The sequence below is a fragment of the Petaurus breviceps genome, unplaced genomic scaffold (assembly GCF_028583685.1).
Source record: "Petaurus breviceps papuanus isolate PSGF00001 unplaced genomic scaffold, PetGlider_PUasm1.0 90626, whole genome shotgun sequence".
Taxonomy (NCBI): Eukaryota; Metazoa; Chordata; class Mammalia; order Diprotodontia; family Petauridae; genus Petaurus; species Petaurus breviceps.
This window is the reverse complement of record NW_027187290.1, coordinates 90,384-162,472: the sequence shown is the minus strand read 5'-3', so window position 1 is coordinate 162,472 and position 72,089 is coordinate 90,384. Positions and strand designations below refer to the sequence as shown.

Sequence of the window (72,089 nt, the reverse complement as noted above, 5' to 3'; positions counted from 1 at the left end):
ATCCTAAAAGGACATCAGCTTCTTTTCCACTCTTAGGGCTCTGGGTTTGTGTTCCTTAAACTATTCTTTATTTAGTGGATAGAAAACTACTTATGATGGAAGGAGTAAAAATGAAAGAATCCCATGGATTCCAGTTGTGGAAGAGCTCTGGAGAGTTTGGTTGCCTGGATAGCTTTCCCTGTGTATCAGTGTTTATATTCCTTGGTGGCGGATGCATCCCTGAGGGTGTTGGGTTGCCCTGCCCCATTAATTCCATGGAAGTGGATGAAGGTAGGAGTGGGGCAAAGGGTACACCAGCTGACAGGGGTGTGACAGAGCCAATGCTCCAGAGACTTCATGAAGGTAAATAAGGGCAGGGAGGGCACAAGGACAGGGATTGGGCAAATTGGGAGAACTAGGAATTTTCTCAGTGACTTAGAACTCCCATGTCCATGCTGCTTTGGGGTGACAAATTATATTGACATATCTTCTCTAACTTGACCTTTCATTGATCTCCCAACATTAAACCCCTGCCACTTGAAAGCCAGAGCTTGCCTCAATCTTGTGAATCTCTGCTTTGACCTTGATTCTTTCTTGAATTCTGTCTTCTGCTCCTGGATTCACAATGTTTGCACAGAACACTTGACTTCCATCTGCACTGGAGCTCTCTGGTACCTTTATCCATTCAGTCAGGGGAGCATTTCAATCTATGCCACAGCCTCTGCCCAGGCATGGTCCTTACTTGACCCAGTCCTAGCCCTGAGCATGGCCCAAGCCACATGGGCCAGTACAACTCTGTTGATAACACCTTGTGAGCCTTGCCTTATCCTCTCAGAGTTGCCCCCCATCTGCTGGATCCTTGCACTTAGGGATTAGAAATAGGGTCCTCACCAAGACACAAATACAATTTTCCTTGATCAACAGGGTGAGTATGTTGGCATCCTCTGAAGCCCTGACCAGCACCAGTCTCTAGGGTTCTACTCTTTGACTCCCCCTCTCTGACTAAGCTCCCACTATAAACAGCCTCAGCCACCAGCAACATTTTACCCCCAGATATTTCCTCCATCTCATTACCCACTCGGCGATCAGCATTATGGAAGATACAAAAAAAGTGATCATTTAATATTTATTGAGCATGTACTATATGTATAACATTGCGGTAGGAGCTGAAGATACAAAGGAGGTAAGGGATTCCATCTTTGATGCTTCTATTTCCCTTCAGCATAGGATTAAGTGTGAGTGGATTAGCTGATCTCCAGAAGTACCTCCCAGGCCTATGATTTTCTGGGAGACTTTAGATTTCTCTCAAAATTGTATACAGGGAAGCTATGAGACTTGTGAAATAACTTCCTCTCAGAAAAGGGCCCTGTCCAAACATTATATCCAATGGAGATCCAGCTCCCCCTTTTAAAAGGAACACCCCAAACAAATAGAAAAATGAGTACATTCCCAAGAGAAGACAAAGTGATATTTTTCACAATTAAGTACTTGAACTGGTATTTTAATGAACAGATGACCAGATACTAACTATATCCTCTGGAGATAGGATGAGAAGAAATAGACTTAAGTAACAACAAGAAAGGTATTGATATGATGTTCAGAAGAATAGTGGGAAAATTATCAGTGGCAAATAGGGAATGTTAGTTACTGGGAAGCCTTAAGAGTAGGGCCAACAACCATGCCTGTGACAGTTGAAGTATGGTCCCACTTAGAGGAAGGGCAAAGGTTTAAATTATCTGTGGCCTTAGTGGCTAGATGAAAATGTAACCATTCATATTCCTCTCAGTTCTCCACAGAGAGTCAAAGGGCATTTACCAACTGATCTTTAGTCATTAACAAATACAAACAGGTTATTAATCAGAAGTTCTAGGCTTTCTTGAAGGCCCAACCCAAATCTCATTTTCTCCATGAAGTCTTACCTGACAGCCACAGCCTTCAGAAATTGTGTTTTTCTAAATATGCAGCTAGTACTTCCCAACTATATCATTCTTGGAACCTGGTATATATTACCTTATCATATTATTTCTATTTCTGTGTTCATGTCCTGTCTCTGCATCCTTACCATTGACTGTGAAAGCAGGGGTCACATCCTATGATTCTCTATACTCCCATCCCCTAGCTCAGCACCTTTCACATAGAAGGAGCCCCTCTTGTTTCTTGGAAAGTTTGGTAGGGACTCTGGCTCAATTCCATTGTTAAAGACCTGGTATCAATGCAGAGGTTATGGTTTAGGGCAGTTCATCCAAATCCAAAATTAGAAAATGCTTAAGAAATAGATTCAATTCAATAAACATCATGTAAGAGATTTAAGAAGCCTAGTTCCATTCACTATGCCGACAGTCCACTTTCAGAGACAGTTATCCAAAAATGTGTTCTAATATCTACTTAGAAATCTATCTGTAAACCTTTTGAGGGTCATTCCCAAACTACTTTAAAATAAAATCTTTCCCCAAACCATTAGAAAATGGCCAGTTCCCAAGTTGAATAGTTTCACAAAGACTATACTGCTTTACAAGGGCAATTTTCAGTTCCTGCTCATATCAAACCATTTTTGCCTGATGACTAAAGCAATCAGTGATTGACACTTATTATCAGCAAAAGCTAGGAGCCCCACCACTTCTCCTAAGGGGAACCTTAGCAACAATCTTGCCAAAATTTCTCATCAAGTATTATTTTAAACTTTATGTTGAAACATCAATAAACCAGCTATTGGCTTACAGCACAAATTCAACAAGAATTATTTTTAGAATGTACTGGGGACCTGCTAGGAGCAGAAATTTGAAAAAAAGTAATAGATGTTGGAATGATATGATGTAAAAAAGAAAATATAATTTATATTATTTGAAACTATCTTATGATAGACTCCTTTTGAAAGAAGCAATATTGAGTTGATTTTCAGATATTCTCCCAAATGACTCATCACGCATAATGGATGCAGGTTCAAAGGAAAATTGGTCCACAATTATTCAGAGATGGTCTATCTGATCACTTAAAAAAATTAATGACTTCAGAAAAAAAATCAATGTAAATATGTTATAGACCAGTCAATACAAAGGCATGTTTTGGGGTAATTCATCTACATCACAAATTAGAAAATGTTTGAGCAACAAATTTAACTCAATAAACACTTATAAAACACATGCCTACCATATACAGAGGCCTACATAAGGAGCTGAGGGAGATGCAAAGCTTAGATAAGACACAGTCCCTCTAGCTCACAGATATTATTACAGTGTAATAACAAAGGGTTCAAGGCAGAGAGGGAGCAGGGAATGTTAACAGAATGTTAGAGATGGTGAATTCAAGACTGAATTTGAAGTCAGGGGACCTGGATTCAAAACCCAACTCCGCCATTTTTTATGTGTGTGAACTTGGGCACATTGCTTAACCTTTCTATCAGTTACCCCATCTATAAAATGAGGAGGCTTATCTGAATAACCTTGAAGAACCAAGATGGCAGAGTAACAGGAACTCACTTGAACTCTCCCAAATTCCCTTCCAAACAACTTCCAAATAACACCTCAAATCAAATTCTGGAGCAGCAAAACTAAAAAGAGGATGGGGTCAAACAATTTCTAGCCCACAACAACTTAAGAGGTTGGCAGGAAACGTCTGTGTCACTGTGTGGGTTGGGAGGGGGGGAGGGGAGCACCTTGGAAGCACAGCTCAGGCAGCACAGGCCGAGCTTTGGGGGAGACTGCATTGGCAAGGCAGCAGCTCTGGGAGCTCTCATCACATAGATGGCAGGGAGTCACACAAGTGGCACTGGGTACAAGACCTTGTTTCACTACACATACACAGTGCTCAGTCACAGTCCCAATGTGAAGAGGAACACTAGCATACTGGCACTTCCAGCTGCAGGGGAGCAGGAGCCCTGGTCACAGTTCCAGGGTGAAGAAAAGTACTAGCAGTCACTCATGGGAGAGTGGAGGCCCTTGTCTCAAATACATGGTAGAGGACACTATCACTTGCTTACAGGGCCAGAGGAAGTTACAGTGCTTATAGTCACAGGTGAGCAGGGAATATCATCCCAGTTCCCAGGGGCACAGAGGAGTGCTTGTGGAGACTCCTAGGCCAGAACACAGGCTAGGAAAAGCAGTTATCACACCTCTCCTTAGATCATACTACCTCAGAAGAACCAAAAAACGTTCAGACCCCTAGAACTAGCTCTGAAAACAGCAGCACAAAAAAACCTGAAGCTTGGGACAGTGCCCCCTCCACCCCAGGAGCAGAGCCCAACTTTAACATAAAGTTAAAAGTCAAGAAATAGGCTGGGAAAATGAGCAAACAGCCAAAAAAGTACCTGACCAAAGAAAATTACTATGAAAGATGGAAGATGGAAACACAAATTCAAAGGAAGACAATGATGTCTCAAAAAAATCTACATGCAAAAAACCTCAAAGAAAAATATGAATTGATCTCAGGCCCCAAAAGAATCCCTGGAAGGTCTCAAAAGGGGTTTTAAAAATCAAATAAGAGAAGTAGAGGAAAATTGGGAAAAGAAATTACAATGATGCAAGAAAATCAAGAAAAAGAATCAAAAGCTTGGTAAAGAAGAAGCAAAAATACTGATGAAAATAACAACTTTTAAAAAAGAATAGGTCAAATGGTTAAAAAAAGGCAAAAAAATTCATTGATAAGAACACATTAAAAAGCAGAGTAGTATCTATATAATACCATCAGCAAGCATTATCTATAATGGAGATAAGCTAGAAGCCTTTTCAATAACATCAGAAGTGAAGCAAGGATACCCATTATCACCACTACTATTCAATATTGTACCAGAAACGCTAACTATAGCAATAGAAGAAGAAAAAAGACATTGAAAGTATTCTAATAGGAAATAAGGAAACAAAACTGTCACTCTTTGCAGATGATATGATGGTATACTTAGAGAATCCCAAAGAATTAACTAAAAAAACTAGTAGAAATAATTTACAACTAAAATAAACCCACATAAATCATCACCATTTCTATATATTACCAACAAAGTCTAGTAGGAAGAGATACAAATAGAAATTCTATTTTAAATAACTGCAGGCAATATAAAAATACTTAGTTTACCTGCCAACACAAACCCAGGGAGTATATGAACACAGTTATAAAACACTTTTCACACAAATAAAGTCAGATATAAACAACTGGAGAAATATTAATTACTCATGGGTAGGCTTAGCCAATATAATAAAAATGATCATTGTACCTAAATTAATTTAATTATTCATTGTCATAGCAATAAAACTAGCAAAAATATTTTATAGCGCTACAAAAATCATAATAAAATTAATACAGAAGAACAAAAGGCCAAGAATATCAAGAGAATCAATGGAAAAATGTGAAGGAAGGTGACCTAGTAATACCAGAGCTCAAACTGTATTACATAGTGGTAATCATCAAATCAGTCTTGTACTAGCTAAGAAATGCAACAGTGGATTTCTGGAATAGATTAGGTATACAATAAAAAGTAGTAAATAACCACAGTAATCTAGTGTTTAATAAATACAAAGATTAATGCTTTTGGGAAAAAGATTTCACTATGTGATAAAAATTATTGGGAAAACTGGAAATCAGTTTGGCAGAAACATAGACCAGTATCTCACATGGTATACCAAGACAAGGTCAAAATGGGTACCTGATTTAGACATAAAGAATGCTATCATAAGTAAATTAGGGGAGCATGGGATACTTTACCTATAGAATTTATGGATAAGGGAAGAATTTATGACCAAACAAGAAATAGAGATCATTATAGGATGTAAAATGGATAATTTTGATTACATTAAATTAAAAAGGTTTTGCAAAGGCCAAACCAATGATGCCAAGATTAGAAGGGAAGTAGAAAACTGGAGAAAATTTTTTATAGCAAGTTTCTCTGATAAAGACTTCATTTCTCAAAAATAGAGAAAATTGAGTCAAATTTATGAGACTATGAGTCATTCCCCAATTTATAAATGGTCAAAAGGATATGAACAAGCAATGTTCAGATGAAGAAATCAAAGTTGAGTATAGTCACATAAAAATGTTCTAAATCACTATTGATTAGAGAAATTCAAACAACTGCAAGGTACCACCTCATACCTATCATATTGGCTGATTTGACAAAAAAATGACAAATGTTCAAGAAGATGTGGAAAAATCAGTATACTAATGCACTACTGGTGGAGTTGTGAACTGATCCAACTATTTTGGAGAACAACTTGGAATTATGACCAAAAGGCTATAAAACTATGCAAACCCTTTGACCCAGCAATACAACTACTAGATCTATATCCCAAAGAGATCAAAGGAAAAGGTCCTACATGTTCAAAAGTATCTCTAGTAGCAATTTTTGTGTTGTCAAAGAACTGGAAAAAGAGAGGATACCCATCAATTGAGGAATGGCTGAATGAGCTGTGGTATCTGATTGTGATGGAATACTGTTATGTTATAAGAAATGATGAGCAGGATGCTTTCTGAAAAACCTGGAAAGATTTAGATGAAGTGATACAAAGTGGAATGTGCAGAACCAGGTTAGCATTGTGCATAGTAACCGCAACATTGTATGATGATCAACTGTGAATGATGTAGTCTCAGCATTACAATGATACAAGACAGTTCTGAAGAACTTATGATGAAAAATTCTATCCACCTCCAGAGAAAGAAATAATGGAATCTGAATGCAGATTAAAGCACACTTTTTTACTTTCTTTTTCTTTTTTTAAGTATGTGTTCTCTTTTGCAACATGGCTAATATGGAAATATGTACTTACCTTCTCAAGGAAGGGGAAGGGGAGGAAGGAAAAGAATTTGGAACTCAAAAATTATTTTAAAAAACAGAATATTAAAATTTGTTTTTACATGTAATTGAGAAAAAATAAAATAAAAACATTATTAGATAACCTTTAAGGTCCCTTCCAGCTTTAAATCAATGAGCCTATAATCTCTACCTGATAAATTTCTGCTTGTTTTTTAATATTGAGTAATTCTTTATGGTTTAATTATTAGAATAATAATAATCTACCAAAAAGCATTTATCAAGTGCTTATAATGTATCAGGCATTGTACAGTGCTTTAAGATTTGCAACAGGGGTGGCTAGGTGGCACAGTAAATAGAGCACCAGTCCTGGAGTCAGGAGGACTTGAGTTCAAATCCGGCCTCAGACACTTAACACAAAAACTAGCTGTGTGACCTTGGGAAAGTCACTTAACCCCAATTTTCCTCCAACAAAAAGTAAAACAAAAAGATTTGCAACAAAAAAACCCTTCACATCCATTATCTTATTTGGTCCTCACAACAACCCTGTGAGATAGGTGCTATTATTATTTCCCCCATTTTACAGGTAAGGAAACTGAGGCAGGTATCAATTAAGTGACTTGCACAGAATCACACAAGCAGGAAGTGAATGAGGCTGGATTTGAACTCAGGTCTTCCTTTACTCCATGCCCAATATTTTATCCACTGTACAACTTAGCTACTATTTAAGCAAGTGTCTGAGACCAGATTCAAACCATGTCTTCCTGAATCCAAATCCAGTACTCTATTCACTAATCATGAATTGTAAATCTCTTCTCTAAGATCCCTGTTGATTAGTCATCTAGCCTCAGTTTACACGTTTCAATGATAAGGGAAACTCACTGCCTTTATTGTTAAACAGATTTAATTGATGGGAAGATCTGCCTCCCTGTTAATTCCATCCCGTGGTTTTCATTCTGGCCTCTGGGTGGGACATCCCTTCAAATACTTGAAAACCCATTTTACTGGTGGCCTCAACAGTAATAAAAATGAAAGACAGCTAAGGTTTTACAGTATTTCAGATACCATAAAGCCATTCATTCACTTGTTAATCCTCCAGTTCTGTCATACTTAGAAGAATTTTTGCAAATGAATAAACTGTATTCTCTCTCTCTCCCTCCCTCCCTCCCTCTCCCTCTCCCTCTCCCTCTCCCTCTCCCTCTCCCTCTCTCTCTCTCCATATACCTCCTCTTTGGGAAAAAATACTGTTGGTAGAAATCGAATACCAGTCTTTTTGTACACATAGCCAAGATCTTGTAAGTCATTACAATGTGTTTTTGAGATTTGCCACTTCACTGCTCTATAAAAAGCTTCCTGGAAAAGTATTAACAGATGGCCTCTTACTCTCTGAGACTGTTAGCAGCAGACCAGATGGCAAATCCAAACGAGAAAATTCAACTGGAATTCTCCAAACTGAAAGAAATGTGACACTATCTTTGTAATGGGTGTGCAACATGAAGGTAGCAAAGAAATGATCTGTAGAGAGTAAAGAAAAAATATTTTCTGTCCTGATTTAAGGGCTCAGTTCTGCCTTCATTGTCTCATAGCTTGCCAAATATTTCATTTTTAAAATTCAGGAAATGATAAAGGCCCAAGGCAAACCAGTTGATTTGGAATGACTGGCAGATTTACAAGGTGTGTGGTTATTCTAAATAATAAAAATATAAGACATTTGCCCAAGGGACTAGCACTCTATGGACACTCCTTTCTTCCAGGGACTAGTTGTTATAGTACAGAATTTTGTCATTAGTATTAGAAATATTAGGACTAAGCCCAACTGTCAAGCTTTTGACAGGGGTGGTAATGACCATTCCAACTAAGATCCCTATCATCTTCCCAGCTGGCCCATCCACCTGCTGGTGAGTAAAAGCATGGATCTTATGATCTGTTTGCAGAGATCTGCCAAATCAAGTTTAATCAGCAGGTCTGTATGCCAAACATATCCATGGTCCACTGGGATGGACAAAGGGGAGAGAGAGGGCTCAGAATCAAATAGAGAATCTTCTTTCCAAAAGAGAAAATTACATTTAGTATAAAAATAAAAAGACACTTCAATAGTTTAGGAATTTGGGGGGTAGGTACTCCCTCCCTCAATCAATGCAGATCATGAGTCTTCTCTGACAGTAGACATATAACAAATACTTAAGGAAAAAGCACTAGACTTGGAGTCAGAGAACCTGGGTTCGAATCCTGACTCTGCCACTTACTACTTGTGTAACCATGGGCAAGTCATTTAACGATTCTGGGCCTCAATTTCCACATTTGTATGATAAAGGGTTGAACTAGGTAGCCTCTGGGGTCCTAGGATCTCACATTCTTTTCTATCTTGAAAGCACCTATCAGTACATGTATCCCACTGGCATAGCTTTTGAGAACCAAGAATTGCCTTTATATTACCAAGAGGCATTAGAAGCAGACTTTAGGGAGTTAAAGGGGCATACTTGGACCGTGCCAGAAAGGCTTAAGATATCAGTGGGCCAGAAGCCATGAGCATTATAAGGTAAGACCATATAATACAACACAATTCAACATTTCTGAAGGCCACTTTGGATTAGCAAAATGGAAAGTAATGAATGTGCACCTCTGGCAGGGCAGCTTCAAGGGGAAAAGGAATCTCTTTCCTGGTGTCAGACAGAAAAGGCAAGTGCCAAAGCCCTTCTGACATTCAGGATCACTCTTGGTTCTGAAGAAAACAGTGGAAGCACCACTGAGTGAGAATGACTTAGCACATAGTCAGACAGCACTATGAAATTGAGAGAACTCCTGAAGTGCTGGTAATCTTAGACCTCCAAACATTATACTGCTGTTTAAGTGGCCATGACATCCAGAGGTCCCCATTCCTGGGGAGCCCAGAGAGTTTGCCCCATCTGTTTGTGTTCCAGGGCAGAAGGATTGCCTGGATGAGCTCCTATTGGTGTTCTTAAGCAAGCTGGTAGTAAAGGCCAAAGCCCAACCAAGCCCTCTAAGGTCACCATGAGACAGCCTATGAAGATATGTGACCATTAGCGTGGCTAACACAATGTGTGCTTAATGAGGGGCACCCTGAGGCTTTCCTCTCAGTACCAGAGGCATTCACCACAAACAAGCAAGCCATTACATTTTTTTATTATTGACTTTTTTCATCATGTTCACATCGGAATATATTCCTCCTCACATCAAGTGAGCCTTCCCTTGTAATAAAGTTTTTAAAATACAGTTCCACAAACCGATAACACATCCCCTAAGAATGATAGTAGCTATAACATCCCACACTCATAGATTTCCACCTCTACAATGAACAAAGGGAAGTGTTTCTCACAATTCTCTTTATGTAATCCTTTGTCAGCTTGCCTGGCATAATACTAAACCTGTACAATAATTTAAGTGGTATTGTCACTGATTGTATTAGCCCAACCCAAACATGAGCAACGAAAACCCCTCTAATTATTTACATAATTCTTTATTTCTTTAAAGAGTGTTTTCTAATTATATTTACATAAGTCCTGAGAGTGCCTGGGTAGATTGTTTACCAGATATCTGATGCATTTTGAATAGCATTTTCTAATTATTTCCTCCTGGATTTTGTTATTGTTCTACAGAAGTGCTAATGATTTGGGGGTTTATTTTATATCCTACTACTTAAGTGAGTGTTACACATTTTACAGATTGGTTTTGAGATAAATGGATTCAAAGTTTATACCATACTGCCACATTTCCCCCTCAAATCTAGTTCATATAACATTTGAGTATGTCCTATAATTATAAGCTCTTAGTAAGACAATAACAATTAACATAACAGAGAACAGTGATACAACCAAAAAATTAAATCAAAAGATATGAAAAAACCAATATATTTTACATGCTAATTTTATGTAACTATTTAGTAAATATAACATATATGAACATATATATATATATATATATATATATATATATATGTCAGGGCAGATTGAAGAAATCTCTTTTAGTGATCCATCAACAAATGTTTATTAAGAGCTACTATGTGCCAAGCACTGTGCTACGCACTATGGATATAAAAACATTTTTCCCCGTGAGAAACTCATTCTATCAAGGCGTATAACAGATGCATATACAGGGTGTCCCAAAAGTTTTAACTAGTAATGCTAGTAAAGCTGAAAACTGCACTAAGACTTTTGGGACATGCTATATAAACATACATAGGATGTATGCAAAATGAGTACAAGATAGTTTAGAGAGAGAATAAAGGACTAGCAACTGGGGGATTAGGTACAGAGATCAGGAAAGGTTTCATGTAGAAGGAAGCCCTTGAACTGGGGATTCTAAGAAATACAGGTGAGGAAAGGGTGAATCTCAAGCATGGGGGCCAGCTAACCTGTGCAAAGGCAGGGAGATGAGAGATGGGGGGTCATGTGTTAGGAACAGCAAGAATATGGAGATCATAAAGTTAAATAATTTATATTGAGGCTGGAAAGGGATATTGGAGTTAGATTGTGAATATCTTTAAGTAGCAAACAGAGAACAGTGATAGGTAGCTACTGGACATAAGTGAGCAAGAGAGGGTCATGATCAGAGCACCACTTTGGCAGCTCTTTGGAGGTTGGGTTGGAGAGGGGAGAGACTTCAGGCGAGGAGATCAATTAGGAGGCTATTAGAAGAGATGATGAGAATCTGAACTAAGGTGGGAGTGGGATAAAGAATCTATTCCAGAAGAAGAAAATTGCTATTCTGAGAGCCCAGTTGATAATAGATAACAAATTTGTAGTAGGCCCAGTGAGCTCCAGACATGCAGAGAAACTTCCTCCTGTTCCATTCAGCAGCCTATGAGTAGCAATGGAGGAAGCAAATGGCAAGTAGATATAAATTAAACACTGTTGCCTTGACCGTGATTTCTTTCCAGGAGCCCCTAGAGATGTCTTGTCAGAGCCTAGGTCAGTAAAAACCTGGGAGCACCACTGATGTGGTCTATCAAGGTGCTGTCAGACAAGATCCCACCTCAGCTAGGAAGATTTTCAGCAAAGGAGATTTCCCCTGCTCTCAATTCAGCTGTTTAACACTTAGGTGCACTTTACAGATACCTTCAATTCCTTATGTTACAACTGAAGTCCATGGTTTTCTAAAACTCCATAATCAAGAGAGACAGCATGGAAGAGTCCCAGCCCCACTGTCAGCAAGACCTAAGCTCAAGTTTTACCTCTGGCGCATACTGGCTGGGTGACCCTAAATAAGTCATCTAAGCTATCAGTGTGCAGGCAACTTTATAAAACTAATTAACAGAGGGGTTGCTGATCTGCATTGGTAGAGGCAAGAAGGAAGGAGAGGTTAAAATGGGCATCTGGTGGTAGGGCTGGAGAGGAATGTGGTACAGGGCCCTGAGATGACCTTGAAGTGCTGGCCCACAATGTTGGCAGACTGATTACTCCACCCTAGTTATAGCTCTGGGCTCCAGTCTGTTCACTGGCAAAATGAGGGGGCTTAGACAAGATGATACTTGATATCAACTAATGATTCAACTAATGATTCTGGTGTTGGAGAAGTCTAATTTAAGGCTTTTTGTCATTGTGGGTAATGGACCTCTTCAAAGACTCTCTCATTCCAGTAAGAAATAAGTGTGTTATTGTTGATAACTGGGTTGTCCCATTCTTTAGTTTTCAAAGCGTCGTAATTCAGAGAAATCTTCATTTGAGGTTTTCATTTTGCTTGAAACTAAGTACATTTAAGGTAGCCCTAAGTACAGGGCCTCACTGTCTAATGATGTCCTCTCCTATGAGACTAATATTTTCTCTGTGATTACTGCTGTTCCAGGTGAGCAGATGTCCAAACATATTCTACACTTGATTTTTCTGAGGTGTTGACATATTCCAGCTTTTGAAGATGTAAATTTGTGATGTGTGAAATGAATTGAAAAGTATAGTTCCAGGCTCCTTTTTGAAAGCCTGGAGAAGGCAGCAAAAGTCATTAAAAACATTTTTTCCCCTTGAGGTCATTGGTTTGAATCCAACCTCAAGCGGATGGGGAGCAAACCTCATTACTAAAGCTTAATTTTTAAATTTCCAGGTTTCAGGTTGTTGTGAGAAGAGGGGAGGGAGGCCTATTAGGACTGTCAGCAGCAGAGGTGATTGGGATTAAAGCAAATTCCAGCCAAGTAATAACATATCATTGGCATGCCAGGTTCAGCTGAGTCCTATTGTCTTTAATCCTTAAAGAGCCTTAAAACCCTTCATTCCAGTCCCTCAGCTAGTTCGTGCCCACAGCCTTTTCCCGGTAGAAAGGATAAAGCCACACCCACCTCCAAGGACAGCCTTAGGGAGAAGTAGGGCCCTGTTCAGACTACCACTTCAGTCCCAAAGGAGGATCCCTTTTCTAACCTCAATTCCATGATTTCAGGTGCAGGTTCAGGTGGTGATGCAAACCTACAACCATGCTACCCAAAGATCTTCCAGACTTGGAGTTGAAGGTGGATGCCAGAGATGATCAGGAATATGGGTGAGAGAATTCCCTAGTAAGGTTCACTTCGATTCAATCACTTGCATATCATGGCATCACCTCCCCATGTCACGGTCCTGAGCAAAGGACAAACAATAATTGCTAGGAGGTTGGACCAGAGAGCTTCTAAAAAGATGCTATCATTTAAATTCAAAGCACTTACTAGGAGTGAGGCACAGGGATAGACTCCAGTTCTTAGAGAAAGTAATCAGGCATTTATTAAACACCTGCTATATGCCAGGCACTGGGTGAAGGGTCTTACAAATCTTATCTCATTTGATCCTCACAACAACCCTGGGAGGAAGGTGCTATTATGATCCTCATTTTACAGTTGAGGAAACTGAGGCAGAGGTGCAGTGAACTGCCCAGGGCCGCACAGGTAGCATGTGTCTGAGACGGGATTCAAATCCAAGTTTTCCTGACTTCAGGAAGGGCACATGATCACACCATGGCAGAACCACTCCGGTCAACTGACTCCACTCTAGGGCCCTTTCCATTAACCAATATGCAAGGAGACCCATTATTCTGAAAACAATAAAGCTATGTTAAACACCTACTTCTCTAGCTGGAACCTAGGGGAAGGTACAAGATGCAGATAAGATTGAGTCCCTGCACTCAGACACATTAGTAGAAGAATAAGATACAAACTCAGCTATAACACACCGTATTGCCCTCATAGATTCAGAGATAGAAAGGACCTTAAAGGTCAACTGTCTAACATCTCATTTTACATAAAAGAGAACTAAGGCTCAGTGAGATAAAATGACTTGCCCAAAGTCACATATGTTTTATAAAGAAAATATTATTGGTATCTTTTGTTTTCATATAGTTTAAATTTCTCCCAGTATCTCTCTCCTTCCCCCTTTTCACAGAGCCATGCCATATAACATAAAATTTTTAAAGAAAAAAAAGAAGAGAAAAAAATCAACAAAACCAATCAATATACTGCAAATATCTTCAGCGTTCCACACCTCCATGGACCTCTCACCTTTGCAAAGGGGTGGGGTGTGGGGATCAGCTCCCTTCTCTAGGGCCTTGCTTGTCCTTTGTGAATTCTGTGATGTTCACTTTCGACTGTTTTCAAATAGGTTTTGGTAAGTAGCAAGGCTGGGATTTGAAACAAGATCCTCTCAAAACAAATCCAATGCTCTTTCTGCTTGGTCACCCTGCCCCCAAGTATGTGACACACATACAATGGAGAGGTGCGAGTCAACATGGTGTGTGAGGTCTGGGGGGAAGGTTCTTAGCAACAGGGAAATCAGGGAATACTTCAGGAAGGACGTGGCATGTGAGTTGGACTTTTTGTTTTTGGACAAGACTTGTCATTTTAATAAATATAGGTAGTTCTAGGTGAGGAACTTCCTAAACCAATAATAGATTGCCACCATCTCTGCATCCAACAGTCTTAGAGAAGTGTCTAGGGCATGAGGAGCGGAAGTGGTTTGCCCAAGGTCACATAGCCAGGTTGTGTCCAAGACAGAATTTGAACTCAGGTCTTGCATCTAGCTCACTGTCCATTATGCCATGCTGCCTTTCTTGAGTTGGACTTTAAAGGATGGCTAAGGGGATAGACGTAAAGAATAGTAGGAATGTGACCACATCTAGTGCCCTGGGGCAGGGGTGAGAGGTAACTGGGAGCTTCTTAAGATTTTGAAACAGAGGAGTGATATGACTGGCTTTATGTAGAAGTTACTGCACATTGAACAGATTCTAATGGTATCTGTTTAAATTGGATCTGATTCATAGAAGAGATGATAGGCAGAGAATGGAAATCAGAGCAGTATGAGAGTCTAAGATGGTATAAGGTGAGGGGAGTTACAGGAGAACACCTGCTGCTTTTAAGGAGCTGGAAGAAAACAGACATTACTTAGGAATGAATTTCCTACTGGATAACAAGGGCCAAGAAAACTGCAAAGTAGTCTGGGGAAAATCAGGCTTAGAACAATACCTTGCACCATATTCCCTAATAAATTCACAAAAGATCATACCATAAAACACTTAGAGGACAATCATGTACCTTTCACAGCTACAGGGAAGGAATTTATTCTTAACCAAAACAGAGATAGAAACAACTGCAAAAAATAAAAGTTTATTTTGATTACATTAGGGCAGGGATTCTTTCTGCCTTCTCTTGTCATCTCCAGCTTGGCACACCATTGTTGTTCAGTTGTGTCCAACTCTTCATGACCCCATGGACCACAACACACCAACACTGCCCATGAGGTTTTCTTGGCAAAAATACTGGAGTCATTCACCCTTTCCTTCTCTAGTAGTTTAAGGCAAACAGAGGTGAAGTAACTCGACCAGGGTCATACAGCTAGTATGTATCTGAGGATGGATTTGAACTCAGGTCTTCCTGACTCCACAACCTGCACTCTATGCACTACAGTGCCACCTAGCGGCCTCCTTGGCATATAGTAGGTGCCTAACAGATGTTTGTTGGTTTGACTTGACATGAAATCGAAAAGCTTCTGCAAAACAAAATCAGTACATCTAGGACTAGAAGGTAAGTACTTGAATGGGGAAAAAAGATCTTTTTTACCAAATTTTCCAGATAACCGTTTGACATCTAAGACACACACATACACACACACACACAAGCATAAACACATATATATGATAGAGTCAGAATTAGGGTTAAAAGTAGAATTAGGGAGATAGAATATAGATACAGATATAACCCAAAATCCATTCCCCAATAGATTAGTGTCAAAGGACACTTGAGAACAAATAATTCTCAAAAGAAGAATGGTAAACTATTAATTACCATATAAAAATGCTCCAAATTACTGCTAATAAGAGAAACGCAAATTAAAACAACCTTGAGATTTCATCATATACCCAACAAATTGGCAAAGCTGCTAAAAGATGGGAAATCAATGTTGGAGAAGTTGTGGGAATGTAGGCACACTGGTGCAGGGTTGGAAGACCTGTGGATCCTATAGACTTTTCCTGACCCCTCTAACATTACTGCCCTCTCTGATCAAAAAAAATGCATTGTATTTACTCTGCAAACTTTGTATAAACTAATCTAAATCCATGTCATTTCCCTATGATAGAATGTAAGCTCCTTGAGGGCAAGGACTGCTTTATTTTTGTCTGTCTCTCCAGTACCTGATATAGTGGCTAACACATATCAGGTATTCAAAAAATGTTTGCTGAATTAAATTCTCCTTGGCTATCTTTACCATTACTATGTCATGGCCTTAAGGCCAGAAAGAGATAACCATCTGTGTTGAGCATTCACCTGTTTTATGTCAAGAAACTGAATCGATAAGTTCCTGAGATGGCCTCCAGAATTGTGATTTGAAGGAGAAATTTGAGTATCTCAAGTTTTGCATCCCTCCATCCATGGTACTGGCTAACTTTTTGTTTTTAAATAAAAACAATTCAGAGCTGTTCGTTGGAATCTGCCTATGCTGTTGTTTTGAGGGCTACAATTTCCATGTTGTATGAAAGTGCAAGAAAATGTATTTTGGTCCCCACTTCATTCTCCCACACCCCTAATGAGAAAGCCCTGGGCATTACCCACAGCCTATTTTCCACCAAGCTTCATAACTAAGAAAACCTCAAGCTACAACATCCAAGAGTGAAACCAATATTATATGAAAGGATTCATGACACAGTAAAAAAAATTGTGGAAGTCAGGAAATCTGCCTTCTAATTCCATCTTAAATATTGACTAGCTGTGTGTCCATGGGCAAGTTTCTTCACCTCTGCACCTTGGTTTTTTCATCTGTAAAATGGAATGCTAATACTTGTATTCCCTTCCTCTAAGTGCAAACATTGGAGTCCTATATAAACGTTGGCCTGTTTCATGTTTGTCTTTACATTCCCAGCATCTAGCCAGTGCCTTTAACTCTCTGGGAGTGAGGGCAGCTCCATCTTCTCTTCAGAGCTCCAGAGGGTACCCCGAGGGGTTGCAGTGATTCTTCTCTAATGCTATCACCTTGAGCCACTATTCTGATGCTTCCCCTATTATCAATACCCCAGTTCCATGTAACCAATTTACACTAATGACCTTTAACAATAGGATATTTATGGCAAATATATATCCAGAATGGAAAGTCCCTAATACCTGGGAACACCGCTGCCATCTCAGCTCTTAAGGAGAGTGCTCTCAAACTTAACACCGTTTTTACATAGCACTGGTGCCACCAAGTTCATTTCCAATTGTGATAGAACAGATGGCTGGATGAATCCATGTCTCAACTATCACTGGGTTGGGTCCTGAAGGTCATTCCTTGAAGCTTCAATGCTATACTCACTGGTCACAAAAGCCCAATGTGCACTCCACTCCTGGACCTCCTGGTGGCTCTTGCCCTTTTGAAGATCTCAAGGTCATCATCTCCAATCTCCTTCAATTAAACCAGGATAGATAATATGCAAAGGAGCAAAGGACAGAGGTCCATATTCCTGGGCTACATGTAGGCCTGAAATGCCCTCTCCCCTTACAACATCATTTCTCTCATTAGAATGTAGCTGGACAGAAATAAAGCTAGACTAAGGGCCAGGCTCTGGGTGACTAGTGCCTTTTGAATGCATCCAGTCAACAGATACATTCTTATCATGTCGTCAGCAAACTAGAACCAACTATATAATAACAGTGTAGGCTCCAAACCGGGATGCAGAGCATCTCCATTATACTGGCAGCAGATTGTTCAGCCTGGGAGTGGATTGGTAGAGCAAACTGCACATGTTCATAAGGATGGGATTCACTGAACAGTCCTGGTACATTGACTCCTCCACTAATGTCGTCCCCTGATGCCTCATCATGAGGAAGGAGCTTCGGGTTCTCTAAGGCCATTCAAGCTGAATGCAAGCTCTGGTAGGCCTTTCTTCCCAAGCTAGAAAGGGAATAGCTTGGGTGTCATCCATGGACCAGACTAAGTAGAGACAAAGCGCCTTGCAGTTCATGAAGACCACTTACTAAAGTATGGAGGGGTAAAGGAGAGGGAGGAGTCAAGAACAAGCCTGATTGATGAGGAAAATGGTGGTACTCACAAAAGAAGTGGGGGAATTTGGAGGGGAGGGAATGTTGTTGGTTTTTGTCCTTCATACTCAAAGAGGACCAATGACGTCATGATGCTGGGGTCAAGACACAGTGCGTTCCACTGTAGTTGATTAGTACAATACAAGCTCTACCGTGGGTCAGCCAAAAATAGTCCATTTGGACATTTGGGATGAAGATGTCTCTAGATTTGCACATCTCACATCCCCTTTGTGCTATTGTGATTCTGCTTTGCTCATGAAGCACAGTGCCTTCTTTGATGTAGGCATGCCATGCTGGGTGGTCCCATGTCAGTATCTCACAACCTAGACTAAAAGTCTTCAGAAATACCTTCAGCGTGTTCTTGTACCACTTTTTCTGACCTCCATATGAGCTCTTGCCTTGTGTGAGTGCTCCATAAAATAGTCTTTTTGGCAAATGTACATTTGGCATTCGAACAATGTGGCCAATCCCTAGGAGCTGTGCTCTCTACAGTAGAATCTGAATGCTTGGCAGTTCAACTTGAGAGAGGACCTCAGCATCCAATACCTTATCTTGCCAAGTAATCTTCAGAATCTTCCTAATACAATTCAAATCAAAGCAATTCATTTTCCTGTGTTCGTAGCACAATGGTTCTACAGACCTTCAGTTGGATAGGTGGCCTACTCTCTTCTCTCCCACACTTTCAGAGCCTCCCAAACACTGAGCTCATTGGCCATGCACGCATCAATTTCGTTATCTGTGTGCCAGCCAACACCGTGCCATCTAGATGTGGAACCACTGGTTACAGCAAATGGAGAAATGTGGAACCTTTGCCTTGGCAGGAGAGGGAGGAGGATGAGGTCCCTTTTGGCTTCAAAATGGTATAGTGGAAAAGAGCACTGGCTCTGGAAATTAGAGGACCTGCTTTCAAATCCTACCCCTGAAAGTTATTACCTGTGTGACTTGAGGTAAGTTACTTAACCTTCCTGGGGCCTCATCTTCCTCATCTGGAAAGTGGGGGGAGGATTAGATCAGATGGCTTCTGAGGTCCCTCCCAGCTCCAGCTCTATGACCATGTGACCTATACCTAATAGACAGCTGGTGATATAGGGACAGCTATTACATCCAAAGGAGGGCAATCCGGATGGTGAGAGAACCGGCTTTCATTTTATATTGACTGGTTAAAGGTATTTGAGGTGAATAAGACATAAGGCAGGCAGAATAGCCATCTTCAAGTATTTAAAAGGTTATCACATAGAAAAGAAATGAAACTTGTTTTGCTTGGCACCTGAACAAAGAGTGAGGGCTGAAAAGTCACAAAAGAAGATTATAGCTCAGCGTCAGGAAAATCTTCCTAAGCATATGGGCTGCTCTCCTTCACTAAAGGCCTTCGAGGAGAGGATGGATACCTACCCTTTGGGGACTGCAGAGAAGGGATTCTCGGTCCAGTATGGATTGGGTTACATTAGCTCTCACATCCCTTCCGACACCGAAGAGTCATGTTTTCTACAATACCTAGAACTGCCTTATCTTTCCCTACTCCTGGTGTGTCATGTCTTTTGGAGGTCTTAGAAAAAACAGTATCCCCTCTTTATAGATAAAAGGTCCCCTCATTTTTCCTTTCATTGGAGGGTTAACTATATATGTATGTGTATTATATATATATATACATACATATATGTGTGTGCATGTATCGTATATTATATACAAAGCATGTTATATATTATTTAAAACATACTATCATATATTATTATATAATATGTTATGATCATATTCTATATGCTAGTGCATCTGGGGATGCTTTTTGACTTCAAGAATCTCTGGAGAAGCAAAGATGACTTACTGAATTTAGAGGAATGTGGGCTAGCTTAAGAGAGGTAGGTAAAAAAGAGAGTTGGGTGAAATTGGGCTGCTCTCCATGGTATAGACCAGCTTCTAGGTATAAGTAACTAACAGAGTCTGTTGACAGTACCAGAGAGAGAGAAACAAGATGACTTAAAAACATATGGAGACAGGGGTCAGAAATGGCCAGGGATAAATGCCTAGCACGGTGGCACGCACACAGTAGTTGGGTTATTAAGAGTCCGAAGTAAGTTGGACTTAATTGACTGAAGGAGAAGAGCTTTTCCATTAGACAATCAGAGATGTGGTTTCACAAGGCATGAAAACAATGGCTGAGGCTAGACGAAGCTAAATCCAAGTACAAGCACAAAGTTATACTCAGCAAGAGGAAGAGATACAGGACCAGACTGAAGGACAGCGGTTACAGATTTCAGCACCTGTGCTCCTATATTTTTCTCAGTTTTTTCTGGCCACCCCAACAGCCCCTTGAACTATTAGGTGGTGCTCAATCATAACCTCTAAACACGCACATATATACACATACACACTCACACTCACTTTAATGAACTGCAGCTACTAATTCAGGACTTTCCGAGTTTTTAAAATAAAAGGATGGCATAGGTCAGGGGCAAGCTATTTACCTGTAGTCTTGAATGCTCTTCAATGTTCTCTTCACTCTTTCCATGCTCCTCAACTTTCTCATGGTCCACTCTTACCATCACATAAATCTTGGCTGTGATTGTTGTCCTGAGTCTAGGCCATGGGGCTCCTAGAAGGTGATACTGTACAAAGTTATTTTGACATATCAGAAATGTTGGATAGAGTCCAAAAGAGATCCACCTTATAATGAATTGTGTTCCGTGACAAAAAGTGCAATTTAGTGTAAAGTTGGGCTTGGTATGAGGAGACCTGGGTTTAAATCACTTTCTGTGTGACACTAAGCAAGTCCTTTTAACTCTGTAAGTCTCTATTCCCTCATCTGTAAAATGGAGACAACACTACCAACTTCCAGAGATTAGTAATTATGGGGAAAACCTTAAAGCCCTATGGGTAAGCTGTTATTATTCAGTTCCAATATATGTGCAAGAAAATAATATAATAACATATTAAATTTTGGTTAATTAAATTGGTAAGGCATCAGAGTATAGCAGAATGCTGAACGTGCAGTCAGACTTGGGTCCAAATGCTGCCTCAGAAACCTACAAGTTGAAGAACCTAAGCAAAGCACAAACCTTATGAGCCTCTGCTTCTTAACCTATAGAATGGGTATAATACCTAGAGCAATGAGTTATTATGAGGATAGAATGAGATAATATATGTAAAATGTCTTACAACCCCCAAAGTGCCACATGAATATCAGTTATTATTATTTAAGTGCTTTACAAACCTTGAAAACACTATATATATATATATATCTATATATATATATATATATATAAATGTAAGTTTGGTCATTGGAGGGATGCTGATGACAGTAATAACACATAACACTTAGGTAGCGCAGGAAGCAGCTGCAGGAGTAGACCTTGATAAATATACGATTTGTTTAAAAGTTGATCATTTAATTCCCTAGCCTGCCCCCCCACACAAAAAAGTAAATAAGCTGTTGTGTTACCTAGGAGCCTAGCACAGGTGTGAGTCAGTTATGATTACCATCAGAAACCTTGTAAGATGATGGGCAATTCTACTTGGTTGCTAATTTGAAGACCAGAGGATTTTTGAACAATTCAGGTCAACAGGAGGGTGTAATAATAAGCAGTTTCCCTCGTTAATTCACATCAGAATATCTTGGACTTCTTTCTCTCTCCACATCTATTTGTCCCTACCTATGTTTTCCTCTGCAATTCGCTGGCCTTTCCCTCTTTACCTTCAGTCTCTTTTCACCTCCCTTTCTCTGGCTCTTCCTTCTCCCTGCCCCCTCCCCACTCAAGGCCATCACTTCGTCTGTTTTATTAAAATTGGATCGTTTCTTTAAAATCCTGCTCTACAATTCAGATTTATAGTGTGTATAAATGACTCATATGTTCCTTCCATATTTCCTTCCCCCTCACCGCAGTTTATCTTTATGTCTTAGCGCCCTCTAGTGGCAGAGCATGAGAAATACATATACTCAGTCATCCCCATAATGTAGGATTAAGACAATTCCTAAACAGAAAGGTTAAAAGCTCTGGGAATCTCTTTGGCTTCCTCTTGTGACCGTGGATCAAAGCTCCAAGGTGCAGTTTCATGCAAGTCATAGGGAAACAAAAACTGGCCCTGCTGCTGTGAAACCTGGAGAAGACAAAAATGGCATTTTCTCGTACATGCCAACGTGGATCATAACCAGTGACCCAATTTTTCAGATCCCCTGCTTAAAACAGCCTCAGCTTTTTCAAATGTTTTCTCTAACTCTCAAGCTGTTGTAACACATACATTACAAAAGACTTAAAATAGACCAGGAGCCCATACCTGTCAAAACTGTTTCTTTGGCTAGCAGATGGAGGGGCTTCTATGCACCTTTAAGGCCAACTTCCTGGAGTTTGGGCTCTCCCAAAAGCTTCCCTTTGTTTCAGTGCTCACCTCCTGGTTGGTGATGTCAGGGGTAGAGAACAAACCCTACCCACTGTTGAAGACTAAGGAGCTCAAAGATTCCCTGGGTTTAGGGGAACTCAATTAGTTGTCAATATCCTCAAAGATGGGGGGGGGGAGAACGAACAAGATGCTTCCCACCATAACTTTCACTGTGTAACAATAGCAGTGTGCCAAAGGAGCTATTAAAGGGCTCTTCCTACTGTCTCTATACCCTCATTCATGGACAAAGATGATCTTCCAAAAGCCTTCCAAGGTCTAGTTTGTTTCCTTACGCATTATTTCAGCTGAAACCTCCCTCTTCTGGAGGGTCCCTTCAGGCACATTAATCATGAGATGATATTGGTATAGGGCACTTTACAGACATCATCTCCTTTGATACTCATAACAGCCTAGGAAGTGGATACTCCAAACATGATCCTCGCTTTATAGATTAGGAAACCACAGCTCAGAGGAAACCCTTGCCCAGGGTCACGGTGCTGGAGGCCGCCGTGTTTATTTCAAGTTCATCGCTCTATCTATGATGCTGCCTTGCTTCACAGAATGCTGCTAATGTAAAACATGAACTGTTGCTTTAAAAAAGACCCACGCCTCCCCCACACTCTGAAGAGGAGACAGCAACAGAATCCTCCCTGCAGCCATCATCTTATATGAGCATCCAATGAATTACAGGTATTGTTATCCCTGATTTACAGCCAAGGAAACTGAGGCACAGAGAGGTCAAAGGATTAGTTATGGGTCACATAGTTAATGTTAAAAGGTGAAATTTGAGCCCAGGTCTTCCTGACTTCTGATCTATTGATTACGTCTTCCATACTGCCATCTCCACCAACTCCTACTCACAGGGCAGCCAAGCCAGCCTGGATGAAATATCTCAAGTACCATCTCCCCTCAGACCTGGATGAAGACAGCACAGGCCCAACTCCTGACCAAGTGCCCAGAGTCCCAGGAATAGCAGGAGCCCACAGATCACAGTGGCCACTGCTATCCTACTGCCCATAACCATCATCCAGAGAATTACCAGTTGTGGGAATACTCCCAGATAACTGTTTCTCTGGGTGCTGAAGCCCCTACTAGACCAAAGCTACTGACTACCCAAAAGGAAAATACATTTGTTGTTTTGCCCTATTAGGACATGAGTTTCTTGAAAGCAAGGACTGTCATCTATTTGTATACCCAGTGCTTTACACATAGTAAGTGTTTAATAAATGCTTTCTCATTCATTCATCATAATCAAAGCCTAGAGCTAGGTGAAATAAATGGGACCTCCCCAGATTGGCAGATAGTGTCTTCTACCCTGTGCTCAACGCTGGTAGGAACTGAAACTATGACAAATGTTCCCTACTTTCAAACATCTTACATCTCGTTGGAAGATAAACACAGGACCATATGTCAGAGATAACGTCGAGGGGTTTCCTCTGGGATCTTGCTAGTCTCTGAGGTTCCTTCCCACTTTGGTATCCTATGAGACAACTAAAAAATAATTCAGTGAAAGATTGTATGGTAATGGCTGTCCATGATGGAGTGAAGATAAGGGAGAGATGAATGGGGGCTATAAAGGATAAATTGAGTCTGAAGATTTCAACAAGGAAACTAATTATATTGAAATGTGGTGATCAAAATTTTTTAAAGTTCAGAAGCCCCCAAGTTAATAACCCTAGTGTTAAATGGGAAAAGTCCATTTGGGGCACCCTAGTCTGGGGTCCTGTGCCTCAATAAATATGTGGTTTTTCATTCATCTGAGGTGCAGGCAGAGGGGCAGAATGGGTTTGGAGCAGCAGGCTTTGAGCTCTGCTGTGGCATTGAGGTAAGTCAACTCCTAATTTACAGATTCTTTCACTGGTGAGCCCAGTCTCATGCCAGGAAGTTCCCAGTCCTGTTCTGTGAACACTGGGCTCTGACTGGTGAGCTTTCACATTGTCTTGGCCGACCAGCTCCATGCCACTCCATCACATGCATGCCTCTCCCCCTCAACTCTTGTCTCTTCTGGGAACAGTAGTCAAATCAACAGGTAAATACAAGTCAGTTAATTCTCTCTGGCTTCCCAAACACTCTCCCTGATCATCACTTTGTTATAAGCATCATTTCCTCTATTGGAATATAAGCTCCTAGAGGGCATGGATTGTCTCGCTTGCTTGTAATTGTATCCCCAACACATAGCCAGGTGCTTGGCCCATGGGAAGGGCTTAATAACTGTTTTCATTCATTCGTTTTAGCCGAGTGCCACACTAACATAAGTAGAGAGCATATGTGGTTCATGAGCCACTAATTGCAAGCCCCTAGGACAAGCCATGCGAAAGACTGAGCTTCATCTTAGAACTCACTTACAATACATATTACAATTACAATACCTGCCATTGTCAGGAAATGAACTACTTTGCATAAGTGGATATCCCTTCAAATTCCAGATCTTTTAGCCATTCTAGATGAAAATATTTCTTAAACTGCATATTCCCCTGCCCCTCTGAAGAAGAGATACTGAATATAATCCAGCCTTTTCTGGGTAACTGGGGGAACCACTATAAACATGCTTTTCCTAGGTCACACAATAGAGAAAGGCAGTGGAGTAACAGTACAATGGAGAGAAAGCTGGCCTGGAAAACTTGCCATAAGCAGGCTGTGCAAGCATGGACAAATCACTGGACCTCTCTTGTTGCAGGCAGCCCCCTAAGACTGGAAGTTATAGAGGAAGTGCCAACAGTCATTAGTATAGGGCATTGCCTCATACTAATGAATTCACAGTCCAGTCCCTGGCATCCCTAGAACCCACCTGCCCCAGGAGCTGCTGAAGTAGCTGAGTCCTCGCTCACTTGGGCCCAGGGGAAGGACCAGCAGCGTTTAGTCCTATGCTAGATGGCCTCAAACAGCTATATCCTTGAAATTCATATATAAGCTTTCCATTGTTTTTCTTACTTGTAAAGTTGGCTGCTATCAAGTCTTGCAGTTGGCAGTGGGCTTTCCTCTAGTATCTCCTCTTCACTTGTCTATTTGTTGCTTCTAAATTGTTAAATTATATGTAAAGTAAGAATAAATAAGTTCTGAGCAAGCACTGGAGAGACCCTCCTAAGAGTAAAAAATCAGGAGCAAGAATCCTTTAAGCCGTCTTTGTTTCTTCCCTTTACCACCCACATCCAATCAGTTGCTAAGTCCTGCCAAATGTTTCCTCTGCAGTTATCTCAAACATCCCCACTTTCACATTCCCACTAACACCCTCCCCCCCCCCAGTTTAGGGCTTAATTACTTCACACCTGCACTGCCCCCTAAGGATCTGCCTGCCTCCAATTTCTCCTCAATCATTTCTGCACCCCTGCTGGATTCACCTTTCTAATGCATGGCTTTGACCATCTCACCGTACTGTTATAGGGATGGGGAACCCGCAGCGTGGAGGACACATGTGGCCTTCTAGGGCCTCAAGTGCAGCCCTCTGACGGAATCCAAACCACAGAAGAAAAGAATTTGTTCTGTAAAACTTGGACTCGGTCAAAAGGCCACACCCAAGGGCCTAGGCCTCACGTGGCCTCTGGGCTGCAGGTTCCCCACCCTGGAACCTCTGATAGCTACCCCCATACAAATTAAGTCCAAATTCCTTTAGCCTGGTGTTCAAGGACCTCTATTACTTGCCTGTAATCTACCTTTGCAACACCTGGCATACAGTAAGCACTTTAATGTTTGTGAAACTGAATGGAATTTCTGCCATTACTTCCCCCATACCCCAGTCAAGTCGAATCACTGTTTCCACATTTTCTCACCTCTCTGCCTTTGTTCATGCAGTCAGTCCTCTTTGTGGGACACCTTCCCCCCTCCCCCTGCCCATCTCAAATTCTTCACCTGTTGAAATTAAATATTCCTCTCATGAACCCATCCCAATTTCCCAACTAACCTCAAGTGATCTCCCCTCTCATGGTTCACATCATATGCTGCTGCATATTCGGCATCTCCCAACTTAGCCCATTACTTGATCGTAAGCTTCCTGAGGACACTGTATTTTTATGAAGTACACCATGATCTTGTGGACACTTCATAATGGATTTTGTACCATTGTTTTGGGCAGCTCGGGTCTCAGTGATATATGGTTTGGCATATGACTGATACAAACTCTCTACCAGAGAATCATGAAACTATTGTTCTATCACATCCCTGACCTCAATTGTTTCACTCAACCAAGTATCAGAAATTTCTAGCAGGGCAAATGAAGAAAAACTATGGCTATTCTAGAACTAACTTAGACTAGAAGCTGGTCTCTTGAAAGAAAAAAATACAGACCCCATCTTGCAGGACTTAAAAGCATCTGAACAAAGGAAAACATCTCTATCTGGGCTAAGATCACACTATTAGGGTGCACTTATATACAGCAAATGCAAGAGAAGCACTAAGAGGTATATGCTTTTTAAGAGGTTTAATCTCTTCCTGCAGATAATTTCCCAGGGTATCTGTAAATCCTATAAGGCTTCTAGGAAAGAGCCAATCTCAGAGAGGATATGAGCAAGATCATTATTTTTAGGCATTACTTTTTGCAGATGGAAGTTTTCACTGGGTTATATAGGAAAGAGAAGGCCATGTGTATGTACATAATAGTATGTTGCTGGGATAACAAAGTCCTGTCGCCAGTAAGAACCACTCACCTGGGCAGAGGCTGGACTCTGGACCAACTTGCTGCCATGGCCATAGGGGCCAGGAAACAGGGAGGGAAAGCACACCGAAGTTCCCAGTCTCTCTTCCAGAAGTAGGTGTACCAATCAAATACCCTTGACAGGGTCCTAGAATTTAATTCCTTGTCTAGCAGAAGACCTGAAAGTGACCGGAGGGGCCATATAGTCTAGTCCTAGCACTTCAAAGCTGGGAAAAGTGAGGCCAGGAGGGGTGGGGGAGGGATAGGATCTTTCTGGACAGGGTTCAAAGGAGGAACTTTGATAGCTCATGAGCCAGCTCCACAAATAAGAGGCCTCTTTTCCAGCCATGTTTTAACATCTCCTTCATCTTTCCTGTTGCTTTCTGTACTTTTCCTGTTTCCTCTTCTATAAGGAGGATAATCCCTAAGGTAATTAGTTCACAAGGTTGTTGTACAGATCAAATGAGATAATATATGTAAAGTGCTTTGTAATTATCAGTTATTATTGTTCTTTTTAGAAGGTATTTTCAAAGCTGTGTGCATGCATACTTCACTTTCCAGTTTCCTACACAAGGTGAAATGCAAATTGAACTTTTACAAGTCAAATCATGTTTCCAAAACACTGAGGTCTGCTAAAGAAAACTTGGACTGAATCCTTTTGTAGAGGATGAATAATTATCTCCCAAATTACCCATTAAGATGTTTATATGGAAGAATTTCTTAAAGCAAGGCCCACCCATATCTCCAATTTTCAGATGACATTTGGAGAGGTTTCCCAGCTTATCAAGGATGCATCAGCATGTACATATATCATCCATCACCCAGAGTCAAGAATTCAACTGAATGACCTTGGACAAGTCACTTCCCCTCCTCTAAGCTTTAGTTTCCTCATCTGTAAAATGAAGGTGTTCCAGATTAGTATTTCCTAAGTCCTTCATAAAATCCACAATCATGAGAAAATTGGGTACTTTGGGGAAGATGGGGTAAAAACACATGGCATGCTAGCCATAGGAGTTAACGGCTTCATTTATGTTAATGTGGCATCAAACAGTACTAAAAACACCAGCAAGAACTGCACACAATGATAATAATAATAGCAAATTTAATGTGATTTATTCATATGCTAAATCCCGACACATTTAACACAAATACCAGGGTTCATTTTTCAATAGTGTGTAAGAGATGAATTCTGAAAACCTGTTAAGTAAATAATGAGTTTTGCCTATAAATCATCAGCAAAGATTTTAGAAAATACACTAGTAAAACAGCAACATTAGATTGGAGCGAGGGTGTCATCACAGCTGGGACCCCTCTTACCCTCATAAATAATAGTCCCTGACTTAAGACATAGCAGAAGAAAAGCCGGTTAACTTTCGTTCTTTGCTCTTTACTTTGTCTCCATCCCAAAGCACCAGCCTCACTCTCAATTCTTTGTTCTCCACACCAGCTCCACTATTCTTTTTCAGCCTGCTGCTTGGCTTGGAACAGTACCCTGGGCTGGACTCCTGAAACTTCACCCAGAGCAACTGCAAGACCCATTTGTTGTCTCCAGCTCAGGCACCCTGTCAGGTGCAGGGCAGCGTGTCTGAGACCCAGGCCCATTGCACACATTCCATACTAAAACCTCAAGCTGCTTTGAAGCAGGGCAGATGCACATTCAGGGAAGAGGTCATTTAAACATAGGTGCCTTTTCATCATTAGGTGAATAGCATCCCAGATCACAGCTTTTTGGAGTTGGATGGAACCGAATGATGACTGGTCAGGGTTAAGACTAAGAAGTACTAGGGCGGCTAGGTGGCACAGTGAATAGACTACCGGCCCTGGAGTCAGGAGGACCTGAGTTCAAATCCAGCCTCAGACACTTAACACAAAATCTAGTCGTGTGACGTTGGGGGCATGTCACTTAACACCAATTGCCCTCCCAAAAAAAACAAAAAAAAAAAAAGAGTAAGAAGTGCTATCTTAACACCCCAAGAAACTGTGATCATAATGGAAGGAAGCTCCATGTCTGTGCAAAGTCTTGCTGGAGCATCAGACAAACACTTTTAAATGGCATGTCCCCTGATGAATGAAACCACATGAATATTTTCACAGGCAGGAGGTAAGGAAACAGGCCTCCTTTATGCCAGCCACTAAATTTCATGGCCAGCCTCACAACTTTAGAAACATGAATGACCTCAAAAATGTTAAATTTATAAAGAAGACAAATGAATTTTTATATAAACATTGAATCCTAATATCACTCACAGAAAGGCATCATAATGGTAGCAGGATGTTTGTCTATCAAAATGGAGGCTGCAGGGGCGGCCAGGTAGCACAGCGAGTAAGAGCACCGGCTCCAGTGTCGGGATGACCTGGGGATCAAATCCCAGCTCAGACACTTAGCACCCACCCAGAAACACCTGGCCATGTTACCTTGAGCAAGTTACTTAACCCCCATTGCTTAAAAAAAATGGAGGCTGGAAAACATTTTATTTTCTTTAATAGTTATATATTTCTCCCTTTCCTTTAGGATGTTCATTTTCTAGTAAACCTTTTCAACATCAATAATGTATCCACCTAGCCTTCAGTCCAAATTATCACAAATTCCAAATTATAGAAACCTAAATTAATAAGGTTTTGCTGTAATAAACTACTGATCCTTGAAATCTATCCTCCTTTTCAACTATCTGCTCTCCAGGTCACCTCTGTTAGCACCAAAATGTCACAAAATCTCCAATTCATTCTCACATCTACTATGTAAGATAGGGAAAAGGAAAATGTAAAAAACAAACATACAACTGTAAACAAAAAGCCGTTTAGTTATAAAAACTTATGGCCCAATGACCTGATGGGTTTTAATATCTCCCCATGGTCTGGTTATAAACATTATGATCTTGCAGGGGGTCACTGTCTACAAAATACAGTTCACCTGCATGGATGTCAGTAAAATCAGCAGTGAAATTCTTAGGGTTAAAGCTGACCCATACAGTAAACCTGTAGTCTACGGTACGTATGGAATAGCCCATAATTTTTATATCTTTTAAATGTGGCTTATCAGAATTCCACTGAGGGGTGTCTGCAGGCCGTGGATACTGGCTGTATGCCACGAGGTCAATGGGGTTCCTGGTGCTGTCATAAGGGTCTCTTTCCCATTTGGCAAAGTTTAAATACCTAACAAGGCTTCGTCCTTCTCTGCACAGCTCAATGTTAAATGAATCAGAAGGGCAGCGTCGGGGTACATTCAATCCAGCAAGTTCTGAGAGAGTCGGAAAAAGAGACACAAGTTCAACAAGCTCCATGGCTCGCCCTCCTAGGGAAAAAAAAGCAACAAGGTAGAAAGTGTGGTATCAGAGTGAACAAAGCAGAGGCTGAAAGACAAAATGAAACTCGGCTCAGAGCTGCACTGATTTCATTGGGTTCTTTTTATTTTATTTAGAAGAAAGACAACTCGGCCTCTACCTACCTCCCAATTGCTCTTCAGCAATGCAAAGTGGCCAGCAAGATATTAGAAAGGGGATTCTGTTTAGTGTTATCACTGATTGATGATGAATGAGGTAATAGTGCAGGTGACTCTTTGAGAAAAAACTATTAAGTTAAAGTGAAGACACTTGCAACTACATACAAACTCGGAAATTTTGTTGTCTGAGGACTTAAATCTGTGAGGACTAAAAGGCTACTTATTACCCTTTCAAAGCCCACTAATCACTAAACTGCCCAGCTGAAAAGAATAAAATAATCAACTTTTCTTAGGCCTCGCCCCATAGAGAAGCATTCTCTGTAAACTCGGCTCTGACACCGATGTTCTCCCAAGGGTCCAACTTCCATTTGCTGGATGACAGGGAAATCTGGAGAATAAACTTAGCTCTATAAAAGTGACATTCACCCAAATCCTCTTCTGATACCTCACTGGAGCATGAAGATGGCCTTAGGTTCACAACTAAAACTATACCAAGCTAGAAAGGCTTCATGTACAGATCCCGGGGTGAACCAAATGTCTGTGGTCCAAGCACAATCTTGCTCAATTCAAAAAGGCTCCTAATCAAACTAGTCTTGAGGTAACAAATTTTGAGGCCATGACTCTCTAAGATTATCTGCTAAGACAGAAGAGTTGTGATCTGTATTGATGAAGTTACAAATTCAAGTGAAATACTAAATTAGAATTAAAGGTACAGTATAATTCATTTCCTGTCAATGGGTTACAGCACACTTTGTGTGTATACAAGGTCTCCCAAAAGTCTTAGTGCATTAAAAAAAAAAAGCTTAAACCTGCACTAAAACTTTTGGGATACCTGGTATAATTACACCAATAACTCAAACACAGGTTAAATACCTTTCCATTCGGCTTGATTCTCTTCCTTTAGATTCAAAAGCTGGTTTCTCAATGGCAATCAACAAACAAACATATATGGAAGCAAATTGCTTTTAGCACCTAGTTCTACTCTTAAGCCTCTGAGTGGTGATGCTCAAGATTGAACAGCTAGCTTCCAATTTATCACCATGGTCCCTGGTCCCTGGCTCTTAACAGATCAGAGTCTGGTTTCATCTCCACCCCTGATGGTAGTCTACCGGACTTCTACACCTTGTGTCTAAAGTTCTAAGAATATCTACTAACTTCCTACTTAACATATCACAATCATGTCAGCCTTAACTCTTGATTTAGATTGTAGGGGTACTTAAGGAATGATATATTATAATGTATATATTATAATAATATATTATAATTTTATTTTATATTATAATTATATATTATAATGTTTATCATATATTATAATTTTTCAGTATCCTTTCCTCCCCCAACTACTTAGCACAGTTCTGAAACCTTGAACTGAGACAAACTGGGTTCAAAGCCAGGTTGAAGGACTTCTTATGTGATCCAAGGCAAATCACCCCAATGCTAAGAGCCTCATTTTCCGGTATGTTCAATGGGGTGAACATTTGATCCACTGTTGTGGTAAAATACTTCAAAAACTTTAGAGAGCTAAATATGATTTACTACAGAGATATTTACCAAGGTCTCAAAGAGGTATCACAGAGACAAAAAAATAATCAAGTAGGTCAGCTCCTTCATTTTAGATGAAGCAACTGAGGCTCTGAGGTTATATGGCTTATCCAAGGTCACAGGGCAAGTTAATAGTAGACTTGAGACTAGAATTCAAAGAGTCTCCTGATTCCCAGAGTCTAATAATCTTATCCTTTGCTTCCCTGGGTTTTAAGAAGATTCTAAACTTTTTCAAAGAGCTATACAATGGAAAATAATCTTAGTGAGGAAAGTAAGATGAAAGCATCTAGACCAGGGGTGGGGAACCTGTGGTCTTGAGGCCACATGTGGCTTTCTAGACTCTTAAGTGCAGTCTTTTGATTAAGTCCAAATTTTAATAAATAGTAATAAATAATCCTTTTAATAAAGGGATTTGTTCTATAAAATTTGGATTCCATCCAAAGGCCACACTTAAGGATCTAGAAAGGCCACATGGGCCTCAAGGTTGCAGGTTCCCTACCCCAGAGCTAGACGATATGGAACATCCAAGTTAGGTTACATAACCAAAAATGACTGCAACAGAGTGGTAGAAAGCTTTAGGGGAGGCCAGGAATGAGCTCATACTTTGGAAAAATGTTTAAGACAAAAAAGATAGGAAGCTGAAATGGATAGCAAGATATCATACATTGGAAGCAAAAGGACAGATGTGAGAAGAGGTCAAACCATGTTTGTCCCAGCCTGCTCCATAAAGGAGGAATGTACTGCAAACTGAAAAAGGCAGAAAGAAGATAAAACTCAAAATATGAGAGAAAATTGCAAGAGAACCCTTAAGAAGCTTCTGAGGATCAGAGGACATTAGACTGGGAAGGAATCTTGGAGAATAGTGAGCTGAACCCCCTCACTTTACAGATGAGCTCAGGGTCACATATAAAGGTAGTGTTTAGGGTTTGAACCCAGCTACGTCTTCCTTGACTTCAAGTCAAGCCCTCTATCTACTGTGTCACACTGCCTTTCCATGTTAAGTGAGTTCAAGGCTCCAAGCATAGACGAATGATATTAGAACTCAACACAAAGGCAGGATGGCTGCTCATCAGAGACACTGTTTCAGGATTGAATTAGATCACCTCTGAGGTCCTTTCTAACTCCAGGATTCTATGAGTCATTTCACAGAATTTCCCATGATATCTGGGAATATAAGAAAAAAGTTGGCCTAGTAGCGGACTGTTAACATGGAATTGAAACTGGCTGAACAACTAATGATTAATGAGGGGTGGAGAAGGGGAGAGGAGAGGTAGTGTCTAGCCCAAGGTCTCTTCCAAGCCCTGTGTTGTCCAACCTGTTTAACCAATAATTTGGATGAAGACAAGAAAGGTGCAATTACTAAATATGCAGATGATGCAAAGGTGGGGAGAAATAGCTAATATCACGTAGAAAATAAAATCAGGATTCATAGATGTCTTGACAGGCTGGAACAATCCTAGAAGGTGCTGTATAAATGAAAAGGCAGAATTATAATATGAGAGTAGTTAAGTTGTACTTTATAAGACTAATCTTTTGTACCTGGAACCATCACGTGTGACGTTGAGTCAAAGGGATCAATGTAAGGAAAAAGCTTCTCTCCGGGAGAAATAAATGGAGCAGTCTTTCCAGGGACATAAAACATCAGGGGCACCTGAGTGGCTACATCAAAATTGCTGTACTTGGCCCATTCTCCATGTTCACCCAGAGCCCATCCTGGACAACGACAAGCACAAGTCACACAAACACCAGAGACAAAAGAACTTACACACAGTAGAATCACATCATGCTAGGCTCAATTCCCACACCAAAGTCCCCCTGCAACACCTCATCATGGTTCTCCAAGGCAGTGCCAGGATTGATGTGCCATTGACAGAAGGTCCCGCCCCCTGCCATGAAGAAACCCCCATAAAGGGGGTCAGTGAAGACAGGTACTGAAGGAATGGCCAAATGAGAATTTAAGTTTCCAAAGAAGAAAGAACAGGAAATTATCAACTAAGGGCTTCTTTTTTTCTACTGGGTCACAGCTTAATGACAAAATGTAACTTCTGCTTCTAGCTGCTTTACTCAGTCTAACTACAAAATCTTTTTTAAATGGTTAGAGTACTTTACATTGTTCACCTATTTCGGAAAAAAAAAAGGATCCCAAAATAAGAGGAAATTGTACTTAGTCACATACCTAAACAAGGGGACTCTGGCACTAAAAAGCCTCACTGAATAAAGCGTGTGCTGTCTGTGGTTCCCAAACTGGCCTGAGGAATTCTGGGTGTACACATGTGTATATATGTGTGTGTATATATATACACACACACACACACACACACACACACATACACACACCTCTGATACACACTCATATATAAGGATACATGTTATATAGGAAATGCTAATAAATGAATGTGTATAGATATGTGTGTATGTATTGTGTGTACACACACATATGTGTATATACATGCATACACACATGTATATATGTAAATGGGTACTTGTAGATATGTGTATATGCATATACACACATATTATTCACCGACTGTTACTCCTCATCTGTCATTTCCTCCCCTCTCAGAACATAACACTTGCCAAAGACCCCTGGACCTGACTCACAGTCCTACACTAAGCATATGAATGTCTCCACTACTCCTTACTAACTTATCAACTCCACCTGGTCTTTTTATACCCTCAGTTGGCACAAATTTAACAGACAAGTCCAATAACTGAACAGACTATTGTTTCACTGAAATCTGAGAGTTTCCTCCACAATGCTTGATCTTGGAATCGCTAAGGAGCCAGCTAGCACCATGAGAGGGAACAGTAGCTCCTCACAGTGGGGCACTCAAGAGTACTGTGGGGTTCTTGCCACTTGGAATGGGCCCATTTGGCTTTTGGGGCAATTTCAAAGTGACACTGTGAGTCTGATGCCTCTTCTATTCTCTGACTTAGAAAGACCACAGGCCAGTGCTTTGGGGAAGGGCTATTTCTCATCAATAGCAAATCAGTGAGAAGAAAAGCAAAAAATGCTGTGAACAATTCCCTTTAAGGAAGAAGTTGGCTCAAAAGGAGATGTGGTTACAGGCTGGCAAAGGGGAGGGAGCTCTCTGCTGCACACAGCACAAACCTGAAGGAGGAGCCAACTCACCCAAGAGCACAGTTGAGGTTTCCAAGGCCAGAAAACATTTCAAGAACAAGTCTCGAACTTCGAATCACTTCCCAGAACACTTCAAAATGCTTACCATGATCAGACACAAAGGCAACAATTGTGTTGTTAGAGAGTTGAAGTTCATCCAAAGCATTTAACAGGTGACCAACTTGTGAATCCAAGTAAGAAACAGATGCAAAATAACTCTGACGGATTTTCCGCTGCAAATTTTAAAAAGAAGCAAAGATCTTTCAATTCAGACTTCACTTATATCCCTTGCTCCAATTTAGGCTCTTTATTTTTCTCCACTAAAACATGGTAGAAATTTCCTTGCCCCCCATTATCCTTTCACCTTGAATTTACTGAGAAAATACAAGGGATTTGCCATAAGCTTCCCCTTCAGCTCACTCGCCTCTGCCGTCAGCCGGCACTCCTAACTCCCTCTCTCTCTACTCTCACAGAGAGGTGGCCCTTCCACCCAGCCTATCCTGTCTTTTCTAGCACACTTTTCACTTTGATCTCTGCCCCCTCCCCACTCTCTCTAATCTTTCATCTCTCTGTATTTTCTGCTTCTTTCCATGCTGTCTCCAAACATGCCAAAATCTGTCTCATCCTGGAAAAACCATAACTATGCTACCATACCTTCAAGCTATCGTCCCCTATTTTTCTCTACCCTTTCTCAACTCAACTCTTAGGAAAAACCATCTACACACCTCACTGCTACTTCTCCCTTCAATCTCTTCTAAGCCTTTTGCAATCTGCTTGCAACTTCATAACTCAATTGAAAAATGCTCTCGGGGTGGAGCCAAGATGGTGGCACAGAAGCAGAAAAACTTGGTGAGCTCCCCCCATAACCACCTCAAATACCTATAAAATATGACTCTAAACAAACTTTAGAGCTATAGAACCCCACAAGGTGACAGACAGAAACAAATATCCCGCTGAAGGCAGCCCAGAAGGAAGGGTCCATCCCAGCATGCTGGGAGCCCAGCCCAACCCCTCATGAGCCCACAGTTTTAGCCCCAGGGTGACCCCAACCAGCAGTGGCTGGAGGGACTTCAGAAGAGTGGATCACCAGCACCTGTGGCGATTTCCAGAATTACCAACCCATAAGTAAAAAGTCAGTATGGACTTTGCGGGAACTGAGGAACCAAGAGTGCAGTCTGGCCTCTGCCCCTGGGGCGAGAAGGTGAGAAGTGGGCAGCCAGCTGCTTCAGAGATCCTGGCCTGCAGACTGTAGGGGGACTAAGTGACCATTCTGAGGGGTCATCGCTCTTGCTTTAACCTGCTTGGATCTGGATCACTGTCTTAGGTGGAGGTCCTGGGGTGTGTGACCAGGTGTCAGAGCTTGTGAAGGCTTCACAGAGGGCACCCACCTAATAGCTCTGACAGCTGAGAAAACCCCAGAAATTTGAGACAAAGCTCTCCTCTCTGGAAGCACAGTTCTACTGTGGCAAAAAGCTCAAAAGCCAAGTAATTGAGTAGCAACATGAGCAAGCAAAGGAAGCAAAGCAAGCACAGCAGTCAAACCTTAGATTCCTTTTTTGGGGATAAAAAGGATCAAAGCATGGAACGAGAGGAATACAACGAAGTCAGAACTCCTGTACCAAAAGCTTCCAAGAAAAATATGAATTGGTTACAGGCCATAGAGGAGCTCAAGAAGGATTTTAAAAACCAAATAAGAGAAGTGGAGGAAAAATTGGGAAGAGAAATAAGAATGATCCAAGAAAATCATGAAAAGCAAGTCAACAACCAGACTGAAGAAAATAACACCTTAAAAATAGACTAACTAGGGGCGGCTAGATGGTGAATAGAGCACCAGCCTTGGAGTCAGGAGGACCTGAGTTCAAATCCGGCCTCAGAGACTTAACAAACACAAAAACTAACCTTGGACAAGTCACTTAACCCCAATATTCCTCCAAAAAGCAAAAAAAAAATAGGCTAACTCAAATGGCAAAAGAGGCCCGAAAAGCCAATGAAGAATGTTTTAAAAAGCCAAATTTTCCAGATGAAAAAAGAATTTCAAAACCTCACTGAAGAGAATCATTCCTTCAGAATTAGACTAGAGCAAAAGACTTTATGAGAAATCAAGATACTATTAAACAGATTCAAACAAATGAAAAAATAGAAGGCAATGTGAAATATCTCACTGGAAAAGCCACTGACCTGGAAAACAGATCCAGGAGAGATCATTTAAAAATTACTGGACTACCTGAAAACCATGATCAAAAAAAAAATCACCCTTCAAGAAATTCTCAAGAAAAATTGCCCTGATATTTTAGAACCAGAGGGCAAAATACAAATTGAAAGAATTCACTTATCACCTCCTGAAAAAGATACCCAAAAGAAAACTCCTAGGAATATTGTAGCCAGGTTCCAGAGTTCCCAGATCAAGGAGAAATATTACAAGCAGCCAAGAAGAAACAACTTGAATATTGTGGAAACACAATTAGGATAACACAAGATCTAGCAGCTTCTACATTGAGGGAATGAAGGGATTGGAATATGATATTCCAGAGGTCAGAGGAGCTAGGATTAAAACCAAGAATCACCTACCCAGCAAAACTGAGTATCATGTTTCAGGGGAAAATATGGTCATTCAGTAGAATAGAGGACTTTCAAGCATTCTTGATGAAAAAACCAGAGTTGAATAGAAAATTTGACATTCAAAAACAAGAAGCAAGAGAAGCTTGAGAAGGTAAACAGGGAAAAGAAATTATAAGGAACATATCAAAGTTGAACTATTTACATTCCTACATGGAAAAACAATAATTGTAAGTTAAGAAACTTTTCTCAGTATGAGGATAGTTGAAGGGAATATAACTTTATATATATATATATATGTCTATATAGGAGGATATATGTGTGTATGAATACATAAATGAGTGTATGTATATATGTGTACAGGTATACATAGACAGAGGGCACAGGATCAATTAAACAGGAAGAGATGATATTTAAAAATAAAATTAAGAGGTGAGAGAGGAATATAATCAGAGGAGATAGGGAGAGACAGAATAGGGTAAATTATCTCATATAAAAGAGGCAAGGGAAAATGGTTACAATGGAGGGGAAGAACAGGAAGGCAAAAGGGAAAGAGTCAACCTTACTCTCATTGAATTTGGCTTAAGGAGGGAATAACTTATACACTCAATTGGGCATCTTACCCTACAGGAAAGTAGGGGTGAAGGAGATAAGAGGGGGGATGATGGAAGGGAGGGTAGATTCGGAGGGAGGGTAGTTAGCGGCACACACTTTTGAAAAGGGACAGGCCCAAAGTAGAAAACAGAACAAGTGGGGGGTGGGATAGGATGGAGGGAAATATAGTTAGTCTTTCACAATATATACACTATGGAAATGTTTTGCATAATTACACATGCACGACCTATATTGAATTGGTTATCTTCCCATTAAGCATGGGTGATGAGGGAAGAAGGGAATCTGGAATTCAAAGTTTTAAAATCAAATGTTTAAAAAAGTTATTATTTTTTTACATGCACTGGGAAATAAGATAAACAGGTACTGGGGTATGGAGATCCATTTGCCCTACTGGAAAGTTGGAGGGGGAATAGGAGAGGATATAGGAGAGATAAGTTTCAGGGATGGGGTATACGGTGGGATCACTGCTCTGGGGTGGTGAGTAGGGAAAGATGGGGAGAAAATTTATAACTCAAAATCTTGTGGAAACGATTGTTGTAAACTAAAAATAAACATAACATTTATTTTTTTTAAAAAAAGGAGCTCAAATGCTGTAACAGTAAAAAGAAAAGAAAAGAAAAAGAAAAATGCTCTCTCCAAAGTTCCTAATCATGATTCAACTGTCAAATTTGATTGCTTTTTTCTCGGCCCTCATCCTTCTTAAATTCTCTGAAACATTCAACACAACTGTTGAGCACTGTCCCCTTCGGGTTACTCTCTTGGCTTTCTTTTTATCTTGTAACCAGTCCTTGTCATTGTCCTTTCCTCTATATCACTGCCCCCCCAACTGTGGGAGTTTCTGAAGACTGTCCTGGGCCCTCTTCTTTCTCTTTATATTCTCTCACTTGGTGACCTCATCAGCTCCCATAGTTAGAATTATCATGTCAATGCAGATGACTTTTGTGTCTATATACCCAGCTCCAGGTTATCTCCTGAGTTCCAACTATCTACTGGCCATTCAAGGTGGTTTTTCCATAGACATCTCATTCACATCTCAGTACCTTCTTCCCTCCTCAAATAAACTTTCCTATTTCTGTGGAGGGTACTGATATCCTTCTAGTCTCCTAGCTTTACAAGCTCAGTATTTATGCTGGACTCCTCACTCTTGCTAGCCCCAACATATCTAATTAGCAGCCAAAGACAGTCATTTCTACCCCCACAACGTTGCTTGCATTGGTCCTCTCTTTATTCGTGATAGACACCAACCTAATTGAGGCACTTTTTGCCTCTAGCCTAGATTTGCAAGAACTTCCTCACTGATCTTCCCATCTCCTCAAGTCTCCCTCCACTCCATGCCATCTTCCAGACAGCTGCCAAAGTGACTTTCCTTAAGTATATATCTGTCCATGTTAATTCCCTTGCTCTAATGTTCCTTCCCTATTGCTTCTAGAATAAAATAGAAGCTTTCCTGTTTGGCTTTTAAAGTCCTATGTAACCTGGTACTAACCTATCTCTCCAACATCATTATTTATTGCATTGCTCCTCTTCACACATGATCCAGTTTGGTCAAACAGGATTTTTTCCTGTTCATCACACATGACACTGCATCTCCCATCTCACTGCCTTTGGACATCCTCAGCTATACCCCAATCACTCTTGGCCCTCACTTCTGCCTTCTAGAGAAACCCTTCTTTGGTTCACAATTCAGCTCAAGCACCAACCTCCTTATCTCCTTCCCAACTGCTAGTGCCTTCCCCCAATCCCCCACCAACTATATTGTACTTCTCTTGTGTATGCTCATATATGTGTATTTCTCTTATATCTTTCTGCCCTCCACCCCTGAGAACAAGGCCTGCCTCTTTTGGCCTCTGCTCAGTGCAAATGGACCAAAGGAGGCTCCAGTTCATGCATGCTAGTGGTTTACCCTGTAGCCGTGCTTGAATGAGGGTGTCTAAACAAGATTCCTGTTTGTCTTTAATTCTTTAGAGCCACTTTAAAGTCCCTTTGCTCATGGAGATATTCCTCTTTCTGCTGTTGTCTAGCAAGCTGTGTGGTCTTCCAGCTCCAAGAAGGTGGCCAGATAAACAAAACTTTTGGTAAAGTGAGAAACAATTCGGAACAGAGTTATGGGAACTGGTTCTAGCTCTGGTTCTGCTGCTAATTAGCTGTGTCTGCTGAGCCTTTCTCAAGGTTAGCTTCCCCCTCTATAAAATGATGGTCCGAGGACCTCTAAGGCCCCTCCACCTCTAAGATTTATTATCTGGCTTGGGACCTAGAAATACCGAGGAAGGAACTGAAGGCCATCCCCAGAGGGCCCAGTGCTCTGTAATAAATGAGACAAAACTGAGGAGCAGTGCTAAGGACTACTCAGTGGGCCTTCAGGCTATTCTGAGGAGAAAAAAAAAAGGGAGAGTGATCAGGATGATCACAAGTCACTGCTCCAGGGGGATGAGCCCATGATCATGGACAAAGGAGAGAAGGGATACACAAGTCTCACTATGCCAAGGAGAATGATATCTATACTGGAAAGGAGTGAACAAAAATAGTTAACAGGGAGCTCAAACATCAAATAAGGCTTCAGTCTCCCATACTCTCTTCCCAAGCTCAGTGAGAAAGTTCTGAGCAAGGACACTCCACACCCCAGGAGGAGAGACAGATGGAAACTCTAAAGCCACAAAACCAAAAGCTGCCTGGGCCAGTGTAAACACATCCAACCCTGACCTCTAGTCCCCAGGGTAGAGTTAGTCCTGGGGCTAAGAAGGTTCAACTACAAGCTGTTCCATAGTTTTTTCTCCTCCAGATTCTTTTCCCTGTTCTGAAAGTATAAATAAATATAATGAGTACATTCTTTTGAAGCAACACAACTGTGAGGAGAAGACTGGATTAAGAATGGGACAGAGGGAGAACTTTATAACCTGACTTATGGCCTGTGTTTCTGTTATTGCCAACATTTTTTCCAAAATAAATTGGCAGAGGGTGAAATTGTCAGGAAGCAAAAGGGACCATCCTTCCAGTGGCTCTAGACAAGTACCATGGCCTGATGGGTAGAGATGAGTCATGAAGGGACAGGGAGTAGTACCCCACCTGTGCCCACTGGGACAAGTCAGTATAGGGCAGGTAGTACCAACAGCTGCCATAAGACTGAAGCTTTTGCAGGGAGAGGAGGGAAGTCTCTCCAGCTAAATCATTAGGCCAGTTCCCTAGCACAAAATTCCTTGTGCCTTGACTCCTCAGCTAAGATGGGCTTACTAGTGTGTATCAGGCTCCTACTGCTCATTTTCCCACTTGTCTCGGTCCTTTGGATTTCTGAAGACATCCTAGTACCAACCTGGCCTATTTGGGGGGAGGGGTTTCTGCTTGCTCATCTCCCCTAATCCAGTGACCAGCACACATCTGAGAGGCCTGCAGTGAGGCTATCTGGCTCAGCAACCATGCAAGAGCAACTTGCCAAATCTCTCATCGAAGCAGGAAATCCCACACACAGAGCATACAGGCACGCATTGAGCAAAGAGATGTGGGGCATTTTGGTTGTGTTTAGGCAGCTACATCATCTTCCCTAAAACATGTCTTTGAAGGTAGAAACAAAACAGGGTACCCACAGTTTGGGGAATGGTTCAAATCATGGGCTACCAAAGGATCAAGCACCAGATTTTAAATTTGGAAGGGATCTCAGTGACCATTTGGTACAACCCATACCCCAAAAAGAACGCAAGCTGTAGGAACCTGCCATGTGATCATCCAATTTTAGTCTCTTCCTCAGGCAGCCCATCAGCTTTCCTGGTGGCTCTCATTGTTAGGAAGACTTTCCTGACATCTGATGACCTTAATGACTTCGATTTGTCACTGTGCAACTTTAACCCAGTGCTCCTGGCTCTGCGCTGGGTGGGTGGGGGGGCAAATAACACAGGTCTCTACCTCCTCCACATAACAACACAACTTGGAAATAGCTAGTGAGTCCTTTAGAGTCTTTTCTTCTCCAGGCTAAAAGCATTCCTAGTTCCTTCAGCTGATGCCCACATAACATGGACCTGTGGCCAAGTACTGCCTGGTAACCCTCTTCCCAATGTGCTCCAGCCTACTGTAGCATACCCTCCCCTACCCTCTCAGCTCACAATTCACTGAAAAAATTCAGGTCACTGTCCAAGAGAGTTCCCTCCTCCCCTCATCCACCATCACTTCAACATCTTCACCACTACCCCCTTCAGCCTTGATTCCTGAACGCCCTTCTCCTCATCAAGGCATGCATCCTTGATCCCACTGCCTCCTCTATTGTTCCCACTTTTTCTCTCATCTTTAGTCACCTCCAATCTCTTGGTTCCTTCTCTGCTGCCTACCAACGTGCCCATGTCTCTCATCCTTGATACCATTACCCCTGCTAGCTATCATCCTATAGCTCTTCTTCTCTTCTTGGCTAAACCCCCTGAGAAAGCCATCTACAGTTGGTGTCTCTACTTCCTCCCCTCTGGACCTCTTCCAAACCGTCTTCAATCTGGTTTTTGACATCATTATCATTCAAATGAAGCTGTTTTCTCCAGAGTTCCTGACCACGAAGTAGCCTTTGATACCACTGCTCACCTTCTGCTGGCTACTCCCTCCTCCCCAGGTTTATGACACTGTTCTCTCCAGGTTCCCTCCCTGTAGGCTGGCTCCTTTTCAGTTTCCTATTCTCTTCTTCATCTAGGTCACATCCACTGTAAAAATGGGCCCCAGAGCCCCAAAGGTTCTGACCTGGCCCTTCTAGCCTATCTTGCTAGCTGATTACATCAGATCCCATGAGTTCGATTATCTCCTCTATGTAGATAATTCCCAGATCCCTATATCCAGACTTCATCATTCTGCTGGGCTACAGTCACACACCTCCATCTTGACTCCTCTTTTGTTACCTCCTCCACATGGCCAATCTGCTGCCAAGTCTTGTGCTTGCTATCTTCACAATATGCTTAATATATAGCTCCTTCTCTCCATTCACACTGCTACCCTCTCGGTGTGGGTTCTCATCACCTCATGCCTCACAGAGTATTGCAATAACCATATAACTGGTATCCCTGACAAAAGTCTCTCCCTAGTCCAATCCACCCTAAGCTTATATGCTAAAGTGATTATCCTAAGGTCCAGGCCTGACCATATTATACCCCCCCCACACACACACAGCCCTCCACCCATAATCTCCAATAGCTCCCCATTACCTCCAGGATCAAATCTAGTCTTTTTGACTTATAGAGCTTTCACAACCCGACCTCTTTCTGTATTTCCAGTCTTTTTACACTTTATGCTTCACCACGTACTCAATAATCATGCCATACAGGTTCACTTTATGTTTCTTGTATGCAGTACTCCATATCTCCAAACTCCATGCCTTTTTTACTGGCTGTCCCCCATAATTAGAATGCTCCCCCTCCTCACCTCTGCCTCCCAGCTTCCTTCAGAATTCAGTTCAAATTCCACCATCTATGGCAGGCTTTCCCATCTATATCCCAATCAGTTGGCACAGTGGATAGAGAGCTGAGTCTGGAGTCAGGAATATCTGAGTTCAAATCTAGATTTACTTACTAGCTGTGTGACCCTGGGCAAGTCATTTAATCTCTATCTGCTTCAGTTTTCTCTTCTGTAAAAATGGAGATAATAGCATCCACATCCCAGGGATGTTGTGAAGATAAAATGAGACATATGTAAAGTGCTATATAAAAATGCTAGCTATTATTAGTACTAACTATTATTGTCTCCTCCATTAGCATGTAAGGTTTTGAGGGAAGAGACCATGTTATTGCCCTTCTTTGTATCCCTAGCACTTAGCACAATGCCTGATACCATAGTAAGCTAGCATGTATATAGTGCTTTGTTAAGGTTTGCAAAATAACAAAGTAATTTATGAATGTCTGTTGACTGACTAACTCACCAATGTGATTCCATTTCTCAACTGTGGTCACCAAAATTGAGCACAATGCCACTCCAGAGATGGGGTGACCAAGGCAGAGTATAGCAGCAATGCTACCCACGTGGTTCTACAGCTGTACTTCACCTAATGGAGTTCGAAATCACAGCAGCTACTGACTCACACAAAGCTGGCTGCTCATGAAAGTGTCTGTGTCTTTTTCAGACAAACTGTCTCTCCCATATTTTGTGCTTGTACAGTTCATTTTTTTAAATTAAGTAAGACTTTGCAGCGATCCCTATTAGATACCATCTTACTAGATTCAGCCTAGTGCTCAAGGCTGTCTGGATCTTTTTGGCTCCTGACTTCCCAGTACTGTGGTGCTTGCACCTCTATCCAAATCGCCAGTGAGAATGCTTACCAGTACAAATCCCCTGGAGAGCTGCCACCAAACTAACAATGAGCCATGCAATGACTTCAGAAGCCATCGAATTATGTGATCACATCCATGTGTCCTTGACTTTTCCACAAGAATTATCTGAGGCACTTTATTGGTATTAATATCACTCAATACATGAATATAACAGAAAATCACTGTACTATAAGAAATGAAAACTATGAGGAACTTGGAGAAACACTGGAAGACCTGTATGAACAGAGTGACATAAGCACCACTGGAGGAAGATACTCTAATGTTTAAAAAAAAGCAACACTAAATGTTTGGCAGTCAAACTCAGAGTAACTAATGACCAATTTGGGGCCTTAAGAACTGATAATAAAACATACACCTCCCTTCTTTCAATGAGGGGGAGGTGAGAGCAAGTTGAGTGTATCATTTGAGTGTATACTGTGGTATAGCTAAGCAGCACTACACAGGATAGAATGCCAGGCCTGGAGTCAGGATAACCTGAGTTCAAATCCAGTCTCAGATACATCCTAGCTGTGTGACTCTGCACAAGTCACTTAACTCCTGTCTGCTACAGGTTCCTCCTCTATAAAATGGATATCAAAATAGTACCTATCTCCCAGGATTGTCATGAGAATAAAACAAGATAGTAATTGTAAACTGCTTTGCAAACTTTAAAGCACTAGAGAAGTGCTAATACTTATTATTATTATTACTATTACTTGGAGTCAGGCACAATTACTGTGACTTTTGCTTTTGCTTACACATTTTCCTTTGTTACAATGAAGGGTTGCATGGCAGGGGAGTGAGTAGGAAGGAAAAGACTGTGCAATAAAAAATAAACAATAAAAAAACCAACAAAACACATTTTAAAGTCTTTGGTACCTGAAACTCTGTAGGAATTGGGCCATAGGGAACACTGATGTTTAAGGCCTGGACATCTTCCCTCTCCCTGATATCCATCCAGGGGTTATATGCCACAGGAGGTAGGCCAGCAGGGATCTGAGGATCAGGAGCCAGAGTGATATTTTCCAAGGGATAAAGCTTCTGAAATTCCTTGGGGGAAAGATAGTTACACAGGACTGTCATGCTTTCTTCTTTTCAAACAGTCGCATACCTAACCCTTTAACCAGAGAATCTGTTCCTCAGACTAGGCCCTCAATCTCCAAACCATGCCAGTAATATCTTCATCATGCAGTCTTTCAAATACCACTGGCCAAATTAAAAGTGACCAATTTCTGTATCCTTCCCAGACTGGGAAAATGCAGAAAGGATCTTCCAAAGTCAGGGCCCTTCAGAAAAACACAAACCCCACATAAGCATTGTCCCACATCTCACTGTGCAAAAAGGGGAAGGTGAGAGGCAGTAGGGAAGGAATAATAATATAGTCAAGAAAACTTCTTGTTATGGAGGCAAAACCTCTTAGACCAAGGAAAACAAGACAATTTTAGAGAACTTTGAGACCATGCTTTCTGATCACAACTCTCCAAATAAGAAATGCTCTCCAGAAAGTTGAAAAGGACAGAGTATTCAGTCACCTGGAAAGAATGGGGATAGGGGAAATGTCATGTTTTAGAATGAGCACACTCTGGCAAAATATACTATTATTTTTTTAAAAATATGCTATGATGTTTGTCCAAGGTTCCAATACGTCCTTTAACTCAAGTTATCTGGGCTGACAAGGTCAGAGAAATACTTCAATTGTTGAGAACAGTCTAGTTTCCTTAGAATTGCTTCCCAAGGCCCATCATTTATCTCTTTTAAGACATCTTGCCTTTGCTTCTGGCACCCTTCTCTAAGGCTCTCTCACTGTCAAAACCCAACATTTTTTCACTAAGCACAAAGAAAGAAAATAAAATCCTTCAGGGAAAGAAAAGAAAATGAACTGATTTTCAGAGGTTTTTTCCGACTCTGCAATCTATTTTTCGGATTTGCCCTCTTAGCCATCTCTTCCAATATTTACCAGGTTAGTAAATATCGAACAGACTTGTGATGGAAGAAATCAGTACATGTTTTTTTTTATAGACAATGTGTTCTTTTTACTTCTCTACATTTAAAATTAATCGTGACCCCAGAAAATTAATCTCTTCTTCCCCGGACCATGTTCCCATACACCCTAACCCCATCTTTCTCTGTTACTATACCTTCTAGCTGAACATAATCAAATGTTTTAGAAAAAGTAATTCAAAAAATTCATTAAGAGAAATCCAAGCCATCATTTTGGAAGAAAAAGAAAAAACCCCAATACTTATGATTTGAGGGACAATTCTCATCCACTTCTTTACCTTGGGATATCTGAATGGGATGTGAGGTTTATGATAGCCAACAGCCAGAAAGAAAAGACGATTCATTTCTTTCATCTTTTCTAGCAATCGGATGGCTTCTTCAGTGCTCTGTTTATCAGGCAAGGTTCCTTCAGGCACATCAGCAACATCCACAGGGCAAATCAAGTTGGCATGAAGTTCTTCATCCTGACCTTTACATGTCTTTCAGAAGGAAATATTCGAGATTTTTTTAATATCAGGTGATAGATTTTTAAAAATCACTTAAGGTTTATAGAATCATATTAGATAATATATGTCCAGGACTTTACAAAAGTAAAAGCACTTTATAAAAGTCCCCTATTATTATTACTACTCTTAAAGAACATCTCACCAGAAAATCACTACATTCAAGTAGTGGGATTTGCTAAGCAAATGGGAAACCAAATTCCAATGAGGAATTATTTCTTTTACTTCCAGGGCACTAGGCCTCCTGGGATGAGCTATGTATCTGCTTGTCTAAGGATCCCACTAACTAAGCAGGGAGAAGCCCATAACTAGTTTGGACACCAGGTAAGGAATGTGTCAGTCACAGTAACTTCCTAAGGTGCTCTCCTGGGTCAGAAATAGCATTCTATCAGCAAAGGGAACTACCACACTAACAAAATCAAATGCCTTTGAACAAGGTGCTAATTTTATAAAGCTTTTGCTGCTCATCTTGTGGATGTTCTGGTCTAAATGAAAAGAAGCCTGAGCAAAATGCAATTAGACAATCTGTGAAGATTGCAAAAATGGTGACTCGAATTATGATGTAAGAAGCAACAAGGACAGAGTTACTGGGATCGATCACGTTCCCCATTCGTGGGACTTCTGGATTTTCAACCAAATAGAAAGTATAAGGGAATACCTACTGTTTTCATTTACCAGATTGTGTTATCAAGTACTGCTGCCTCTCCCTGCAGGCCACATCAGCCCCAGGCATAAGCTCATTTTCCAATGCCAGCTCTCATCTCTCCTTACTCTGTTTATCCTTCACTCAGCTGCCAAAGTGATTTTCTTAAAGTACAGGCCAGACTATAGCATACTCTGCCACATTCTGTAAACTCTAGTGGCTCCCTATCACCTCCAGGATCAAACAGCAAATGCTCTGTTTGACTTTTAAAGTCCTTCCTTCAAAACCTGCCCCTTTCCCACGTTTCAAACCCACTAACTCTAGGGTCCAGTGAAACTGGTCTATCTGTTCATCATGCTCCTTTGTTGATTCTAGGTCTTTTTCCTCAGTGCCTGGAATGTTCTCTCTCCTCACCTCTGCCCTCTAGCTTCCTTCCAGATTTATCTCCAGTGTCACTTTCTGTAGGAAGCTTCCCTTCCCCTCCTTCTAGTTCCTTCCTGTTGAGATGATCTCCAATTTCCACTGTATATATCTTGTAGTATATCATTATTTGCATGTAGTCTGCCTCCACTGGAAGCTCTCTGAGGGCAGGGACAATGTTTTTGCCTTTTTGTGTGTCATCAGTGCCAAGCACAGTGCCTGGCACATAGTAAAAGCTTAATGAGCCTTGTTGATTGATACAGACTACTCTTCTCCTGAACACAAGAAGTCAGTTTCACAATCTTGCTGCATCAGCAGTAATGTTCAGCGTGTACACACCCTATGACAGTCACACTGATGAGGCCACTGCTTCTACAAAACTCTTTGTTTTCTTGTCTTCTGATCCAATGTCTTTAGGTAAGGCCTAGAAGGCAGTGAAATGCTAATAAAATCCTCCAAAAACAGGAAGTAGGATGGCATTACTATGTCACACTCCAAGGGAAAAGGGAAAGGGGGAAAAGAGAAGGTGGAAGGGGAAGGGGAAAGGGAACTCCATCTGATTTTCTATTTTACCTTCTAATTATGATCCCTCAGGGTTGGGCCTTAGTGTAGATTTGTTGTTCCTACAAACTAAAAAAAGTTGACTTTAACACTTTATTTTTCTCCCAATACACTAAGAGCTATAAGTGGCCTTAAGGATGAAACCCCTCACATTAACTAAGGGGGAAAAGACCCACTGAAGAGCTCTATTTCTTCACATATATCAGCTTTTTCCCTATCCAACTCTCTAAATGTGTTTAACCTATCTGGCAACAGGACTTTAATATGCTAAGATATGTTAACATATGAATATAACAACACTTTACTATGTTAAGATAAAGATCTTTCTACTTAGCTTTCACAACACAATTATAAACTGTTCATTATAAACAAATCTAGTGATTTGTAAAGAAAGACAGCATCTTCCCTTTCAGGTTGTAAGTACCTTGAGGCCAAGGACTACAGCTACTCCATTTCCATAACCCCTACAGTTCCAGTCATGGGACTTCACCATAGACAAGACTATCATGCTAGGATTGTACTGCATGCCTAGCATCCTTTAGAATGCAGCTACCTTTGGGTCTGATCTGATGGTCGGTCAATCAACAAGCATTTATTAAGCACCTACTAACGGGGGACACAGCATAATAATAGAGGGAAGACACTAGAATTAAGAAGGGTTGGGAAAGGCTTACTATAGAAGGTAGGATTTTAGCCGGGATTCAAATCAGGAAAGCTAAGAGGCAGAGATGAGGAGGGAGAGCATTCCAGGCATGACACAGCCAAGAAACGGAGTGTCTTATTCAAGAAATGACAAGGAGGTGGGGGAAGGGAATGTTAGGAAGGGCTCTGAACCCCCCAAAGATTTTATATTTGATCCTGGAGGTGACAGGGAACTACTAGAGTGTGGAGGGGTTTTGGGGGGGAGGGGGATAGGGCATGTATGACATGGTTGGACCTGCACTTTAGGAAAAGCTAAAAAAATGTTAGAGAGGTACTATGTTTTTGCTTTCATAGCAAGGCTGCCTATATAGAGATTTATACATACATATATGTATATACATATGTATGTATAGTGTATATATAAGTATACATAAAATCGACATTTAGTTGTATCATAAACTAAAAGATGTATAAAATAAAATATACATTGGACTTAGCCCAAGCACTTAGTTTCTAGACAAGAAGGAAATCTGGTACTCTTCAAAATGTTGATTTGTTGACATCTTTACCTTGCTCTTTTCATACTGTTCAGAGGAGGGATGGAAAGGTGGAACTGACCAGCTATATGGAAAATCATCACTGTGATTAGAAGAAATTCCTTGAAAAAAAATTTTAAAAAATGTTAAACAGAATTTTATCAAAGGTCAGAAAAAGTAAGACTTCATATAGAAATGGATAAGCCCTTCCTTCTCCTCTCTGGGTCTATTTCTTCATCTTAAGAATGACAGCAGGGCAGGGCAGAGATTGGACTCAACGATCTCTAATGTCATTTTTCCAGTTCTGAATTTTATATAGAGAAGCACTCCCTCACACCTATATCCACATCAACTGAGCTTTTGTTAAGCACCTACTGGGTGCTCAGTCCCATGAAGACACTACAAAGGATTTTTTTTAAAAAGAAGTAGAAAAAAGGTCCCTAACCACAAATAATTTACAATCTAGTTGCAGAGACAAGATAAATGTCCTCCCAATAAACTAGTAAGCAATACAGAATAGACTTGCACAAATGCTGACGAACATGATGGAAAGGAATTATTAGTGCAGACTGAGTTTAGTCAGAGCTTCCTGGAGCAAGTAAAGCACGAATCATATTTAAAGGAAGCAGCCAGGGCCTGCCAAAGAAATAGGAGGGCATCTGAAAACGAGAGGGCATAGTAGATACTCCAAACAAAGAGCCATGCAAAAACACAAATCACAATGTAGAATACTGCAAACTCAAAGTTTCAATAAGATGACAAGCAATATTAGAACAAAGTCAAAAGACTAAAAAATTAAAATAATGTATCTATTTAAAAAATTGATTTGGGAAACAGGTCAAGGAGAGATCATTTAAACATCGCCCGATGCCCTTCAAGCCATGATCAAACAAAAACTTGCATATCCTTTTTTTTTTTGCTTTTTTTTGGAGGGGGGAAGGTAGGGCAATTGGGGTTAAGTGACTTGCCCAAGGTCACGTGGCTAGTTTTGTGTTAAGTGTCTGAGGCTGGATTTGAACTCAGGTTCCTGACTCCAGGGCCAGTGCTCTACTCACTGTGCCACCTAGCCACCCCCATATCTTTCAAGAAATCATAAAACTTGCTCACATTTATTAGAACCAGAGGACAAAGTGAAAATAGAAAGAATCCCACTTGTCACTTTCTTAAAGAAACATCAGACTGAAACATCCAGAAATGGCAGAGGAAAACCTAGAGTTTCCACATCAAATGAAAAATATTGCTAGCAACCAGAAAGAGTTCAAGGGCCAAGGAACCTCAGTCAGAATCACATGACTACATGATAACTACATTTAAAAAAGGAAATCTCGGAATATAATATACCAAAAGGCAAAAGAAAACAACTTAAAATTGAAAATAAATGTTTCCTGCCAAACTCTGAATAATCCAAAAGTGAGGGGGAAAATGGATCTTTAAAGCAAGGGAAAACTTTCAAACATCCCAAAGGGAAAAAAAAATAGAGTTGGATAGAATCTACAAAATGCAAACACGAGAGATAAGAGAAACCTAGAAAGGTAAACACACTTGAACAATAGGAAGGTATTAAATGAGAAGCAAGTGCTTACATTCTAATACTGGCAGAAAGGTCAATAGTCCTGTCAGAATCCCACTTCCTTTCAAGGTTCACAGAAGGAATAAAGACAATGTAGGGCTGGTTTGAAGAAAGAAAACAAAAGAGAGGAGAATAGAAATACATTAGTGAGGAAAGGAGGGAAAGGGAGGAACTGACTTTTTCACAATTGGGATGTGCCAAAAGAAGAGTTTCCATACAGAGAGGTGAGGGAAATGGGACTCACCGCAAACCAGGTAAACAAAGCTTGAAAAAACACCACATACCCGTTTTGTACAGAAATACATTAAGTTCAAAAGGGAAATAGATGGGGACAGAAAAAAAAGAACACTTCAAAGTGAGAGTAGCATTGGGGAAGGAAATATTCACAGGCCAAAAAAACAAAACAAAACAACTGGCAATACACGGTAATATCACAAAAATAATCATACCTTTTGACTCTGTCATTGGGAATACAGCATGAAAGTTATCAAAAACAAAGAAAGCTACCTATTCAAAAACAATATTTAATAGCAACAAGAACCTGGAAGGAACCAAAATATTTCAAAAATAGAAGAATAGTTAAATTATGACTCACTGATATTATGAACTCCTGAAATGCAATTAGGTATAATCAGCATGAGGAATGTAAATGCATTTTGATCACAAACCCCCAAGATAATGCAAACCAAAAAAAGCAAGAACAGGGTACACACTATGACCAATGGAAGAGGATAAGTTTACGGGGAAAAGAATTCCAATTTCGTCTAAGAGTAAATGACTAAAAAACTTACATTTTATGTACTGAAACTAATTAATATAAGTTTAATAAACTATAGTGCTAATTGTTAGAGTTAAAAACAGTTTTTAAAGAGCATGCTACACTTCAGATTTCCTATAGTTCCAAAGCTTCAATTTGCCTTTTTGTGGAAAAAGGATTCTGAATTAGTACTGATACCAGCCTCATGTCCAACTCTCCACACCTATATCAAATTCTGTTCCTAAACAAATCCAAAATGGAAGTGGCAGAGCCCCTTTTACAATCATAAAAAGAGAATGGGCTAAGTAAGGTTCGGTAAGCAGGATAGAGAGAATCAAGTCAACGGCATCCATCCAGCTACAGAACTGGAAGGATCTTTAGTGATCATGTAGGCCACTTGTCGAGGATGCTGCTCATAGAGTGCATTCTTTTTCAAAAACAGGTAAGACAACATTATACTGTGTCTGCAATCCCTTCTCTAAGACCCCAAGAATTCCTTGTATTTAATAAGGTACTCCCTCAGAAGCTCAAAATCCACATCACACCAGTTCCTGTTCAGTCAATTCAATTCTGTCTGACTCTTGGGGATTTTCTTGCAAAGATACTAGACTGGTTTGCCATTTCCTTCTCCAGCTCATTATACATATGAGGAAACTGAGGCAAGCAGGGTTTAGTGACTTGCCCAGGGCCACACTGCTAGTAAATGTCCAAGGCCAAATTTGAACTCGAGAAGATGAATCTTCCTGATTCCAAGCCTGGCACTCTATCCACGGCACCACCTAGCTGCCCCACATTACAGCAGAGTCAAAGGCAATTCCATAAATGATTCAATTACACCAAATTTAGAGCTAGGATGAGGCAACTATCAAGTGTATAGCAGTACCCCTTCATAAATATAGTGCTTCCTTAATGCCAAAAGACCTAAACTAAAACGAAACAAAACTAAGGCCTCCACAGGCTTTGCCATTTCATAAAATCATCCAACAGCAGAACTGGAAAGATCTTTAGTGATCATGTAGGCCAATCTTTCTGAAACTGCATTCTGCAGAACCCTGCCATTCCACACAGTATGGTTAGGGATTCCTTGAGAATTTTAACACTATCAATATTTTTGCCTTTGACCTGTGAAATAGCCAAATATGTATGTCCAACAGAGATGGAATAATGTCATATTGCCAAGCTAGGACTAGAATCCAGGTTTCCTGACTTATCTGTATGATTTGTATTTGAAAGTGACTGGGGGGTGTGGCTAGGTGGTGCAGTGAATACAGCACCAGAACACAGGCCCTGGAGTCAGGAGGACCTGAGTTCAAATCCAGCTTCAGTCACTTAACACTAACCCCAATTACCCCACCTTCCCCAACTCCAAAAAGAAAAAAAAAGTGACTACAAATAAATCACAACTGGTCCTTATGAAACCAGAAGAGTTCTTGTGCAAAAGGGAGAATTCCTCACAGAAACACTTTGAAAGTAAAAAAGAAAAGTCTTGAATTTATGAGCATTGAAAACATACAGTACCAGGGTGAAACACTTTTCCAACCGACAAAGTCATGTAACCATTCTCCTTGAAATACTGAGGTATTGTAGAATAGTTTCCGGAATGTACTCTCCAGTAGGAATTGAAGTCATACACTCTGGTAGTATCGGGTCTCCGACCAGTTAAGAAAGACACCCTACTTGGGGCACAGACAGCTTGCTGTTAAGAGGAAACAAAAAGATATAAGAGCGTTGAAGAAGCAAATAATTTCCTGAACCACTAGTGAAGCTTTGTCATGCAGTCTGCTAAGCTGAGATAAATAGCATTTAGGGCATACAGATCTCTTACCTGCACGGTCCCCAGAAATAAAAGTGTCTGGCCTAACTATACAAATGCTCTGAATTTAGTAACTCAAGCCAAAATACTATTAATCATCACTTGATAGTCTAATATCAAAGCCAGCACACAAACAGATGTCATACATTTATATGTGTGACATCTTAAGTGGCTTGGTTACTTTTCAGTGTCATTAAATTATGTCACTGGCAAGAAATGACTCTTTGCTACAGTCAATCAAAAACTGGTTCTGTGATTTAATAGCACTGTAGGATCCTGTCTGTTAGGTGAAACTAGCTAAGCTCCCCAAAGCCTCAGGAGCAAATCAGTTAACTTACAGAGTGTCCAGCAACATTCATGCATTTATTCATTCAATAAACATTTATTAAGCTCCTACTACGTGCTAAGCACTGTAACCTCCCTTCTCTGTGAGGAGTGCTGCCTTCTTGCTCAGGAAGAGTCTTCAGAGCAGTGCTTCTTACACTGTGGGTCGAGACCCCATAGTTTAATAAGTTTAAGGGGTTTAAGAAGCACCGAAAGGGTCCTGAGTGGAAAAAGTTTAAGAAGCCCTGTTTTTGAGAACCTTTGTCTAGCTCAGACACCAAAAGTCATTAGGATTACTACAAGTAATTTTTATTTTTTTCTACAAGTTTTCAAATGAAGTGGGGAGAGTGGATCAAATGAGTACTTATTTATAGGAGTGGGCAAAATGATTTGAGAGATACTGTAGTATAAAAGTGAATTGAGGGAAGGAAGGAAATAAGCATTTAATAAGCACTTACTATGTGGCAGGTACTGTGCTAAGCATTGTTTACAAACATTATCTTATTTGATCGTTACAGTAGGGGGTAGGTTCTACTATTATCCCCATTTTACAGTTGGGGAAACTGAGGCAGTCAGCCATTAAGTGATTTGTCCAGGGTCACCCACCAATAAGTCTCCTAGGCCAGGTTTGAACTCAAGAATTTTCCTGACACCAGAACCACTGCTCTATCTGTTGCACCACCTAGCTGTAGGATAATCGACAGAAGGCCTCAGATGTGGATTGAAGAACCATTTATGACTCTTATCAGTTGTGTAACTACACAGGTAAGACTGCAAAACTAAGTTACAGAAGGGTTGCTCCTATCTCCAACTTAAGGTCTCTATTTATCCAATAACTCATCTAGATCAAAAACAAGTGATTTAACAGATTTACTTGAGGTCACAGATTTAGAGCAAGAAGACACCTCAGATGTCATCTTGTCCAACCCTCTTCCTTTAACAGAGGTGGAGGCTGAATCCCCTAGAGATTAAGTAATTTGTCTAAGGTCTTAAGGAGTAAGTAGCCCAGTGCAGATTCGAATCCAGGTCCTCTGACAACAAATTCAGGGCTCTTTCCACCAGACTCCATTCTCATTCCAGAACTATACTTTCATTTAGGCGATAACTGAAATAATCCCATAATGCCATTCTCATGTTCTAATATATACACACATCCCTACCATGGCAAATTCACCCCTATGTCAAATGGCCCCAGTTTCAGTTCTTGAAAAAGGTCATAAACATCCGACTACCTTCAGAAGCCAGGATGAATATTCTTTGGATATTCCTCCAAAGCCAACTGAACCAGTCATTTTTACATTTTATTTCAGCACCACCTTATAGTTTGAGCTAGGAGACTGGGATGATCACACGTCTGCAGGGAGGCCAATTTACAAAAATACAGGAATGACTGACAATTCTATGAACGTACTTGGGCAAAGGCGTTTTGGAACACCACGCTATGAGAGGCCAGCTGATCGATGTTCGGAGATTTCACCAGCGTGTCTCCATAGCAGCCCAGGGCAGGCCGCAGGTCATCCACAATGAGCAAGAGAACATTCAGGCCAGCTAAGTGCAGGGAACAAAGGATGCCATCTGTTATTTCCTTAGCTCTAACTTGTAACAAGTTTTATTCCCTGGAGGTCAGACTCAAAGGCCCAACAGCAAAAGTCTCGGAAACTGTCTTTAATAAACTCTTAATCCCAAGCAGAAAACGGGAGGAGGAAGCTAGACTAGACAGGTGGGGCAGAAAGGCAGAAGGGAAAGGGTAAATGGAGGTAGAGGGGCAGGAGAGAGGTACCGGGGCACCCAGATGTGAAGAGGGAGATGGCCCCTCCCCTAAGCGGGGGAGAAAAGGGGAAGGGGACGCGGGAGGGATGGGGGACGCGGGAGGGATGGGGGACGCGGGAGGGATGGGGGACGCGGGAGGGATGGGGGACGCGGGAGGGATGGGGGAAGCGGGGCAGCCCAGCCTGGGAGGGGGCGGAGCCTCGGGGCCCTGTTGCCTCAGGAGCCTGTCCTAAGACACCCGGACTGCTGCGCACCCCCGCCCCCAGCCCCTCTGGGCCCGGGCTGGGCCGCAGCACCTTTCAACGAGCCGACCCCGACCGAATCCACCAGATCCTCGGGTGCCGAGTACCCGGGGCCTTCCGCTGGAGGAGCGCTCAGCAGGGGAGAAGCGAAGGCAAGCGAAAGCGCGAGCCTCAGCCACGACAGGCCCGGGTTTGGCACCGTCATCTTTTTCTTGCCTTTCCTCCCGGTCTGGGTCTCCCCGCGTCACCCCCAAAAAAGAACTTGTTTTTTTTTTTTATTCCCAATCTCGGGGGTATAGTCCAGAGGCGGTGCCGAGCACGCTCTCTTTATAGTCAACTTAGTTGTCTCCACCCACCCCCACTGCGCCTGCGCCCTGTGCCCCATGGCTGTAGGGAAATGGGTCAGACCTGGAGCAATTCTGAGCCCTGTTGGGTGTGCCTTTCCTGATCTCCTATGCACGGAGTGGAAGGGCTTGTAGCGCTGGGGAAGAGGCTGGCCAGAGAAAAGCAGGCCTCTGCTTTTCGATTCTGCCCCCGAACTAACCGGGAGCCAGTGCAAGCAGAGCTTGGACACCAGAACCCAAGGGCCACAAGTGAGGCCCAGGTAGCCAGGCCCGCCGGCCAGCCAGCAGGACCAAACAGCACTTCCCCGATCTGCTTTAGATCCCACAAAGCCCAGGCATCTGACACACCGAGAAATAAATGCAGCTTGGCTGTGGGCAAAGTGAGCCAGATAAATAAATAAGCTACCACACGGGACACATGCCAGTTGCTGCTATCACAGCAACGTGGTTACAGGCAGATTTGGTTTGGGCTTTGTGGTTTCCTTCAGTCGTCGGGCTGGGAAATTCTCAGCGCGAAGAGGGACCTCAGCGAACATCTTGTTCTCTGCCGACATCCCTCATCCATTCTCTCTGCGGAGGCTCTCACGTTTTTTGGTCTCAGGACCCCTTTACATTCTTTTTAAAAATTAAATTATGGGCGGCTAGGTGGCGCAGTGAATAAAGCACCTGCCCTAGAGTCAGGAGGATCTGGGTTTGGATCTAGCCTCAGACACCTGACACAAAATACTAGCTATGTAACCTTGGGCAAGTCACTTAACCCCAATTGCCCTCCAAAAGGCAAAAGAAAAAAAAATTAAGTTAAATTTTTTGGGTTACATTTTAAGTTTCAAACTGTCTCCCTCACTCCCCACCCACCCACCCTACACTAGAGAAGGCCACCATTTGACAGAAAGAGAGGTAAACCTATGTGATGCATGCTTCTATTTGTCAGTTCTTTCTCTGGAGGTGGGTAGCATCTTCCTTGATAGGTCTTTTGTAGCTGATTTGAATATTTATAATACTCAGAATAACTTGGTCGTTCACAGTTATTTTTCCAGCAATATTGCTGTTGCTTCATGCAAGGTTCTCTTGGCTCTGCTCATTTCGCGCTTCATTATTCCCTGCAAGTCTTTCCATGTTTTTCTAAAATCAACTTGCTCCTCATTTCTTACAGCACAGTGGTATTCCATCACAATCATATACCCGCTTTATACTCTTAAAAATTATTAAAAACCCCACACCCCACAGAGGGCTTTTGTTTATATTAGAAAGTAAAATGTAGTATTCTTATGAAAGTAGTTTTGAACTCTCCAATTCCCTTTGAGAACCACTGACCTATAGCATTCCTGACCTACAGTAAAGTGATAGGGAATTCAGCCTCCAGAGTGAATTCAGTTATCAAGAAAATGAAGTCCTCAGAAAAAAATGGTTCTGAGTGAACCATTTTCCCCTCATCGATAAACAATAATTTGCATATTTGTCTTTTAGGTAAAATCTCCCCTAAGAAATCCATCTGTATTTTTAGTCATTCTGCATAATAAATCCATGTCTCTGATTTCCAAGAAGGATCTGTGTGAGTCGTTGGGTAAGGCCTGCCAAGATGCACTATTGCCATCTGAAAGATGCTTAGCTCAAAAAATTCTTGGAAAGACCATCCACAGGAGACTTAGTAACATGTTTCCATTGGAGAAAAAATGAGGTCACAGGACAGAATAGGATTTAGAGTTGGAAGGAACCTTGGAGATTCATCCTATTCAGCCTCGCATTCCACAGATCAAGTTTAGATATTAAGTGACTTGTCTAAGGTCACATATGGTACACATATATATATATAGAGAGAGAGAGAGATATAGTATATATATAGATATAGATATAGTACTTATATATCTAGCAGAGCAGAGATAAAAACTCAAGGTTTCTGCCTCCAAATCTGGCTATTTCCACAACATCATGCTGACTTTACTTGGGAAACTATAAGTTTAGGCAGGTGAATTTTTTAAAATAGAAAACTAGTGGTTGAGATAAGCAATTGCCTAAAGGATATGGGCCAGACCCCTTGGGAGGACCTTGGGGGTGGCAGGGAGGAGAATGGGAGGACGGGGAAGAGCCTATTGGTTAGGCCTGTGTGGGGCTGGTTTCAGGTGAAGAAGGAAGGCAGTGTCCCTCCCTTCTGGGAAGTGGCTTTCATTCTACACTTTCTATCATTCTGGCCTTTTTCTGTACCTGTGTCTGATAGCCTTATTCACCTATAGCTCCAGTTAGACCTTCTCTTACCAATTCCTTTTGAAAGGCAACTTTGCCAGTTGGTCAGCTGCACATATGGAAGTTGCAATTAATGTTATTTACTAATCTCAATTTAAGAGTTAATAGCTGACCTGAAATTCTAAAAGCAAATTGAGTTTAATAAAAATGATTTAAATTTAATAAATGAATTCATTAATTTAATTTCATAATTTAATAAAGATAATCAGTTTGGCATGGTGGAGAGATGGCTGGACTCATAACCAGGAGGACCACCTCTAACACATACTAGCTGGGTCACGCTGGGCGGGTCCCTTAACTTCTCAGTGCTCCAGGCAACCAACTCTCTTAAGACTTTAAGTAGCAGAGAAGATGCTTAACCTGCTTTGGTAGAGGGAATTTCATCATTTGGGAGTTTCCTATATCAAAGAAATTACAGGTTCTAGTCCTATCCCTGACTCTTCATTGCTTCCTTTATGCCACGTACGAAGCTTGGCCCTGGAGGAGACACAGAAGTTAAAGAAGATGGGGCCATGCCCTCGAGAGCATGCCCTGATCTCACCCCGCTGAAAAGAATATCTGCTTCCTCAAATTTTCTTAAGCCACTTCATCTGGATCTCTCTTTCTCTTACTACATTCTGTCTGTTATCTGTGTGCAATCTCCCCAGCTGTAAGATCCTTAAGGGAAAGGACTATTTTTCATTTCTTGCCTCTATGCCTTCAGCACCTATCACAGTGCCCAGAGCAAAGGAAGCTCTTCATAAACATTTTTTGCATAAATGAATATATCTGTATACATGTGTTTCACCTCTATTAGATTGTAAGGCACTATCATTTGTCATCTTTGTACCCCCAGCACCTAGCACAGAGTAATTGCTTAATAAATGTTGGGTGAATTGAATTAAATTCCTATGCTCTCCTTAGTCTCTTCTCACTTCCTGGATTATGAAATCACTTTATTTTATCTACAATAAACGATGCAACATCTGCTTTCACTGGGTGGGATGGAAGAGAGAGACCAAGGCTAGAGAGGTGTTTCTGCACCCCCAACCCCACACAAACACTGTCAGTAGAGATGATAAATAAGACATCAGCACAGACCCAAGGGGCCATATCTTCTTCCTGAAGTACAAGGCTAGCATCCCCACTGCTCCTAGTGAAATTTACCCCCAAGTGTCCTATGAATTAATTTCTATCTCCATTCCCTTCCAGATTTCTGGTTCTCTTTTTCCACTTACAGATTCCAGTCAAGGTTAGGTCAAATCTGGGTTCTCAATGTGTAACATTAGTCCAGATGTTTAAGAAATGTTGTCCAACTAGCACATAAGCCTTTTAATTACCACCATATGTTAGATCTTCCATCCTGAAGCAGCTCAAAATTGAGCTAGCCTATAATTGTGGGAACCAAATTGAAAAGACAATCTTATCAGTACTGAGAGTGTCATTGATCATTATTCATTAATACTTAAGCTTGAAATCTAAAGTCCAGCAAAGCCTTAAAGCACCATGCTTGCACTTTTCAAAGGCCCAGAAAAGCCACAGGCTTGGGGACAGGGAAGAGCAATGTAGACTCAGGATATTGCCAAGCTCTGCCTTCATCCTGTTACTATATGAAGCACAGACGGTCTGGGAGATTGGTTTGCTGAGGATTCACAGAGGAAGAGAGTAGGGCCCAATGGAGAAGAAACATCATGCACACAGACAAAGTGCAACACGTTAACAAATCCAAAGGAGCATTCCAATTTCCAGATTGACTGAGCATGTTTGGAAGTGCTTCTTAAAGGGATAGTGACATTATATTGAACTTTCTTGGAGGTTCCAGCTCATCTACCTTCCTGCCGAATGGGAGGTTTTGGGTGTTTTGTGGATTTTCATCATTATCTTTGGTATTACCTTTGGGTGATGAAGTGAAAGGGGTAGTTGGGGAAACCTCTGTTAGTTATCCTGACCTAATCTGGTTTTTCTTGTTACAGTGAATCTAGAGCTCGTGAGAAATCCTGTTCTTTGCCCCTCCCTAATATTCTAAGTCATTATTACTGGTTCATCAGGACAAGGGTGATATTCCATTCATTTCTCTGTCTGTCTGTCTGTCTCTCTCCCCCTCTCTCTCTTTCTCTCTCTCTCTCTCTCTCTCTCTCTCTCTCTCTCTGTCTCTGTCTCTGTCTCTCTCATGATATGCATAGAAGATAGAAAGTAGAAGTTTATGTAATTGAATTGTTTGCCTGCATGAATTCCTTACCAACTGGCAGGAAATCAAGGAGACCATACCAAGACTAAGTGGTTAGATTAAGTGCTCTCTGAGGTTTCTTTTAGCTCCAGATCTCTGATCCTTTCTCTCCCAAAGATTGTCCATTGATTCTTCCCATCACATGATGATGCTTGCATTTCATGGGCTTCCACGCTTGGCCAACATTCTAAGACTCATTTTTTTTTCCTGGGGGGAGGGAAGAAGCCTCATTATGGTGTTTGAGTTTTCCCATTTTTCTTCCATTGAAAACTGACTCTGAGACTTTGGGTGAGCAAAACAAAGGTCTATGTTTTTCCATTTCTTATACTTTTCTCTGTCATTTAATGTAAATTCAATTCTGACCCATGGAAGACTGACTCATACCAGCATTATTCTTATAAGAATAATTTTGACAGCTGCATTCCAATACATTGATTTCCTGTGTAATTCTGTGTATTTGCTTTTTTGCATTTAAAAACATCATTCTGAGAAGGGGCCTCTAGACTTCATCAGATTGCCAAAGGGGCTCATGACACAGAAGGTTAAGAAGCCTGTTCTAGGGGGCAGCTAGGTGGCGCAGTGAGTAAAGTGCTGGCCCTGGAGTTGGGAGGACCCAAGTTTGGTTCCGGCCTGAGACACTTAACACCCACACAAAAATACTAGCCGTGTAACCTTGGGCAAGTTACTTAGCCCCAATTGCCCTCCAAAAGGCAAAAAAAAAGAAGCCTGTTCTAGAAGGTTGTACACCTGATCCAACAACCCAAACGGCCCTCCTGCACTGGGCACACCCTTCCCAGTGGATTGATCCACAGCTGTTGTTAAAAGAAGAATAAGTAAGCATCATGGCATTTGCTTAAGGTTCCACAATCCCTTCCATATGGACACACACACTCACAGACACACACACACACAATTATTACCTCAAGGATTCAGAGAACTAAGAGCAAAGATACAAATACATTCAAGTAGACACTCCGAAAATTTTCCTTGTAGAAGATCATTTCATATTTTTTGGAGGGGGGAAGGCAAAACAACTGGGGTCAAGTGACTTGCTCAGGGTCACTCATCTAGTATGTGTCAAGTGTCTGAGACCCTCCTGACTCTAGGGCAGGTCTATTCATTGCACCACCTAGCTGCTTCCATTTAATTTTTTATATTTGAAACTGTCTCTTATACAGAGGGTGTCAGAAGGCCCCCTAGTCAGTTTTGAGTCCAATTCAACCCATATACATATGTGTGTATATCACTAGAATACACATTACAAGTGGTCCAACAGCCTTTGGTTTCTTTGTTCTGCTTATCTCAGCTTCCTCCTGAACTTTCTTTAGTTCCCTTCTGTGTATTTTAAAAAATATTTCAATGGCCCTCACTATTGCTAGCTTCTTCTCCCAGCTCCCTCTCCCAAATTAAAAACTTGGAGAAAGAAAGGGAAAAAGTCTTTGTATCAAATAAGCTTAGACAAGCAAAACAATGGCCTTGTACAAAAATGTATGTGTCTTTCTGAACTGTGAGTTGATCTTCTCTCTGTCAGGAAGTAGGTGACATGCTTTATCATGGGTAATGATAAAGACATGGATAATCATTACATTGATGAGAGTTCTTATGTTTTTCAAAGTTGTTTTCTTTCCAATGCTGTTGTCCTTTTAGAAATTTGCCTTGTTACGCTCACTTTACTCTATATCAGTTCAAATTACCCAGTATTCTTTGAAATTATCTCTTTGATCATTTTGTATGGTACACTAATGTTCCATTACATCCACATCACAATTTGCTCAGCCATTATCCTCCCTCTTAGAGTCTAGTTCTTTTCTTTTTTCTTTTTCCCTTTTAATCTCCCCTTCGGTATCAAAGAGTTTGTTTTGCTTCTTACTATTCTACCTGGATATTATCCTACCTCTCCACCCTTCTCTCCCAATCTCTACTTCTTCCCCTGTTGAGTTTGATGTATTTCTTCACCATACTGTCTATGTTCAATCCCCCATTGTCTACTTCAGATAAGAGAGAGATAAATAAAAATATCTGCTGCTCACGACCCCATCCCTTCCTCCATGTAAATATGCTTTGCCTCTCACAATCCTCAATTTTTAAAAAAGCAAGTTGTCCTTCCTTCTTCCTCCTTTCCACAGTAATGTGTTCCTTTTGCCCTCCTTTTTCTCTTCTTCAAAACCTCAGAATAGAACCCATACATCTTCAGGTTCTCAGTTTTTCCTATTTAACCCCCTCAATCCTCTTTGAAGATATTAAGGGGTGGGTGTAGCCAAGATGGCAGAGTAAAAGCAGGGATTTGTTGAGCTCTCCCCCAAAACCCTTCCAAATACCTGTAAAAAATTACTCTAAACAAATTCTAGAGCAGCAGAACCCACAAAATGACAGAGTGAAACAAATTTCCAGAACCTGGAAGGTCGACAGGAAAGGTCTATCACACCAGTTTGAGAGATGAGCAGAGTCCAGCATGGACCACGCCAGCACAGATGGGGTGGGGCAGGCTTCAGGGCACTGACTCACTGGCAGCTGTGGCGGTTTCCAGACTTCTCAACCCACAAACGCCAAAGACAAGTTAGAAAGTTAGTAGGAAAGGCCTGTCAGACGTGGGTGAGAAGAGCACAGTCAGGCCCCAGCCCCAGGGCAGCAGCAGCAGAGGCAACAGCAGTGGCAGCTGCTTCTAGAGCTTTTGGCCCACAGACAGTGTAGGGATCAAGCAGCTGATGAGAGGGGGATTACATGGATATCTTTGCTGGCTCTGAGGCAGGATTCTCTTGCCTGCTTGGATCTGGGTCGTAGTCCTGGTTGGCGATTCTGGGGCAAGGAGGAGCGTTGGTGTGGTAGAACTTGTGGTAGCAGTGGAGTTCCAAGGCAGAAAAGAGTGCTTGTGGTCACTCACAGACCAGAGCACAGACCAGGAAAGGAGTAAACACCTCTTCTTTGATCATACTACCACAATGGAAGAACAAAAAAGTTACAGGTCCCTAGAAATATCTCTGAAAAACAGGCGCACAGAACCCCTGAAGCTTGGGACAGCACAACCCCCACACTGGAAGCAGAGTCCTACTTTTACAAAGAGCTAAAAAGTCAAGTAATTGACTGGGAAAATGAGTAAATAGAGGGAAAAAATCAGACTATTGAAGACATTAAGGCTCTGAAGGGACACTCGCTTCTTCTTTCCCTATTCGAATGTAAGAGCTACATCATTATATATCCAGCTGTTCAAAGAATTGTACCAAATGTAATAAATGTACCTAAAAGGTTTCTCCGGACTCTTGCATTTATATTTCAAAGTTCCTACTCAGCTCTGGTCTTTTCATCGAAGATGCTTCAAAGTCCTCTATTATTCTATTAAAAATCCATTTTCCCTCTATAGGATTATGCTCAGCTTTGAAAAGTAGCTTGTTTTTTGGTTGTGAGCCTGTCTCTTTTGTATTTTGGAATATTGTACTCAAAGATCTCTTCTCGTTCTTAATAGAAGCCAAGTTAATGTGATCCTTGATGTGGTTCCTTGCTACTTAAATCTCCTCTTTCTGAATGCTTGTATAGTATTTTTCTTTTGATGTGGGGAGCTCTGGATTTGGACTGGATTTGACACTTTGGGAACTTTCCTTTTGGGGTTTCTTTCAGGAGGTGATGGGAGGGTTTTTTTCCATCATCACTTTGTCCTCTGGTTTTAATAGATCTGGGTAGTTTTCCTTTATTATTTCTTAAAATAGTGTCCAGGATCTTTAAAAATTATTGTTTGATCCTCAATAACAACCCTAGGATATAGGTGCTATTATTATCCCCATTTTATAGAAGAGAAAACTCAGACAGACAGACTTGCCTGGGGTCCCACAGCTAATAAAAGCAGAAGGTAGAATTGGAACTCAGGTCTTCCTGATACCAGACTCAGTGCTCTAGCCACATATACTATATTGGGCCCTAGGGAATACAAGTCCAAACATTGATAAGACACCTACTTGCAATGAGTTTATGTACATTCCAATGGGAGAGACCACAAGTACTATAAAAACAAATACAGAATGACTATAAGGTGAATAAATATAAGTCTGTATAAAGTAATAAAATAGCAGGCAGTTTGTTAGGGAGGGTTCTAGCAGTTGGTGGAATCAGAAAAGACTTCATGTAGCTGATGGTGCTTAAGTTGCATAGTAAAAGAAGAGAGGTACTCCATGAAGTGGACATAAGGAGAGGGTGCATTCCAGGCAGAGGATACAGCCAGTGCAAAGGCATTGAGATTGGAGATGGAGTGTTGTGCTAGTGTGTGCTTTTCTCATGCAAGTGACACTTCATCCTTTACAATGGACATTTTTCTTTTGTGCCATATGTTTTGGTGAAGAAGCCCAGCTTGTACTCATACAGAACCAAAATACCAGGCAACTGGTGAATTGAAAGAATTTCTGAAGATTGCCACGAGAGGGCGCTAGAATCCTGGTGCTCCTAACAGCTCTTCAAAAATTCAGCATTATTGGAACAGGCCTTAAGAGAGAACAATAAAGCTAAGATTTCTGTGATATTTTAAAGGTTACAAGCTTACCTTCTTTATCACCCTATGAAATTAGAAATCAGGAAGTACATCACTCTATCTCCAGTGTCTTGTTACACAAAGATCATCATGCCCATTTCAAAGAAGAGATAAACAGGCTCAGAAATATAATGTAACGAATCCAAGGTCTTATATTTGGTTAGTCCAGCAGCCAGAACTCCTGCCCACATCTGCTGATTCCTGTTACCCAAGTGGGTTAAAGTGATTTGGTTAAAAAATGCAAACCGTTATTTAGTCATTTTTAAGGACTGATGATTCAAAGCATTATGCTGATTTTTCCTCCAAATTACTTGATCCAAGATATACAGTCAGCCTTGGACCACTAATTTTAGAGGACTTGGATTCAAATTCTGCCTCTGCCACCTGTGTGAACGTGGGCAGATCACCATCCTAACCTCTCTAAGGCCTCAATTTCTCCATCTGTAAAATGAGCAGTGTGTACTTGATTACTTCTATGATCCATTCTATTTCTAAACCTGTGATCTGTTTGAGACAGGGGCTTGTCACCCATTTTTGTACCATGACCCCCTTTGGCAAGCTGATGAAGCCTATGGATCTCCTCAGAATAATGTTTTAAAATGCACAAAATATATACAATTGTTTTGAAAAACAATAAACCAACTATGTTGAAATATCAAAAAAAAAAAAACCAAGCTCATAAACCCTCTTAACAAACCTTCTTTCAAAGTATTATTATCTTGATTATTGGTCATTTATATTACAGAATTATTAATAAGCATCATGCTTTGGGTTTTTCTTTGAATTCCCAAGGAAGAATTTCTCATTTTTCCCCACATCTATTTCTTTGTTTTCTCTTTTAGAAAAGTTTTTTTCTGTCTTCTTCATTTTCTTTTTTGTTTGTTTTATTTTTAATTCATTATTTATTTGTTTTTGACATTCTTTCCTTTTTAAATTTTGAGTGCCAAATTCTCTTCCTCCCTCCTACCCCTTCTCCACCCACTGAGAAGGCAAGCAAAATGATATTAATTATACATATGAAATCATACAAAATATATTTCCATGTCAGCTATATCACAAAAAGCAAGAAAGAATGAAAATTGTATTTCAATTTGCACTGAGTTCTTCAGTTCTCTCTCTGGAAGTAGATAGCATGTTTTCATCATGAGTCCTTTGGAATTGTCTTGGATTACCGTATTGATTAGAGTAGTCTTTCCTAGTTGACCTGCAACATCACTGCTACTGTACACAATCATCTTCCAGCTCTTCTCACTTTACTTTGCATCAATTCATACAGGTGTTGCCATGTGTATTTTCCTGAAACTACACATTTCACCATTTCTTGTAGCATACTAGTATTTTATCACAATCATATTCTACAACTTGTTCAGCCATTCCATCAACTGATGGGCATCCCCTCAATTTCCAATTCGTTGCCACCACAAAAAGAGTTGATGTAAATAGTTTTGTACAAATATGTCCTTTTCCTTTTTCTTTGATCTATTTGAAGTAGTGATATTTCTTGGTCTAAAGGTATGCAGTTTTATTGCCCTTTGGACATAGTTCCAAATTGTTCTCCAGAATGATTGCACCAGTTCACAACTCCACCAGCAATTTATTAGTGTACCTATTTTCCCTCCTCACCTCCAGCATTTGTTATTTCTGATATGTATGAGGTGTACCTCAGAGTTGTTTTAATTTGCATTTCTCTAATCAATAGTGATTTAGAACATTTTGCATATGTGTATTTTGTACACATTAAAGAATCATTTAACAAGGCTTATAACAGAAAGACAAATCAGGATACAGTAGCTTATCGCATAGCTATTATTATAGTAAGTGTGCAATGATAGACATTTAAGTCCACATAAATACCAAATAGTTTACAAGATTGTTGATTAGGTATTTTACATTTCACCACAGCTCTGCAGTCTTTCTCCAAGCCTTTGTCTTCTGGAATACCAGGCCAGGGATTGGCCTCAACATCTAACCAATGATCCTCTTCCATAAGAACACTGAAGATGTTTTCTGGGGACTTTGGCACCATTCAGCTCTATCCAAAGGATCCAGCACCCCTGAACCTCTCAATCTCACAAGGTGGTCTCTAAGCCTGAACAGATCTGCCTCAGGCTACATACTCATATATTGAAGTTCGGGAAAGAAAATGCCCAAAGGAGGCCACCCAAAACTCAGGCCAGACTTAAAGATATGTGCTTTACTTACCATGTGCTCATGGCTGCTTGGTGGACAGGTTAGGAAACAGGGAGAGCCTGTCTCCTTTTATCCCTCATGGAAAATAGATAGAAACAATCCTGACAAGATTCTCAACTATAAGAAAAGAGAGTAGTGAGGACAGGGTCATTCACTTTTAAAGATCCACTGAGTCATCATTTATTTGGATGTTTGGATTTTTGGTATTCTCCAAATAGGATGTTTGGTATTCTCCAAAAAGACTCCCTTTTCATTTTATAGGTGAGCCAACTAAGGCTCAAAGGTTAAAGTTAAATGACTTGTCCAGGGTCACAGAGATAGTAAATGACAGAGCCAGGCTTTGAGACCAGAACTTTTGATTCCAAGCCCACCTTTTCGTATCTGGAACAATTAACATATTTCCACAGAACCTTGTGTTGTGTGCACGAACGTGGTAAGCTAAGTGTTAAATTTATGGATATCTTTTTTAAAGCAAACTTGATTTTTTTTCTCAATAATGAATTTGATGAGCTCAAATATGTAACCCACTTGAGGCCTGCTGCAACAATATGAAGAGATCACAGAGTTCCTGGCTCAAATGCTTTCATGGAGCTGATTGGTCGCTTCAGCTAAGCAACCCAGGAGAGTTTATTTCCATTGGTTGTTTTGGCCTCCTTTATGTAATGTCTCTGGTAAAGCTCAGGAAGTGTTTGTCAATACTCCAGACAAGGCTATGAGTGTTGTTTCTTGGTCTTCAGTGATTCCTGGGTCTGACTAGAACAGCCTGGAATAAATTAGCAAAGGAAGTAAACAAATGAGGTTTTTAAGAAGGGATGCATTGCAGTGTAACACGATAAAATTTGGGTGACTTTGGTTTTAAATAACATTTATCAGTTTCCCAAGAACTTAGAAACAAGGGAAAGATCATCTGAAGGAGAAACCTAAAGATTAAAAAAACCCAAATAATATCACATTGAACATGTCCTCTGTGACTGATTTTAACATTCAAGGATCTGTGATTTTAGTCCATACATATGTCTCTCCATATGGAAAACAGAACCAGGAAGTCTGGTGCCTAGGGATCTCTCAGAGTCCAGCCCTAGGTCCTGAAGCCCAGCTAGTACTCCCCCTCCCCCAAAGAGGAGGTAACAGGAAGAAGGCTCGCATCCTGGGAGGCTGGACCACATGGTGGGGGCCAGCAGAAGATTCCCAGGGTCTGAGGCCTACTCCAAATGCTGGCCACCCTAGTCACCCTGACCATTGAGGGCTCTAGAACTCACAGCCTCTCTATGGCTCAACAGAGGGTCTTTTTTTTTGCTTTTTTTGGGAGGGAAATTGGGGTTAAATGACTTGCCCAAGGTCACACGGCTAGTTTTTGTGTTAAGTGTCTGAGGCCAGATTTGAACTCAGGTACTCCTGACTCTAGGGCAGGTGTTCTATTTACTAAGCCACCTAGCCACTCCTATAGCAGAGGGTTTTTAAGAGCTGCTGTGGATGAATAATTCATATTCTGATGACCACCCTGATGCCAAGGCTCTCCGATCTTGCTGAGGCTGCTCCCCAGATGGCAGACACATCAAATCCATATTCAAAGCCTTTCCAGCTTGGTAGGAGCTGCCAGACTTTGTGTTCCACTGGCATAGTCTCCCCAAATCCAGTCACTTCTATACTATGACAAGGTGATGTAGGAGCATGACAATGGATGTTTCTGTGATACCAGAGGGGGAAAAGTGGAGAGGGGAAGAATTAGAAAACTACTTAAATGTGTCATCAACAAATAAGCATAGTGGAGAGAGGGCTGACCTTAGAGTCAGGAAGACCTAGAAGCTAGCCAATGCCTCAGCCAACATCCAAAGACTCGAAGCTGCAGAGAAGGTGCAAATCTGAATTAGTAGAGGAAGCAAGCTTCTGAGCTAACTCATGAGAAATGACACAATACCTGCCCTCAGAAGGCTTCTAGTCTAATAGAAGGAATATGACAGGCCCACAAGTGGGCATAATGAAAGATAAAATATGAGACAAGGGAAAGACACAAAGGGCTCTATGAAAATGTGAAGGAGAGAATACTTTTACTAGGAGACAATGAGTAAGAGCTTTAGGGAGAAGGTGGTACCTGAACTGAGCCTAAAAGAGGAAGATTTAGAAGAGGAAGCCATGGAGGAACATTAGGGGTGGTAGGTAATTTGGACTCCAATGGCCCAAATGGCTTGTTTAGAGGAGGTCTGACTCCCCGGAAAAACCAATAAATGCAATAGCATTTGGAACCAATTTTTAATCAAGCTAGATGATTTCCTCCAACCAAGAAGGAGACTGGATACATGTTCTAGTCTGGATAAGTGTTTCCACTGGATCAAGAAAACTGAAAGAACTGGAGATGTTTTCTAGTCATAGGAAGTGATATGGACGTGATCTCAGAGGCCAGCAAGGTCAATCTCCTCATCCTACAGAGGAGCTGCCTGGGAGCCCCATGGTCTGCTCAAGGTCACAGCCTTTCATTTCCTAGATAAGGAACCTGAGGTCTGTAGACATACAGTGACTTGTCCAATGCAACACAGCTATATGGTGGCTCCAGTTAACTCAACTCTTTCCCTCCATGTGCACAGACAAGGCCTAGAATTGTCAGAGGCCCAAAGCCATGGACTGCCAGGGTCCAATACCCTCTGGCATGAGTATACCATTAAAAATGCTTGTCAGAGAAGAAATGAAGGGGCAACTGACTCAAGAGAGTATATTCTCAGGGACACAGCTTCCACTGACTGTAGGCATATTTTTCATACCTAGAGTGAAAATGTGCCGTGTGGGAACCTGCAGAGCCAAAACCAAACGTGATACTTCAGATACAGAGAGATAGAGACAGAGAGAGACAGAGACAAAGAGACAGAGGAGAGAGGAGAGAGAGATGGAGAGAAGGAGAGGGGGAAGGAGAGAGAGAGAGAGAGAAGGAGAGAGAGGGAGGGAGGGAGAGAGGGAGAGAGAGACAGAGACAAAGAGAGAGAGAGGAGGGGAGAGAGAGGTGGAGAGGGAGAGAGGGAGAAGGAAAGAGGGAGGGAGAGAGAGAGAGAGGGAGGGAGAGGCAGGGGGAGTGAGAGAGAGGGAGGGAGAGAGAGAGAGACAGAGAAGGAGGGAGAGAGAGACAGAGAAGGAGGGAGTGAGAGAATACAAGTGCAACTTTCCTGACACTCCTCACCAACACAACCACTATTCATAGCCCAACATCAAGCCTCACCTGTTTCCTGTCCTCATTATTCTCACACAAAATCTGTCAACAAGATACAGAATTATAATGGCAAGTAGCTGCTGATTGGTGGTCGCTCCAGGGTAGGAGAAAGGTTGGCACCCTTTTCAAGGCCTTTGCTAACAGCTGCTTCCTTCATCAACTTCCTCCATGACTCAATTACTTAGCCTTCCTGATAATGGTAATGTAATAGTTAATATACTGATTTTTTTTTCTGAGTACATCATTTCCTTTTGCTTGTGTAAACCTAATCTTACTTTTAAAATCATGAATTGGTTTCTTATCCTTGAAGAGGCTTTTCAGCAAGAATCCAACAGCAATAATACTATCCAATACTCATATTCATTGTTTAAGCATTATATTCTTTGAAACTGACAGCAACCCTGTAGGCAGGCTGGGTCAGTATTGGGTTTTGTTTGTTTGGGGGTTTTTTTTGGGGGGGAGGTTTGGAGGGGGGAAGGTAGGGCAATTGGGATTAAGTGACTTGCCCAAGGTCACACGGCTAGGGGTGTGTGTGTGTGTGTGTGTGTGTGTGTGTGTGTGTGTGTGTGTGTGTTAAGTGTCTGATTTGAACTCAGGTCCTCCTGACTCTAGGGCCAGTGCTCTACTCACTGAGCCACCTAGCCGCCCCAGTACTATTTTACAGATAAAGAAAGTGAAGCTTATAGAAATTGAGTGACTTGCCTAAAGTTTCAGTTAATAGGGTATCTTGCCCATGGTAAGTTCCTAATATATAATCAAGCTGAATTGATTAAATTGAACTGGGTCTAAAAGTTCAGGTCTTCTGACTCCAAAGTCTTCTCACTATGCTGGAAACATGTTTGAGAATAGAAAGCAGGTCTTGGCTGACCAGTTCAGATGGTCACACCGTGGTGTT

The 72,089-nt window shown here is 41.2% G+C and overlaps 1 protein-coding gene across 1 annotated transcript; it reads right to left on the bottom strand.

The window, feature by feature from the left end:
- Positions 1-28,271: 28,271 nt before the first annotated feature.
- IDS (iduronate 2-sulfatase) lies at positions 28,272-56,869 on the bottom strand. Its single transcript, XM_069064241.1, has 9 exons — positions 56,559-56,869; positions 55,904-56,040; positions 53,874-54,051; positions 50,062-50,150; positions 47,002-47,202; positions 45,602-45,772; positions 35,395-35,521; positions 33,707-33,880; positions 28,272-30,478 (listed from the first exon to the last, which is right to left on the bottom strand). Exons 1-9 carry the CDS (start codon positions 56,707-56,709, stop codon positions 30,024-30,026), a joined length of 1,683 nt encoding a protein of 560 aa, XP_068920342.1. The 5' UTR covers positions 56,710-56,869; the 3' UTR covers positions 28,272-30,023.
- Positions 56,870-72,089: the final 15,220 nt, after the last annotated feature.

Coding starts and splice junctions, on each gene's coding strand:
- IDS (XM_069064241.1), bottom strand. CDS start 56,709: ATGACGGTGCCAAACCCGGGCCTGTCGTGGCTGAGGCTCGCGCTTTCG. Junction 50,151..53,873: donor TGGAAAAGTGTTTCACCCTG/GTACTGTATGTT, acceptor TTTTTTTTCAAG/GAATTTCTTCTAATCACAGT. Junction 33,881..35,394: donor TGCCTTTGTGTCTGATCATG/GTAAGCATTTTG, acceptor GTCGTTGTCCAG/GATGGGCTCTGGGTGAACAT.